The sequence below is a fragment of the Dermacentor andersoni genome, chromosome 5, assembly GCF_023375885.2.
Source record: "Dermacentor andersoni chromosome 5, qqDerAnde1_hic_scaffold, whole genome shotgun sequence".
Classification (NCBI taxonomy): domain Eukaryota; kingdom Metazoa; phylum Arthropoda; class Arachnida; order Ixodida; family Ixodidae; genus Dermacentor; species Dermacentor andersoni.
This window is the reverse complement of record NC_092818.1, coordinates 43462514-43534602: the sequence shown is the minus strand read 5'-3', so window position 1 is coordinate 43534602 and position 72089 is coordinate 43462514. Positions and strand designations below refer to the sequence as shown.

At 46.4% G+C, this 72089-nt stretch overlaps 3 protein-coding genes across 4 annotated transcripts; all 3 read right to left on the bottom strand.

Annotated features, from left to right (window-relative positions):
* Positions 1-15680: 15680 nt before the first annotated feature.
* LOC126530044 (uncharacterized) lies at positions 15681-23779 on the bottom strand. 2 transcript variants are annotated; one of them, XM_055070195.2, is made up of 4 exons: positions 23622-23779; positions 23072-23149; positions 20286-20444; positions 15681-19411 (listed from the first exon to the last, which is right to left on the bottom strand). In XM_055070195.2, the coding sequence occupies exons 2-4, from the start codon at positions 23081-23083 to the stop codon at positions 18002-18004; spliced, it is 1581 nt and encodes a 526-aa protein (XP_054926170.1). In that variant the 5' UTR covers positions 23084-23149; positions 23622-23779; the 3' UTR covers positions 15681-18001. The 2 variants fall into 2 exon arrangements, with proteins under 2 accessions (XP_054926170.1, XP_050033465.1); XM_050177508.3 differs by having other exon boundaries at positions 20199-20444; positions 23622-23778.
* A 7694-nt stretch (positions 23780-31473) lies between these two features.
* LOC126530014 (uncharacterized) lies at positions 31474-56104 on the bottom strand. Its single transcript, XM_072288310.1, has 8 exons — positions 56035-56104; positions 55115-55367; positions 53548-53551; positions 49203-49326; positions 48052-48221; positions 45686-45851; positions 36948-37034; positions 31474-31647 (listed from the first exon to the last, which is right to left on the bottom strand). The coding sequence occupies exons 1-8, from the start codon at positions 56102-56104 to the stop codon at positions 31478-31480; spliced, it is 1044 nt and encodes a 347-aa protein (XP_072144411.1). The 3' UTR covers positions 31474-31477.
* A 348-nt stretch (positions 56105-56452) lies between these two features.
* Positions 56453-67598, bottom strand: LOC129384610 (uncharacterized). The gene is made up of 2 exons (XM_055070196.2): positions 66917-67598; positions 56453-56773 (listed from the first exon to the last, which is right to left on the bottom strand). The coding sequence occupies exons 1-2, from the start codon at positions 67154-67156 to the stop codon at positions 56453-56455; spliced, it is 561 nt and encodes a 186-aa protein (XP_054926171.2). The 5' UTR covers positions 67157-67598.
* Positions 67599-72089: the final 4491 nt, after the last annotated feature.

Sequence of the window (72089 nt, the reverse complement as noted above, 5' to 3'; positions counted from 1 at the left end):
GAAACGTTTATTTTTATTTATTCGGACTTGTAAATTGATGTACAATTATATGAAACGTAAAAAAACTCAGTGCCCTTCCACTCTGTGAAGAAGGATGACTTGCGAAAAAGCGTGAAAGAAGCCCGCGAATACATGCAAACTGCCTCGAGCCGCATTTATTGTTAACAGAGAGCCACTATACTTGCGAAGGTTCACGTTGCGCCAATAAATAAGAGGTGTTATTCCTGTGAAGAGTATTTTAGGCCAGGGGTCTCCACAATTAATGCTGCCCGCAGGGGGCCCCTGACTGGCCTGCGGTCGATGGCGGTTCACATGGCGACGACGTTATTTTCAGCAAAGGCTCCCACCTGCGAGCGGAGCTTCTCCACAAGACCTAGCGCTAATTAATGCGCTTGTTCCAGTGAGGCGGCTTCCGTGCAGTTACTAAATAACGCCACGATGCCACCTCATTCTATGCAGCGTCGACGGATAACTATATACCTCGTACACGACCATTGCGCGAGGATTGCGGGCGGGCCCAAGCCACCACGTCAGAACGCGCGCCGAAGCCTCCATCGAATTCACGCAGGCGTGCGGAGTCCAGGAAGCATTCGCCAGCTCTTCCCCCGCGCAACTACAGCATGTAAACAGCCGTACGAAATGTAAAGCTCATTTCTTCAGCGCACAGCATGGGGCAAGCTTGAGTCCATTGAACGCATGCATGGTACAGTTAAGCACGGGAGGACGTCTTTAAAGGATCAGAAAAGACCGCGTACGTGTACAGTCTGTCGTGGGGCAAACTAAAATCTGTCACAATTGAGTTAAAAGACAGATTCGTAGCGCATACAATAAAAGCTTCCCAGAGTAAACGTTCTTGCACTACGTGATTACCGAACAGGCCCTCTGCGGGATATACGCGGCCATGCCCTTTGTTCTGAAACCTGTTGTTTCAGCTGCTAATGTTGCGAAGTCGCATCGGCTCAATCACTACCAGATCCCTACATTTCTAAAGGCGATAGAATCTGAGTTCGAATACATATTTTATGATCGCGGCTCGCTGTGAAACGAGACGCAAGGACGCACAGAGAAGACACTGGACAAGCGTAAGCTAACAATATGTACAACCAGTTAGCCCCAGCCTAAGCTATTCTTTCATACACGTACACGTATCGCATGAAGGTTTGATGGCTAAGCGTCGTATCGTTTCTTCGCCTTCGGGAAGAAATAAATTGTTATTTGCACTGAAGGATCGCTCCAACCCACTGTACTGTGAGTAGCTCTCAAAATTTGCATTTTGCGTCCGCTGAACTGACCACATTAATAAGCTCAACGTGAATCTGCAAGGAGAGGCACACCTATTTCATTCATGATCGATACATGAACAAAGGGACTTCAAGGCAAAAGTGAAGTTTTTCGAGAAGCAGTGGAAAAAGAAAATTTTTTTTATTTATTATTTATTTACAGAATACTGCAGGCCAACTTGTGACCCAGGCAGGAGGGAATACGTTCATACAGTAATGTGATTAAATACGTTCAAAGAAAAGAAGTGCATATGAAATATGAAATACATGGAATCATATGAGGTACATTGAAGGATGATATAAATACATAAAAAACACATTCTACAAGCATACAATGCAAGGGATTGAATTGAAGGAGATAAATATTTACAGTACAAGTTTACACAGGTGGTTGTTGTTGTTTTTTTTCATGCTAACACGCATGAAATTACTCATGTGGTCACACGTTTATTTGAAATGCAGTTTTTCAATGCCATGTAATATGTTATTGGACAGGAATACATCGGTCGGCAGAGAGTTCCAATCATTTATTGTTCTAGGAAAGAAGGAATATTTAAAGCAATTTGTACGCGCGAAAATAGGGGTTATTTTGTAGGGGTGATAATTTCTGGTAGCTCTAGCTGGTAGCGGCTGGAGACAGGGTGAATGACCAAGTTGTAGTTCCCTTTTCCGAAGGCGGAAAAGCAATGTTAGGCGTGCTACCTTCCTTCGGGATTCTAGGGTGGCAATATTATTTTCATTAATCAATTGAGAGGGGGAGTCATAACGTCCATAACAACTATATATGTAGCGGACGGCAAGTCTGTTTATGTTTTCCAGTTTTTTAATATCTTTTTTCGTGAATGGGTCCCAGACGACGCAAGCATATTCTAATCGCGACCTTACGAGTGTGTTGAATGCCAATTGTTTCACGGATGGAGGAGAATGTTTCAGCTTGTGTCTCAGTAGGCCGAGTTTACGTCGAGCAGACGCACAAACATTATCAATGTGTTGCGACCAGGTTAGACGATTGTTCATGGTTACACCCAAATATTTAAAGGAGTCTGTTTCAGAGACCGCGGATTGATTAATAGTGTATTGATATGTTAGAGGGTGTTTTTTGTTGGTAATGCGCATAAAAACCGTTTTTTCTTCATTAAGTTTCATTTCCCAGGTGTCGCACCAGTCAGAAATCGCAGTAAGACTTTTATTCAGGATCACTTGATCATTGGCATCTTTAATCTCTTTGTAAAGTAAGCAGTCGTCCGCGAACAATTTAATACTCACACTATCGTCTATGCATGCTGTTATGTGATTAATATATACTAGGAAAAGTAGCGGTCCGAGCACGCTTCCCTGCGGCACTCCCGAATTTACGGGGAGACATCCAGAGTAATGGCCCTCAACATCGACGAATTGTCTGCGCATGCTCAAATATGCACAGATCCAGTTTACAATGTTAGGTGGAAACCCATAGTGGCTTAGTTTTGTTATCAAACCAAAATGAGAGACCCTATCGAAGGCTTTGCTGAAATCGAGGAATATAACATCAACCTGGCCGGCTTTATCAAGAACGAGGCAAAAGCGTAGACGCTAGAGAGAAGCTGAGTAGTGGTAGACAGCCCCTTACGAAAGCCGTGTTGGCACGGGGACAGAATACCACGTTTTTCAAGAAATTCCGTCATGTAATTTGAGATAATATGCTGTAATAAGATGTAAGATGTAACCGTCAGTGATATAGGGCGATAGTTTGATAGTAATGTAGGGTCGCCTTTCTTAAATACAGGCACAACACGAGCGACCCGCCAGTCTGATGGAACGATGCCACAAGATATGGACGAGCGGAAAATTACGAGAAGAAAATGTGAAAGCCACTCGGCATAGCGACGAAGAAAAGCATTAGAAATGCCGTCAGGACCGCATGTCTTTTTTGTGTTTAGATTTAAGAGCATAGAAAATATACCCTCGTATGTTATAAAATCAGAATTTACGTTTTCCACATCTTCAGCAATGACCGGAGAGCACTGATTAGACTCAGAGAAGATAGAATGGAAGTAATATGATTAAATTTGGATGCCTGGTGTTGCTTATCTTGAATTATCTGACCATCAATCTTTAGGTGGTCAAGAGCTTGCGTCTTCTTATAGTTCAAATGTCGCCAAAATTTTTCAGGGCAAGTCTTAAGTCTTAAATGAAAGTGTGAGCGCGTCTGCTGCTCTTCAAGGACTAGTGCGGACACGGCATTTCCTTCTCTCTTCGCGACAAGAATCCTCCGCCATCTGCCAAGTATTCTTGTCACAATTTTGCGAGCGATTCTCTGGCCTCGATGCCAGGAAAAAAGAACTACAAATGTTCCAAAGTCCATTTAGCTGCGATGTAGATGAAATGCCAGGTTCCTTAAGTTGGAAGTCACTGAATTGCAGGCAAACATCATCTTCAAATACAAGTACAAAGAAGAAACTCTAATCACCTTCTCTAAATTACTTGGCTCTGAACTGTTCCTGAACTTAAGAGGAGGCTTTAACTCGGGGCCAACTCCAGTTCCGCTTATTCAAATGCATGTAAAACACAGAAGCGCGTTTTTTAAAGGAGCTCTGAACCAACTTGTTGTTACCTTTGAGAGATAAAGTTAAATTCTAGTGATTGTAGAAAACAAAATTTTGATTGAGGGCCTGCAATTCATGAGATAAATTGCCTAGAATCGGCATGTTAAAAAACAAACAGTAACACAAAGTTTTCGAATCCATAATTCTGCACCAAAACAGATATATGCATGCATATATCTCACTTCTGTAAGCTGCATCTGTTAGAGCTTCTAAAGCAGACAAACTTGATATGTTAATTTATAGCTTACGTGACTTTGTTACAGTGTCTACAAGGGTCTTGCAAAATAATTGTGATATGATTTTTTATTCCTTATAATTGGAGAGTTGTAAGCGGGATAGTCACGTCTTGTGAATTTTTTTCAACAATTTTGATTCAAAAAGTACATTGGCGGCCTAAATCAAAATTTCGCTTCCTGTAGAAACTAGATTTTAACTTACTATTTTAAATGCACCAAACTTCATCAAATTTAGTACAGTGGTTGCCGAGAAAGACGATCTCTTCATTTTTATTTAGAAAGACGCCCCCGAGCTAAAGCTTCCTTTTAAAACGATTTTGCCGCGGTTACTTGTAATTCCTTGGCACTGCCCGTTTTTGTACACAAACGTTCTACAGAATGAAAAAAAAAAGGAAGTTAAGATACATGGATTATTCATCTGACGAACGCCCGAGATCTCTGCTTATTGCAGAGGTCCACCGCTGACACAGCATCAGGTCAGTCACTCACATTAGTCCCCTTCCTACGTCTCGGCAACGGGACGAAATTCTCACGCCTTCAAATATAATACATTGTGCTGATTGCCCTGTGTGGCATGCATGATGTTGTCGTCACGTTTTTCGATTTGTGCATAAGTTATTATTGCAAATACGTGAATCTTCTAATGCAACGATGCGAATATTTTCTTCCCTCCCGAAATTTCTAGCTAAGAATTTTATCGCCATTTTTTTGTGTTGTTTGTATTCGTTCAGATTGGCGCCATTCTGACAGTGTGTTGTAGTCGGCGGTCACCGTGGTACTTAGTATAAAATTTAAAGCCTTCGTAATTACGTAAACTTTCTTTCCGACGACGTGCATATTGTGGTCCGTGCTTTATTTCGGTGCTATCACACACTGTCATAGCCGTATGTGCCATTTCCATTCATATCCTCTCCTCTGTATATACTGTCCGATTCGCACGCTCTCTAGAAGTTATTTAATTATGCTTGATGTGTTCTTGATGTTGAGAAAACGCTCGTGTACTTAAATTTTGTTTTAGGAAGAGTTGCGCCTAAGAAGGAACACAGGAAGAACGAGGTAGACGAAAAGAGCGCTCTTATCGTCTCTTTTCGTCTACCTCATTTTTTTTTCCTGCGTTTGTTCTTTCTTAGGCGCCACTCTTCCTAAAACATAGACATTCAACAGCTCGCCCAGCAAGAAGTTCTTCTAAACACTTAGATTAAGGGACACGTTAAAGCCAAAATTAATCCGGACTCCGCCACTACGGCATGCCTCATAATCCGATTGCGGTTTTTGGCACGTACAGCCCCATAATTCAATTAAAGTCAAACACTTCTGTCACGATGCGATGTGCCGTGTGAGGCAATGAACATGCTCGACCATCTCGGGGCTTGTGAAGTATATGATGCACCGCAACGCCTCAAGCAAACCCAGGCGTGTTTTGTGTACTATACGCAGACAAACAGCAGTGGTGCACGCAAGGTAACGTTTGACATCAACTCACCACTCTCGCGTTCGACTAAGCGCTGAAGAAATTAAACATTCGCCGTCAACATCAACGCTAATTGTCGTCGATCAAGGTAAACAGAACAGAAAGCTTCGCTTACATCGATTCCTATGGGCTTCATTTTGTTGAATAATGATGATAATAATAATGAAGTAACTTTGAATGGCTCAGTCGCAGTTAAGTTTTAAACCAAGCCAATCGGTTGACCCGCGTAAAATCCTTTTCTTTGCCTTAGCGTGCCATCCTAATGTTTGTGCGCACCTGGAAATATATTTTGTATAAACTTTTTTTTTCACGTAATAAGGTATCCAGTATGGCACTAACCATTGTTCATAAATAGCATACCGCAATATACATCGATTTAGGCAGCGTGGTTCCCAGAGTACGGAGAGAAAGACGGGAAGGCTTTTCATAAGCGTATTCGCAAGACATTCCTAAGGCTCATTTTTATTGAAAGTAAGCCTGTAATCTAACCTTCACGAGTCGTCTTTTCTGGCAGCTCTAAAACGTAAACATTGTCGAGGATATAGTAGCGCCTTACACAGGACTGAGAGCAAGACGAAACGACACGAGCGCCCTCTTTGCTTTGTATTGAGCCATTTTATTCTCGGCAATGCTACTCCACTTGGCCTACTCTTCTACACTACTGAAACGCAGAGACTATATATGCACAAAAGTCACCACGAATTCGTATAAATACCGGAGTTGCATGGGATACCGACACACCAGCAGAACGAAGGGCTCCTTCTAAAGAACGGTGGCGCTTTTATTTATATTTATTTATTTATTTGGGCAAAACAAATACAAGGTTTGCCCGCAAGGTAAGGCAAAACGAGGGCGTAATCCTCCTGACTAAGGCCTTTGCCTCACTGGAGCAGCAGAAATAGCAGTTTACTAATAAAACAAAATACAACTAATAAGACAGAAAACTTCAAAACTATTTACAGCAAAATTTTAAACACATTGAAAAGTATCAACTGCTTGCAAAATAGCAAGTAACTAAATAAATACAGCACTGCAAAAAATAAGAACATTCTGTTATTAACAAAAGTCATACATTCAGAATATAACATTAATAACATATAGCTTCCCAAACAATTAACCTCAACGTCCGTTAGATATCTGCGTAGTGCACACAGGATTTGCGAAAAAGCAAGAAAAATGCGTGTCACCGGGAAATGTGAGCATGCTTGTATGCCACCGCGAATGTTTTCATACTATTTCAATTCAACGTGCCCCCAGAGACTTGGCGGTAAAACCGAAATTGTAATCCTAAAAAAGTTATATGCTCCTTTTCAGAAGGTCAACGCAACTAATTAAAATAAGTTATTTGAAGAAGGCATGTCGACTAATTGGGCACTAATGTTTACAGTCCTACAAAAACGCAGTACAGTAGTTATGTTTAAGAATTTATTTTCACCAATATTCAATTATTTATTGTGCGGTCCTCAACACCGCAGCTGGTCGCCAATCCAGCCCCTGGCCAAAAAAGTTCCGAGACCTTCGTTTTAGGCCACCATTTTCCGGTCACTGCCAACGTCGCTTGTCAGCGGTGACTGGCTCAGAAGGCAGTCACGATCTCCGTGAAAGAGATCGAAACAGAAAGATGGCGGAATTTGACAGTGTACAGAAGAGTGCCCTTATCCTGTATTGACAATTCCCGTGCCGATTACAGCAAGACGTGAACGAAAATTAAACGAATTATTTTTGTTCATGAGGTTATTCAAAAGGAAGACTGTCTGAGGTTATTTCACGATGAGAGACGAAATGTAATGAGTGACAACTTATGATAGAACAGCTGTTGAATGTGTAAAACGTTAAGATGTTGATAGATAGGTAAAGAATGCGGGGTAATAAGGAGCCCGCACCAATCCAATCGCGAGCTTGTTGTTTTCCGCGAGTTCCGAGCATGTGCACCACAGAGTTTCGTACAACCGTCACTAGAGGGAACTGTGGCGCTAGTGTCTGATGAGCTAAGCAGGGAGCGTGATGCACAGAAGGCAGTGCAAAAAAGATTGAAGCAGCCGAGGAAAGCTGAACAGGGCCGCCATTGTGGACGAGAATGGTAGTGACAATGGAACACAGTCCCCCGACGTGACAGGAGAGGGAGTGCCAGCAAAGTACGCGGAATGGGTGCAACGTGTTGAGGGGTCAGCTAGAAGGAGCAGCACCTACCTTGAGGCCGCCACGCGGAAAAAGCAGGAGCGCCTGGGTCAATGCCCCTTTTCGAGTCCGAATCACGCGGAAAAAAAGGGAAGCAGGAAGATGTAGGAGAGAGTGAAATGGTGATTATAGCCGGCGACTCAAACCTGGGTAGGTGCTCAGAGAAATTGTGGAGAGGGTGAACGGCGATAAAAGAGTGGCAGTATAGGGACATTTGCAGGCCGGACATTGGGTTCTGTCATGGAGCGAGCAAAAGCAAAAGCAAAACTCACGGAAAATGCCCACGTGCGCAACCTTGTCATAGTAGCAGGTGGGCTAAATGACGTCCTAAACAGGAAAGGGACAGGACTAGCCCAGCGCTTGGCGAAGGGGGTGGACAACTTGCGCGAGCTGTCCCCTCAGATGCAGATCATGGTGTGCACGGTGCCGGAGGCGCCTGTACGTGACAGTCACGTACGAAGAGCCGTAGTGGCTGCTAATGAGGCGATAGGGAAAATGAGCCGTGAGAAAGGCTTCGAGGTTGTCGAAGTAAACAGGGCAGTGAGAAGGTGTGGTGGTTTTAAACGATACGGGATCCACTTCGATTACAGGCTTGCACGAGAAGTGGGCTAGCGACTTGCTGGTCGCGCTGTTGCTTTTTTAGGGGGCCCACGGGAAATCAGCAGTCCAGAGTAGATAGCAATGAAGAAGGTCCACTAAGGGAACCACAGCAGAATAGCATCGCCGTCAATAACAGTAAAAGGAGGAAAGCAAGAAAGAGAGCTCGCCATGCAATAGGCTACATATACATGCAGTGCGGCAGAAGAAACGAAAAGTGGGCAGAGATTGAGGAGCAGTTAAATAGAGAACAAATAGGAATGTATGCGGTTACAGAAACGCACTTTAGAGACTCGGAAGAGCCGCCAGTGATTGAGAATTATGTTTGGGAAGGGTGCAACAGAACTAAGTCGGAAAGAAAGCGAGGGGGAGTCGGAATGCTCATCCATCAGGGAGCCAAATGGAAAAGAGTAAATTCAAAATGTCAAGAGCATCTTTAGTTATCACGTACAATCAGTGGCAAAAAAACTTGGTTGGGCGTTACGTATCTGTGGGCCGGAAATAATGGCACAGAGAAGAATAGAGAGTTAGTGGAATGCATAAGTGCTGATATTAAGGGTTTCGGGAATGATGCTGAAATTATCCTATTAGGTGACATGAATGCCCACATACAGGATTTAGATGGCTATACCGACAACGGGAAGTCAATGCTAGACCTTTGTGAGCAAAATAACCTCCTTATCGTGAATACCGAGCCTAAGTGAAGGGCTGATCACGTTGGAATTGGGAAACCGGCAGTCAACTACTGACTACTGATTACTGTCTGATGACAGAAGGAATTCACGATAAGTTGAGAGAAATTGTCATTGATGAGGAATGGTATAGCAGCATATGGAGTGACCATAAAAGCACCATTTTGAAAATGGGATATGTAGTTGGGAAAGAAAGAAAAGAGTGCAAAATGGTCAGTCCAAATTTGAACGCTGAACAAATAACAAATATAGTTACTAGAGTCGAGGAAGAACTTGGCAAATGGTCAAGAGTGGGAATATAGTGAGCTTTTAAGTTTAATAACGACAGAAATACGGAAAGAGAAACAGAATGTTTGTTGTAAAGGAAGAAAAGAAACCGAAAAGCTGGTGGAATAGGGAGATACGAGAAACGATCGCCGAACGACAGAAAGCATCCCGAGAGCACAGGCAGGCAAAGAAGGCGCAGTTGTCGCAGGATGAAGTAGCCAGTAAAAGGGAAATATACCGGGAGAGAAAGTCTATATGTTCAAATAGTGGAGCTAGCAAGGATAAAAGGTGAAAGTGAACCTTGGTTGTCAGAAATACGCGAGAAAAAGAAGGCCGCACCTGGAGTATTTTGGAACAACATAAAATTATTAGGCAGAAAGTCAACAACACAACCACATATCCTAAACGAAGATGGAAACAAACTGGAAGGGGAAGCGGCAACAAATTACATCCGAAAAATAACTGCCGAATCTTTCCAAGGCAATGACCAGTTTGTATTTGAAGAAAAAAAGAGCATGAAAGAGAAAAGGAACTGGTCCTGACAATTTTCAACTGGAAGAAAGCCGGACAGAAATTCCTAAGCGCACAGCTACAGGGCTAGACGAGGTTCCCGTTAGGCTGATTAATGAACTAGGACCAAAAGGTAAGGAAGCTCTGGTGAAAACGGTGGAAAGGATAGACGAATACCAGACAGTTGGCGACAAAGTAGAATTAATTTAATTTATAAAGGTAAGGGGAGGGAAAGATAGAATTCACCCTTATAGACCGTTCACCATTACATCGGTAATATACAGGCTAGCAATGCAGGCAATCAAATTAAAGCTGCAAGCACGGGCAGAGAATAATGGCATATTGGGAGAACTTCAGAAGGGCTTCATAATAGGTAGGCGTTTGGATGACAAGTTATTTGTTCTCAGTGTATTGAAATACCAAGAGTAGAAAGCAATCCGTTATATGTGGGCTTTTTAGACATTACAGGAGCGTACGACAACGTAGACTGCAACATTTTGTGGGATATTCTGCAAGGGGAAGGCTTAGGTGACGATTGTCTACAGCTTTTAAAAGAGATTTGCCTAGAAAATACCGTTTGCGTTGAATGTGAAGCAATAAGGAGAGAGGAGAAAATTTATATCAACAAGGGACTAAGGCAGGGGTGCCCTTTATCCCCACTGCTGTTTATGATGTACATGGTGAGGATGGAGAGGGCGCTAGAAGGAAGTAATATTGGGTTTATAATCTCTCATAAAAACAGGCGGGTAAAGTAATAGAACAGCAGCTCCCAGGTTTATTTTATGCGGACGATATTGTGTTGCTAGCTGACAAGCAGATGAGTAAAACGAGAACAAGGTGAAAGCAGGAGCCAACGTTTCGACAAGTGGACTTGTCTTCTTGAAGCCTTGAAGAAGACAAGTCCACTTGTCGAATCCTGTGCTTTCACCTTGGTTTCGTTTTTCTCATCGTCTTGAATTTCCATCTTCCGCATTCCCCGTGTTTTAGATAACACGCAAAGTGATTTGCAGCGTCTGGCTACTATCTGCGGACAGGAAGGCAATAATTTAGGTTAGAAAATTTAGTGTTAGAAAATTTGGTGTTTGGTATTCAATGAAAACAGTGAACAAACAGTGGCAATACAGGGCCAGGAAATACCTCGGGTAAGAGAATATAAATACCTTGGTATATGGATAAACGAAGGCAATATATATATGGAAACACAGGAAAAACAATAACAGTGAAGGGGAAGAAAGATGGCAGCAGCCGTAATGAAGCACAGAGCGCTATGGGGATACAATAGGTAAGAGGTGCTACGGGGTATGTGGAAAGGGGTAATGGTTCCAGGACATACGTTTGGAAATGCGGTTGTTGCTCAGGGGTACAATCAGGACTCGACGGGAACCAAAGGTCAGTGGGACGTCTCGCATTAGGCGCTCACGGGACGACTACAAATGAAGCTGGGCAGGGTGATGTGGGCTGGACTAGTTTTGAAGTGAGGGAGGCTCGCAGTAAAATTGATTATGAAGAACGACCGAGGAATATGGAAGAAAATAAACGGGCTGGGAGAGTGTTGAGGCATCTGTACAGGAAAAACATTGATTCACAGTGGAGGAATCGAACTATAGGAAGCTTACCAGCAAGTATGCTGCCTGTAGAGTGGGCAACACAGCAACAAAGAGCCTCAAGCGGAAAGTCAGAGAGGCTGAAATAATCTCATGGGTGGCGGCAACGGAAAAGAAACCTGCCATGAGTAACTACTTAAGAGCGAAAAAACGAAATCAGGAAAGAAACAATTTATGATAACTCAAAGGGAAGCTCATTACTTTTCGAAGCGAGATCGGGATGCCTTAAAACACGCACCTATAAAGCGAGATATAAGAAGGAAGAAGAAGCATGTGCTTGCTGCGTTAAAGCTATAGGGAAACGATGGAGCAGGTTTTAGTAGAATGTGAAGACGTCTGCCCAGCGGTCGATTTAGGCACCACTAGACTCCTTGAAGCCCTTGGGTTCTGCGAGAGCAGGGGGACAGTAAACATGTCCGCAATAGAGATTAGTAAGAGGCGATTGGAAGATTGGTGGAAGAAAAGTAGGGAAACGACAAAAAACGGAGACGTACAAAAGCAAAGTTCGCAATAGGAGGTCAGAACATTTGGTTGTGGGAGTTCATAGTGGTTTTTTTTCTTCTTTTTAACCTAGGTAGGACATTAGGCAGTATAACAGCAAGAGCTTCGTGGCGCAACCCACCGCCCCGTTGTAAAGGGGGCGCTCACAACATCCATCCATCCGTCCTCCTACAGGAGCTGCATGCAAGCGGGGCGGTTCCGCCTTAACTTCGACCTTCAGGCTCTAAGTGACTTTAGGACCTTGCAAACTCACAATTTTCAGCAAAGAGCTAAGTAATACACATTAACTAAATTGCGCGACGGCATGTTTTCAACACAGTACCTCTAGCCCATAAGCCCGGCCATATTGAAACCATTGCACCACGGACTCATGCGTCGACAAGCGGAATAAGACATTTAGAGGGCAACTCCGGCGATTTTCCGGTGTCCACTGACCTTCATCAAATTTTCAATATACACTAGAACCACGGTATAACGAAATGGGTGGTAACGAATAATGGATTTAACGAAGCGAAATTGCCCTTGAAATCCTAATAAAGTTCTATGCATTTAAAACCTCGTTTAAACGAATTGAAATTGTCGTGCCGATTGATATAACGAACTAGATTCATCTCCAAAGCAAAAAAAAAAAAAGTACCTGACCATTGCGCATCGAATACATCGCTTTTAGCTGGGTTCGGCACCCGTTCGCCGCGGCGATTCAAAACTCCCGCGGCCTGCGTCGAATACGTCGTCACGCAACACTGGGTCTCTTCGATTATCCGTTGAGATTGTCCCGGACTATGTCCCGGACCGTCCACGGCGGTGTTTCCAGCCAATGAGCGTTCCGTATGCAGTGTCTCGGACAGTCCGCGACCATCAGGGACGGTAATCGAAAAGTCCCAGCTGGTGGTGCCGTTTCTCACAGCCGCGCGTATATGCGATCCTACGCCAAGCAGAGGCTCACTATCGCACTTCTCCACTGATATCTCTCCCTCTTTCGCGTGCCTGGCTGCGCGTCAGTGGCCAGTGCGAAAGGCACGCGGCGGCGTGAAAGATCAGTGCATTCACTTCCAATGCGCGGCACAGTGCGCAGACAGGCGCAGCTGGACGTAGCCTCCGAGATCTCACCAGCGCAATCTCGGGGTTCACGAGCAAGCCTGCGCGAGTGGCGCCATGCTACGCGCGGTCATGCCGAAAGGTTAGTGTATTCCCTTCTCCCTCTCATTGCAGCGCGCCGCGCGGGCTTGCAGCTGGTCGTGGCCTCCGAGATCGCACTGGCATCGGCGCAATCTCAGAAGCCACGAGCCGGCCAGCCAAGCCGGCGCGACGACGTGCACTTGCCTGCCCATCGCAACGTTGTGCGCCACGTGCTACTTGACCGCGACGAGCCAAGTGGAAAGAGGGCGCGAAAGACCGTGACACTGGAACAGAAGGCTGCTATCTAAAGGCTGTCGCGTCAGGTGCTATAGTCGCGTGATGCAGCCCCCCCCCCCCCCCTACGTGGAAGATTCCTGTTTTATCCAAATTTCATCGCATGCATGGCCGCAGTAGCGGTAGCCGCCTTATTTCCCCGTTTACAGCTGTGCACCCCATTGGGCACATACTACAGTAAAGGGCAATAGTCGCTATAGCGAAGTAATGGATATAACGAAGTAATTTCGGCTTCCCTTCAATTTCGTTATAACGAGGTTGGAGTGTATGTTTTTTATTGCACTCTGATTATCTGTGCCAAACGATATGACTGCAAGTCATTTAGTTTCACTGAAAGTGAATTTTAAAGATTGGACGCGTGTTCCCGACTGACACCCACGATTGCATAACGTTTTATTGGCCACCCTGTGTTTGTGACGTCAGAAGCTACACCGCCAACTCGCCCAGAGACGACGAAGCTGGCGCGTTTTCTACGAGCAACGGCCGACAATCATCGTTTTGACAGGCGGGATGACTGGTGCGTCTCTCCGTCTTGCCGCAGCACCATGCGTTGAGTTCGGGGCACATCTGCTGCCTCGTGCGGCGACGGCGCATGAAACGCAAACGGCGATCCTTCAGCACTCATATCGTCGCTGAAATCGCCGCTGTCTAGTTCGAAAGAACTGGAAAAGCTCCCCGTGCCGTCGGAAGACATCGTCAGCTTCGCTTTATTGGCGAGCACCACGTGTAGTGCGTGTTTACACTGCGCTATTGTAGGATCTGACGTCATCGACTCATCGCAGCCCTCACACGAAGCAGCTACCCGTTTCCGTTTCGGTACCTCGTCTATTGGTTATTTAAAACTATAGACACCATTTTAAAATATTATGGTTTAAAAAAAAAACGCCGGAGTTGTTTCCTCGCGGGTGAGCCAGCGCGTCGAGACTTTGCCACCTGGTCAGGGAGAACCACTGCAATTAGTATCGATTACGTTATTGCCCTCTGCATTCACAAAAGTACAAATATTGCTTTGAAATTTAGGCCGATTAAGGAAGATGAGCATAACAAAGCCACAAGCATGATCAGACAAATCCAGTGGCATGGTCGGAAATTTTTATTTGGGAGGGGGCTGGGGTACATGTCCAGTGTGCTCCCCTCTGGCTATGCTATTGCACAATTCCATGCACTAACCATCATTCTCATGCTGGCAGAACGATCTGTTCCCTTTAATAATTATTGCAGAAAACTATTATGTGCACCGCATTTTGCCAGGTGCATTCTGACGCGAGGCCATCGTGCGTAGGGGTGGCACTGGGATATTTCTGCTGAGTCAGGGAGACGGGAGGAAATATTAGGGGGTCGTCCCCCTTTCTTTCTTTAAAGCTGCCCCTGATCATGCACTATTAGTGTGCCAGGTGCTCTACTCGACTTCAAGGAAGGCAAAGGAAGGCCTTCAAGGAAGGCCTTCGCATATATTGAATGTACACGCAAGTTTGAATTAACATGGTCAGACTACCTAGGATATGCATGCCTCAGATCATTTGCGTCTTAATGGGCATCTCTGTCACGCACTCCCACGTTCGTGAGCCTTGCCTTGACATTTGCCTCACGCAAGTACTTTCTACATCCTAGAAGACTGCGAACTGAACGTGCCCTGCATGGTTGTGCTCGAATGTGAAAGTTTGAGCATTCTTGATATACATACCCATGTATCTCACAGCTCCATGAATAACGCTCAGACTTCATTCTTTAGTACAACCTTTAAGCAGCAGCGAAATCCATAACTCCGTCAGCTCATATGAGTGATGAAACGAGAATGTGTCGCCAAGAGTGGATTCTCATTCTGCACAGCCTCGGCAGATGGAAACAGCCACACTGAAGTGATGAGTCGCAGTGCAAGCCTGGCTGGTGCAAAGTGCCCATTAATTTTAGCAATACGTAGTGACCTGTGCGCCCAGGCAAAGCAAAACATATATAAACAATCACATCTGAAAACTAGGTGACCACCAAAGGTGACGCTGGTCACTGTGTCATACAAATAAACAATTATATTGCTTCAGACTGTGTCACGTTGTGCAAGTGTCCCCAAAAAGCAGCCCTATAATGCAGTCGAGTGTCGTACTTGAAGGTGTAATCCTCCTTCACAACCAAAACACCCCTGGCCAGTAACAAAACTGATTGTGGCCGCTGCTGATTGCTTTGCTTGCTCGTGCTAGACTCGTCATTGGTTTACCATGGCCTATTACTCATACTGCATGGTAGAATCCCAACAGATATCTTCTGCTTACAGCCTAAACCTGCTAGAATAGCATCATCGAATTCAAGCATTTAGGTTGCTGTCATAAACAATTCAAAGGAAAAGACAAATTTTTAGGTCAATGGGAGAAAATGGTTTATTTCGAGAACTACAATTTGATCATCCATATCACAGCAATTATGCACAAAGCTCATCTCAACGTACTCTCAAACAAGTAATGCCACAATTATTACCGGGTCTTACCGGGTCAAACAAGCCTTCATATTAAATGCATTGAATTTGCACCTCTCAATACATAATGCACATGCAAATTACAAAGGGGCTATAATGGCACACTCAATGCTTCACAGCTTTTTGACAGACATACTATTTTTCTCACAATAAATGGCACAAATAATGCCAAGTAAACATAGAGGATGCCTGAGTGCAATACCATGATGGTATAACTTTCATCATGATGGTGCAATTTTCATTCATCAATTATGTTTTAAGTAACCATCAACACAAGAAAAATTGAGTAGTTTCCCCTACTATTCATATTATCTGGTTAAGTCTCCTGGATTCCATTGCACACAAATGCCAACAAACATGTTTTCTTTTTTTCTTCAAAATTTTAGCTCATCTGCTTTTCACAAACTTTCAATAGTGATAGAAATGCTTTCACTGAATTACAGTGAATGAACCTAGTTAAAGATAGCTCTTCACACCTCCTGTTTACATCTTGACTAATTCTGGCCACATGGCAACCATGTTACCACACCCGGCCTATTAGACGCACACAAGTGAGGTAGTTCACATTTAAGAAACATTAAATTCTCATATTGCCAGCTAAACACTTAATAAAGCTGGCATGAGAATTAGTTTTCAGGTGAAATAGTATTGGCCATTGGATTACATGAATTAGAACATAGTACATCAAATAAACCACTGAAAAATAAAAACCTACCAGAAACATCAGCAAGATTCTCGCACAGATAGGCCATTTACACATACATGTGTTCGATGCCCCTTCATACACTTCAAAAGAAGGGTTCTACGATTGACAAAGTTACAGCACTGACATTTCCCTGAAAGTGTTTAAGTTATGACACTTTGCACAGAGCAGAACGACTACTGGAATTTCAGACAAAGGCAATGCATGTTCACGACCTGGACTTCTTTTGCATGACAGATGTTCACAGAATGAAAAAAAAGGAATGAGCATAACACAGCCTTGTAAATAGCCTGCGTTAGAATGGTAGCTATGCACACATCAAAGTGTTTGAGATGCACTTGGAATGAACTCCTGGTAAGAGCACAGGACAGGACATTTTTTGAGCAATATACCAAGTCGAGATCCAGTTAATGTTCTGGTGAGGATCTGAACACAGGGGCTCCAGAAACGGGGTCAGGATAGGTGGGGGGAGGGGCAGACAGGTTTTACCGCAAGGGGGCACCGCCCCCATAGTCCTAAGGGTTGGCTACCCCTCTACTATAGTAAATTAGGCCCTTGTTTCACAGTGACAAAAAAGTTAGTGTAGGCAGAACGAATCCCAGCTCTTGCCCCCCCCGCACTGCCAAATACACTTCCAGAGCCCCAGCTTAGTACATGATCTACATATCAAAGTAAGTTACAGATGCCCGTATCTGGATTCAAATAATTATAAGTACTGCATTAATTAAGCCGCAGCATTGAAATGCTATAGGCATGCTATAAGCAGTGATCTTCAAAAAGGATCTGTGCACTTCAGTGACCTGATATCAGGTCTCAAGGTACTCAATCTTTCACACAATTAGAAGTAGACAAGGAATGTGAAGGGAATGCTACTAAACTGAAACCCCACAATACTGTTGTTGCTTAAAGCTCCATTCACTAAATATGGAAGTGCACGCTTGTATGTCTACCACAAACACGTAGAACATCATTAAACGAAGGTCAACACCAAAAACGATTTCCACTCCAAAAACAGGTTCAGAAAACTGAACTGCAACAAACAAATAAACCCTGAATTGACTATCTTTTTCAATGCTCTTCTGACATATTCCCATCAAGCTTTGTACATATCTTCCACACGAATTACATTCAATAATCATATCCTTGACATTCATACAACTCCTCTATTAGCAACATAGTATTGATAACAGATTAACTGCAATTCGAACTATCAACACGGCCACAGCGGTCTTGCCTGTTGCATACTATGCACAATGACAAAGTGACATCAAAATTAACACTGAAAAGAAGGAAACTTGCCTCCTAGTGATTATTTATGCTCATTTGTGGCAAACACTCTCCCCTGTAAGGTTCCTAATTGTTTAATGAACGAAAAGCAACCATAACCAAAGGGCTCCTTAATTTCACCATTTGTTGGAACTATCCTAGTCTTCCATGTTTTTTGGGGGTGTCAGAAAAGATATCAACCACATTACAAAGCATTGTCAGACATACACATTAGCTCAGCCTGGCTAGCTCTAGAACCTTATCAAGTACAACATCTACAGACTCATCGTCATCAAGAAGCTTCCCAGCAACATCATCTTCAAGTACTTTTGTAAACAGTACCTTGCAGTTTTCTCTGAGCTTATCGGCAAGAGAGTCAAACTCAGACTCGGATGGGCTGCAGCCACAGTGACGGATCACAGCCTCCAACAAGTCACTTAAATGTGCACTGGGCCACCCAAGCCTCTTGAGTATTGGTTTTTCAATGAGGAAGCAGAGAAACTCCTCTATGCGGTTTTTAAGGCTATCGCAATTTTCCTCCGACTCCTGTAATGAGTGCTCACTTTTAAGGTAAACATTGTTTCGATTAGAGCTTGCAGAAACGTTAGATGTACATGAATGTTTCATATCCATGCTTTGGTTGCCTACAGTGCAAGCATTATTGCATTGCTCTTGAGAGTGGAGGGCTTCTCTTAGACCATCGTTATGGAAAATTTTATCTGGAAGAGCAACAGGATTACTATTCTCACAATTTTCATTCATACCTGACGGCTTAACATACAATGTTTTACCGTGTAGATGGCCGTCATTAGTGTGAGTTTGGTGGAATGGATCATGTGTGGTACGTTTGTCACCTACAACATCATGCTTAAGCTTTTTTGTCTCCACATGAGCAGCCGCACTGTAGGAGCCAGGTGACATATCTGGCACTGACTGATGAGTTATCACAGAGTCTTTTAAGAATGCATCTTGAACGAAAGCCCCGGGAGGTGACAAACTGCCAGAGCCCATCGTCATGAGTGTCAAGCTGCTCCATGCCGGGTTTAGACCGCCTAGAGGCTTGCTGACAAGGCCATGCCTGTGCTCCTGGTGAGTGGCGAGATCATCCTTGCGAGAGAACAACTTGGCGCATAAGTCGCATTTAAACTTGCGCAGGCCCTCGTGAACGCACAGCACGTGCTCTTTCATGCGGGCCTTGCGGGAGAACATGTGGCCGCATACGCGGCAGGGAAAACCGTTGCTGCCTGTGTGAGTAACAAGGTGGGCTTGGAGTGCCACAGCCTGGATGAAATCCTTGGGGCAGTGGGGACACTTGTGAGCACGAATGCCTGTGTGCGTGGGAATGTGCCTGTTGAGCGTTCCTTTTAAGGAAAATCTGGCCGGGCAGTGGGGGCATACGAAGGGCTTTTCCTCCGAGTGAGAAAGCTTGTGCTTGTTCAGAGCACCCAGGGAGACAAACGTCTTGGAACACTCGGTGCAGGTGAACGGTCGCTCCCCGGTGTGGGTTCGTTGGTGAATCTTCAGCTGAGACTGTGACCACAGGAAACGACCACACTGGTGGCACTCAAACTGCTTGAGGGGAGACGTTTTGCAACTTTCTGATGTTGTGCCATGGACAGTAATGTGGTAGTCGAGTTTCGCCTGAAAGTGAGTCCACATATCAACACTATTCAGTCTAGAAAAGTGGCACTCTCATGAAAATCTACGAGCTATGAAAAGAAGGTAGACTTCTGTGGTAAACAAAACAAAGTCGTAAAGAACTAGCAGTAGACATTTGTTCTTGGGCTATTAGAACATTTCTTCTTTGCAATGTTCTAGTACCGCACTGTGGCAGCGTTTTTCAATATGCACCTTAAAATTTCCGAATGCTGACTCAGGCTTATCTTTTTGTTGAATCATCCATTACACACTGTATTAGTAGGAAGAGTGAACCGAGATTGATTCATGAAGAAAGATTGAGCACATGAACAGGCAAATGCAGGGAAGAAAAGAGAACATAACTGCTGCTATCAACTGAAGGTTCGTTCAAGAAAACATGGGTTATATACTGAAAAACGTTAGTACATGCCTACGCTTACACGAATTCGCACTAAGTGAATGCATGTAAGCAAGCTTAGATTTTAGAGCAGGATAATTGCCACACATTTCACATACTGTATCAGTTTGTGATCTAGCCCTGTTTTGACAAACATACCAGATGTGTTGGTTTTATTGCTGCATAGGTATTCTTCGCATGTTAGTGCATGCACAACTTTTTACACATACAACCCAATGTTTCTTGAAATAAACCTTCAGTTGATAGTAGTGCTTGTGCTGTGTAATTTTTGTTGCATGTTTTCCTGTTTATGCACAAGATATTTTTACACAGTCTTAGGACAGCCCTCACTTATAATCAATATTTATTACCAATGCAGAAAAAAATGCTTACCTTCGAGGAAAATACTTTGCCACATGTAGGACATGGTAAAGAAAGCTTCTGTTCTACAGAACAAACTGCATTTTGCAGGTGCCTCACCAGGTGATATTTTCGACCAAAAGCTTTGTTGCAGACAGGGCACAATAACGGTGCCGAGGCCGTTTTGCAGTGTTTAGGGCTTGTAGAACTGGGCATTTGTTCAGACTTCACAGTGTTCGATTTACATTTGTCCTCCTTTCCATTGCATGGATGATCACCCTGAATTAAAACAAAGTGACACACAAATCAGTAGTGACAAAGCTTTAACCACTCTTTCATCCTAAAGAACTGCTTTGCTATAAGACACTAGCATGTCCAAAATTAAATACAAGCAGTGAATGGGATTCCACTGTGGAAAAAGTAATTAGCTCATTAGAACTTGTTCACAATAATTCAGTTCGCTTCATATTTTGTAGGTTTAACTGTTTTTCCCAAGCCATAGTATCATTCCACACTGCACAATGAATGTACTGCTCAATTTTAACACATTTCCTTGAATCATTCACTGATCCATGGTTGGCCTTGGGTTATGTCAAACTAAGGCTTATTTCTTTTTGGTTCAGTCCTTTTTGCTAATACATTAAAAGGAACCACTTTTCATTCAAGCAGCTATTGCTAATATTGTGCAATCGGTTGTCTTTGCACTCTACATTTGTAGCTAACTCCACTTGTGTATAGATCGTGCATTTTTGTAGCCACTTCATGACTACATTGTGAAGCCCTAGCTGAAACTGTATAATCATAAGCCTCTGTACTCTATTTTTCTAGCTTGAATTTTCAATTATGCATTTGTGCTTGCTGTAACCACTCTCCTCCCTAATGTGTACGGCTCTGAGGGTATAGTAAAAAAATAAATAATGCCTGTAGGCAATGTAATTATGCGCGTAACTAATACATCAAATTAATTTTTGTAGATTAGTCAGGAAACACAGCCATAATTACAGTGAGTAAAGGAGCACTAGAGTGCCCCCACAGTATGCCAATGATTGCCTGAACATTGTGAGGATGACATTTACGAAGTAAATAGAGCTCGTCTGGGAGGCATCAGAAATTTATCAGGACACCCTATGTACTCTACCCGTCAGTGAGCTCACAAAATGCTACTGGCAAATCCTTAGGCATTACATCACAACACACAATAATAAACCTAAATTCTATTTCTAATTTTGTTGACTCACTGCTCGTTGCTTATGTTTTCAGCACCTGCCAACAGAGCTATGACCCTGGAGTTAAATAAACCACAAGTGCAACAACTTTACTCTTTTAGGCAGTCATCTCTGACCTGTAAAAACCAGGCGATGCCTCTAAGGCCAAAGATTAATTACAAGAGTGGGACCATTACCTAGGGGTGCAAGATTAGTAAGTTTAAAAGCAAATCAATAGGAATCAAATAGTGATGATGCTAAATCAAACATATATATCAGTCAAACGCTTTTCTGTAAGACAACTGGTTTCGATATAGTGCAAGAGTTCTGCAACATTTTGCTTGAAATATAATTACAATCAACAACAAAAGAGGATCAGAAAGCTATGCTTTGAAATAACTTCCGATACAGCAGTGAGTGTACAGAGTATGTGAGGTGCTGTTTTGTGCTGTGCATTGAAATAAGCTCTTATATAGCAGAGACTATAGTATTCAATGCACCATTTTGTCACCATCTCTTAAATAAAAGTAAATATTAACAAAATGTTTTAAAAATTGCAGCTCTTAGAGCGAGGCGAGAGTGCCAGAGCACAGCCGAGAGTGTGCTCAACAGAATGCCTTGCGATAAAATGCAACAGATAAACCAAGCCCCTAACCATATTATAATACGAGATTGCTTGCACATGAGCATCGGTGTGACACAAGCAGTCAGCATGAACATCGCACTAAAATCAAAATTGGACCCACAGTGGTATAAAATCACGGGCTATGCTTTATATTCAGGTAGTCCAAGGATGGAAATGAGAACAATCAATCCCTCACTGTTTTTGCTTTTCTAATGCTTCCATATTGGTGCTAATTATTCTAAAACTATTTTATAAATATTCAGTGTTTCCAATATTAACTGTTCAATTTGAGCACCAAGTGAAACCGAATTAAATTCGATTGGTTTATTCAGAGTTCTCCAATATTTGCACACACCATGTTAGCACAAAGTACACAGAGGCAGCACTAGATATATCAAATTATTTTATTACAAATGTTAATAAAGGGAAAATCAGACATCCACCCAGCTAACGTGACAGGCAAAGTTGAAAGCAACACCTAACTTACAAATGTGACCATTCGTAAGCTGCATAAAGATGCTATGTTCACAAGTTTGTGGTTGGTCTTGTGAGCTATCTTGAAGGTAGCTAGGCAGTCAGGGAGGAGCAGCATACAGAACAGCCTTGACTATAGAAACATTCCTCAGATGCTCGATTTCATAGCTTATTCATATTTTCCCTTAATTTTCCAAATAATGTTACTAGCATTCAGCTTGTAAAATTATTTGGAAAACTATTGAACCAGTAATTTGTCTACGACATGCACAATGTCAACAATGTATTGTGAATCAGGTATTCAACAAACTTTCTCGGCCAACTGCGACAGGGAGAGTTGAAACTAACATCTAACTGAACACATGCGACCATTCGCATGCTGCATAAAGCCGCTATCGCAGCGAAACGGGTAGTTCATGTGGTAATTGGTAAATGGTAAATGTGGTGTGCAAATGGTAAGCACGTAGCACATACGAATATTTTCTTACGGCATGCAACATCTAGCCGACGTGCAGCGACTACTGCAAGTCTCATTGCGTCGACGATACTCGAACACGGCGCGCGGAACGTCGTTCTACATTCAACAACATTCATCAACGCACCTTTGTGGGCATGATGTCCAAGAGCGTAGGCGCTGGCTGACAAAGTTTTTCTTGAAAGGTGATCGAGGTGCACTATGGCTGAAATAAAAGCACAAGACCTGTTCGTACGACAAGATCTCAAATGAGCTCACAGCCGAAAAGCGCCGAAACGAATTATTTGATTAAGCAGCCGGCGGCAAGTATGTCATCCCCTTAAATGGAGGAAGTAATAGGCAATGCGACAACGTAGTGGAAATTGACGACGCAAGCACACATTTTATAAACTGCGATTTATCGTGAGCACGCCGACCGTCGCAAACCCTGGTTACGAGCATTGCATTGCAAGTCCGATCAACACCTCTGTGAACTGTATTTTCTACATTGTTCCGTTGAAATAGCGTCAATATGGGTATGGCGCATATTCGATGCGGTATCTCCCAGCGTAGCGCCGTTTACGTTCTGGTGCTAGAACGCATGCAGAGAGCGGCCACTGACAGTTCGAAACAGGCAGTTACTTTCGGCGGAATATCACGCCTATCGCACATGTAGTGCAAACTTCGATAGCACTCACAATGTCAAAGACACGGCTGACGAGATGTAGCATGTCGATGCTTCTCGTGTCACATGTCCAGGACGACCGACACAAAAGCGAGGCCGATATGCGAGAGCTGACAGGCCTCCCCCCTGCTCATGTGCATCCTTTATTTTTTTATTATTTTATTCTTTCTAATACGACTGCGTTCCGCCACCACTTGTTGGCGCGGCGGTTGACGCGCCCGGTGCGGCGCCAGGCGGCTCTTGGGCGAACCAGTAAAGCGCGGTAAATACAAAACCATGAGATGAGGTTGCCACTTGGGTGAGTAGGTATGGTTCCATAATAAATCAAAGGCGGCGCGAAACAAGGGCACAGTAGTAGAATATACACCACAAGCACTTGTACTGGCCCTTATACTTTTTTGTCCTTGGTGTTTCGCGGTTAAATTTCAATTTACCGTTAGGCGCGCCGCCGGGAAATTGGTTTTGTAAGGCGAAATGCAATGCTGTAAGCATCGTTCACACAGGCGCCGACTACGGGGGGGGGGGGGGGGGGGGGGGAGCGCTGGAGCCCCGCCCCCCGTAGTCCAAGATTTATTGGGGGAGGGGAGCTACATCCTTCCCCGTTTTAAGGTGTCTTTTTCAGAGTTATGTTACCCACATCATTTGAGCTTTCTTTTGAGTTGCCTCTACCTTTTCACTTAAAATTTTATTGTGGCTAAAAGCTTACTGCAGCATTGTCGGTGCGGACGTGCACATCTTTTAATTCATACTTTCGCTTTATTTCTGCAAATCCTGACAATAGGAGGACAAGCGCGTTAGCCAGCGGCTACCTCATCCGTATTATTTACCTTACACATTTTTTTTAAATTTCCACTGTAAGCATCATGCACAACACAATATATTTAAATATATACGCAGGACAAAGTTTATTATATATTTTGAAGAGAAGAGGTAGCCAACTAAAAATCATTTCTAATGGTGTATGGATAGCCTATGCCTACAGAAATAATATGTTGCTGTATGGTCCCTTCGCTTCAAATTGCTTTGCGTGATTTTTTGAACCAGAAAAAGAAACCCTGCTGACTTCAGTGACTCCTTCGTGAGAGTACTTTATCAACGGCGTGGGAAATGCACGTGAATGATGTGTCTCTCAGTATTGCTTATCTTTCCAGTAGGCAGTGCTAACCACTCGTGAAAAAAAGGAGAAAAAAAATAACTCTTCTAATGATGTACAACATTTAGTAGGGATGGAAACATCGCCACTTGCATGCATAAGTCTTAAATATATATACAATTCACACAGTAATCGAAATGGCGCCAAGCCGGATTTGCTCGAAATCAGGTTCAATAGCAGTCATGCGCCGCAGGACTTATATACTCGGACTCACAGGAAAGAAAAAAGAAGAGCTGCAGTTTCACCAGAAAGGCGGAGCAGTATTAGGGATAGCGAAGTATGAAACAATTACACGAAGGAATATTCTTGCCGTATAAATCCGGGTAAGGGCCGCACCCCCAACTTGACAGCACTTGGGCCTCACTAAGCTAATGATGTTTTATCATTGTTCTGTTATTCAGATTACTTGCCTGAGCCAGATAGCCAAAATAAACACCGCAATCGCATGAATGTGCTTTGGCGTGCAGGCTGCTAACAGTGACTGTCAATTTCGCGTTGACTACTGCTTTTTCACCATATGGCCTGTCAAGCTAGAGAGTGGCTGCCCGAATGAGCATCTTGGGTCCCACATAGTTATTCAGGGTTAATAATTGTGTTTGCATTCGATTTGCCAGCATATAACCATGCCAGTACTTAAATTGAGTATCATCTGTGCGGGACGTTGCGTTTTCAAAAGTGAGCTTTCATTAAAAAGAATATGCCATCAAATGAACTGCATATTTATTTGAGAGGTCATGGAATGGATAGTTGGCTTTTGCGAACCCACCGCCAAAATTTTGGTAGCCCTAATAAGGGCTGTTCTTTCTTTAATAAGAAGCCGTTATGCTTCGTCGAGTGGCTCAATGCCGGACAGCTCGCAGTCGAAGTCGCTTTCTTCAGTGTCATCTTCACCCAGTTTGATGACGATGATGTGGTGGATGACGGTGGATGTGGTCACTTCCACACGTGTGAAATCTGAACTTTGCTCCAGTCCATCAATGTTCTTCCTCCAGTCTTCCGCAGTTAGGTGGTTGATTTTTTCCCTCGTGACGTCAGAGACCGTGGACAGCTTGAAGTTGTCCGCAGCATTCCATTTGTTACCTTCGCCCACAAGAGCTCAATAAGAAAAAAACTCTCAGTGGTCGACGGGATCCGGAGCACAATGCAACCGGCCCTTTCAGCTGCGTTGTCTACGATCTCTCTCTCTCTCTCTCTCTCTCTCTCTATATATATATATATATATATATATATATATTGTCACCTGGTAGCGTCATTGAGCAATACACCGTACCATACACAGCGAGAAGAGACATTGCAGACGACGGCCTGGAAGAAGGAACAGGAGTAGCTCAAAAACAGGAACATCGCCTGCAGTGAGAGGGTGGTGAAGAAGCAGCTGCTCGAGTTGGTGGCATATGTAAAGTCACGCTTTCTGATATATATATATATATATATATATATATATATATATATATATATATATATATATATATATATATATATATATATATATATATATATATATACGGAGAGCCACTTCCCTAAAATGATCGACCCAGAATGCGATGCCGAACTAACTGCTCTAATTCTTGTCGTTCCTGAAGTGTCTTAGCCGTGTATTTACTTCATTCTATGAAATGAGTTTGCTTACAGTTGTGCACCATATTAGTGTGTGCGTGCAATGTACTGATTGTACTTGAAACAAAAACAATGGAATACAAACTAGTTCAGTCCACCACCATTCTGAAGCCTGCAGGCAGGAGAAATTAATCAAGAGACCGGCATTATGGTGCCTCTCATAGCCTGCGAGTTGCCTTTGCTTCAATAAAACCTCAAAAAATATAATTTCCTCCTCTTCTGCTAAACTAAAAACTCACCGCTTCATATGCAACAATAAATTTCATGTGTGGCTGATGGTATAGGCAGAAAGTTTCAGTGGTTGGTCTCGTGAGCTATCTTGGAGGCAGCTATAGGTGCTTCTCAGGGAGGTGCAGTAGATAGCACAGGCTTGACTAAAGAAACATTCCTCAGAAGCTCGATTTCATGACTTATTCATATTTTCCCTTAATTTTCTAAATAATGTTACTAGCATTCAACTTGTAAAATTATTTGGAAAACTACTAAACTATTAGTGCATACCATCGGTATACATTGATGGCATCTACAACTTGTGTAGGGTCTTGCATATAAGCGCTCATCTTTTGTTGTATTAGCATCCTATACGGTGCAATTTATTTTTTCATTCATTGATGATCCATACGATGGTGCTGTACCTTTTTCCTTTCACTGCATAGTTCGCTATAATATGTTAATATTTCTGTGTTGTTACCCATGTTGAAGTTTGTTTTATTTGTCGCGAATAATGATAGATCCTTTTTTTTTTTCATCATGCATACTCCTTGCCGCTCTGGTCACGCACTGTAGGGATCGACGGGCTCGGAAAGCTGTCCATGGTAGCTTTTTCCTCCGCCCTCCCCAAGTGAGAATGGGAAATTAAATTAAATTCCATATCGATGCGGTCCTCGGCGTGGTCTGGCGCGTTAAATATGGAAAAAGAAGTGACGCGTACGAAGGAAAGAACACGTGAGCATCGAACCCCTGAATCGACGTTATGACGGCGTGCAGATTTTGGGCGCGCGGACTATTATGCGCATTAGAGAGAGAGAGAAAATAATGCAGAGAAAGGCAGGGAGGTTAACCAGAGGTAGTTCCGGTTGGCCACCCTGCGCAGGATGAAGGGTTAAGGGGGATAAAAAGAGAAACAGAGTGGAAGGGGGAGATAGAAAGAAAGGGAGACAAGCACGAACAAAGCGCGTACACTACAGAGCGGTAGGGGGCGGCATTCTTAGAGTCTGTCGTGAAGCCCCGTAGACCGCAAGAACCTTAATAGCGCGAGTAAGGCCTTCAACGCGGATGTTCTTTCGCAGCATTGACCTAAAGCTTTTAGTTCTGATAGTGGACGATTGTCCAACTGGTCCAGTACTCTGCACATCACTTGTCTCTGCGCACTATAACGCGGGCAGACACAGAAATTATGTGCGAGCGTCTCGTCGATGTTGCATGTGTCGCACGTGGGGCTGTTGGCCATTCCAATGAGGAAAGCATATTAGTTAGTAAAGGCAACGCCTAGCCACAGACGGTAGAGCATGGTCTGTTCACGTCGTGGTAACCCAGGCGGGAGGTGCATCCGTATGTCCGGAGACAACGAACGCAACCGACACATGGTGAAAACATTTGAGTCTCACAGGGGCAAAGTACACTCACGGGACATCAATCGCAGCTCAGCCGCAGCGTCTGTTCGGGAAAGCGGAATGAAGACTCGTTGACCACTTTCATGTGCAGATCGGGCGGCTTCGTCGGCGTGTATACGCATTAGGTATGTCTAGTTATACATGCACAAATACACAGAAACAAGAACGAAATATTTTGTACTCTTTTATTCACAATCACACGGGCGCAAACATTGGGTCATGACCAGGAAGGTGCGGCTGTAGGCCTACTAACTATTAATCTTTGTACACATTTGCTTTCCCGCTATATGAAAGTTCTCTAAGCTACAGCGAAAGCAAATTCCACGCTCACAACCATAACAGTCACAATAACAGACACACACGCACACAAACTACAAATTACATTCAGCTATATAAGCTCCGATGGTTTCTTTGGCCAAAGCGCGAATTATGCATTCATAATTTGCCAAGCAAGCGGTTCTTTGGTTCAGGAAGCTGCATGCGACCCTTTGGGTCTCGAAAACCCTACATTACAGTGGCGTTTTTTTTTTTTTTCCTGGTGCCACTCGCCAGGAAGCTTTATCACTTGACAGGTGCGTGGCGGTCAGACGTGATGCTGGACGGGGGGCGGGCACCGTTACAAAGGGCACAGTTACTTATGCAACATGGTGGCATGTCTTTCAGGGACCGGAATACTGGGTAGCGTTTGGTCATTGCGCCAAAGGGCAGGAAATGTATATATACGCACACAGTTCTTTGTTATTTATGGTCGCATACCAGTAGTCTAGTTTCCCGAGTTGGAGGAACATGAAGAGCAACCCTAAATTAAGTTTATGACCGCGGATGAAATATTTTTTTTTTCTAAATTCTTGATTCATTTCGCTGGAACGGGTTGAATGCTACACCGAAGGCGATGAAAATAAATCTCCCACTATATAAATTTCGAGGCGAAACCGCTAGTGCAGGTGCGTCACTGTGACGTCACGGATTTCGGAAGTATCGTCTCGCATATGGCACGCTTTGTTGGCCGGAAGAGTTATCGAAATCTGCAAGGTCTAGTGTTTGGATTCTTTCGAATTCAATGTATAGCTCTTCTTTATCGGTAAACAATTCGCTGGACCGGGGGAGACGCTTCCAAGATATGTGACGTCACGGTAAGCTGACGCAGGAAATTAAGTCGCCGCCCGTGTTTCGCCTCTTTTCTGGCGCTGCACCAAACCAATGTACGATTGGACCCTTTGATATCGCAGAAGAGTAAGTTACTAATACATCCTAACGTAATGTTTTCTCTTTAGTGCCCCTTTAACGTGCTGCGGATGCGTTTTAAATAGTTCGCGCCATTCTTACATGTTGAAGAGTATATATAGCGACGAAAGTCACTCGTCGTAACTGCGATCTTTTATCTTTCTTGAAAAACGGCACTGCGGACATATCGTAATTTGGTGATGATCGGAGATTAGGAGAGCTGTATGTGGTGTCACGTTGAAAAAAAAATTAGAAAATCTTGCACGTACGAGCCGTACGTAATGGTTCAAAAACTGAAATGCTTGGGTTTTACGATTTGAATATTTGACTCGGGATTAATTTTGACCTCGTGGGGTTCTTTAACGTGCGCCCAATGCACGGCACACAAGCGTCTTTCGCATCCCGACTCCATCGAAATGCGGCCGCCTTGGCCGGATGTCGAACCCGTGACCTTGTGCTCGGCGGCGCAGCGTCATAGCCATTGCGCTACCACGTCGGGTGAGGCCGTATAATGGTGTGCGTCAACAACAACAACAACAAAAATTATGCCACGTGCAACGCATGGTGCAAAACGGCGCAGCTGTGCAAATGAACGGAGACGTTTGGAGCTTTACACTATATATATAAAAAAATGTGAACGTTCGGTAAGAGAAAGGCGTGCAATAAACATCTTATGCACAAACTTAACGACACCCGTCTTGGAGACAAGCATTTCCGAAGGCGTGCGATGAACGCCATCGTCGAGAATTCGTGACGTCCGCCAGACTTTTTTACCCGCAAAGTTTTCGCCGTGCCTCAGCTATGCTCGTCAAGAGGGGTGCTGTTCTTCACGTGTCCTTCACCCGTCCCTTACGTGCGTGACGGCTCCGCCTAGCGGTGGTCAGGTGGCTGCAGTAGTAGCAGGTGGTCAATTTATCGGATATAAAATTGGCACGAGAAACCTATAAGCACGAGTGCCTATAATGGCGATGTATTAGATTAGCCATCGCAGGAACGGTCAAGAACTTGAATTAATAGTCCAGTATGCGTAGTGCTATAGACAGTGAAACTTTTTACCCATTACAGGTCATCTTCGTTTATTTCTTTTCTTGCAATACCTGCCGCCATTCGTGAGGTAAACTGTGCATCCTTTATGCAAGCATTGTACTGCGATACTTTCTTTTATGCGATGCATGTGAGCAAAGATACATGGTATGAACACTTTTTTATATATACCCTGTTAACCATACGCACGCGCACAACAGTGTAGTAGTCCTCACAACATTTATGCGGGTGAAGTAGATTTCAGATGATAAAGAGCGTGTACTGATATACAATATTTAACTCCGGAAAGAAAGAGCTACTTAAAACGGTCGTTCTTTGGTCTCTTTCGTAGCCAAAGCTGTGCCAGTTGTATGGAGTCCTGTTACGTTACGACAGAACTGTCTTCGGGCTTAGATTTTTCTGACGACGCTTGAAGAGGCAGTGCATCAAAGGATATTATTGTCCTCTTTTTTTTTTTTTTTTTTTACTTATGGCAGTAGCAGAACCTTTCATTCCGGACGTTTACCGTGTTGGGAGCAGTGAAGCACTTGGGAAATTCAGAGTAAACGACAAATTACGATCAGGGTGTCCAATCCTTGCTTCGCTCAATGAACGCGAGATTCGAGGGACAACGTTTCACAGCGTGGTGACGCAAAGGACGCACACTCAACTCGAGCTGCCATATCCACTTGCTCAAAGTGGACATGGCAGCTTTGACAAAACTCAGTGAGCGGCTGTGCAGCGCCGGTGGCACCGCCAAAGCGTGGAACAATCGTGTCACACGGGAAGCCCGAGCTTACGCGTCCTTGAAGGTTCAGTGTAAACCGTGGTCACTTCTCGCCACTGAAGTCGCTGGCCTTTACAAGACGGACAACGGTGGCAGGTGAAAATGCGTCACGCCGGCCTCTCGTCTTTTCTTCTTTCTCTGTAGGAAAAAAAAAGAAACGTACTGTCTATTTTTTTCTGTACACAGTTTCAACTAATACGCGACGTTTGAACATTGTCGAGCGGCACAGTTCCTCAGAGACCAGTTCCCTGCCGAACCTTGGCATACGTGTTGACGTCTCTCGTAGCACGTAGTAAAAGGAGAGAAGGCGGAGAGAACGAACCAACCGGGTCGAGTGGGTCGCTTGCTCGCTGTTATAGCGCAGCACTTTGCTCATTAGCCGCGCGCCATCTTTTGGACAGACTGCAGCGGGAGGCACGCACGTATGGCTGGATTTGGAGAACACGTGGTGACTAGGGGCTGACGAGCCTGCGGATCGAGAAGTCCTGCTGGTGCGCCACGGTCAACGGCGGCGGCAGCAGCGTGGGCTGGTGCGCGCACTGCTGGCACTGTCCGTTCACCACCAGGCGGCTGGACACCGGGAACTCGGCTCGGCAGTGCTGGCACTGGACGTGGGGACAGCCTGCGCGCCAGCAGACGCCGATGAGAAACGCGGCAGCTTCGTCTCGTCTGTACACACGGCGACACCTTCAAGCGACGTGTGAACCCAGATTGCCAACCTTGCCAATCTGGGTTGCCAAGATTGCCAAGATTGCCAATCTGGACCAACCCAGATTGCCTTCAGATGGCTGTATGGTAGCTTAACACACGTGCCTTTCGCAGCATTGCTCAATGAGAGTAAACGTTCAACGGGAAACCTACTTTTGGGCTGCTGAGCACGAGGTCGCGGGATCGAGTCCCGCCCACGGCGGCCGCATTTCGGTGGGGGCGAAATGCGAAAACACCCGTGTACTTAGCCTTAGGTGCACGTTAAAGAACCCCAGGTGGTCGAAATTTCCGGAGCCCTCCACAACGGCGTGCCTCATAATCAGAAAGTGGTTTTGGCACGTAAAACCCCATAATAAATAAATAATAAAACCTACTGGTTATGCATTTTGAGATGTTATTTCAGAGTGAACAAATCAGGAGTAAACATGGTTTAAAATCGAATTCGGTGTCATCTCTCATTTTGCTCACGAATGTTACATATACCGCGTGTATATTTCTTTCTTTCTTTTGTTATATGCATTTTCTTTCATGTGCCTTGTTCACGACCGAAGAGGAAGGCGACAGAGGCGTGCGGCAAGAGGAGTGAGTCGGCGCTTTTTCTCCTCTCGCTGGAAACTGCAACGCTAGAGCGGCGGGCACTTCGCATGGTGCTGACGCCCGCGCGGTGATACGCTCGAAGATGGGAAACCTTTTCTCACTGCTACCGCAGATTTAGACCGTCGCGCTCTCCATCAGCGGCCGTGCAAATCGTCATGTGTCCTGGGAAGTGACGCATGACGGGGCTTAATTCGTTCGTGCGCCAAGTCAAAGCACGACAGGCACGTTATAATTCCATATTCGAACATCGTTATTTTTTAATGCTTCGCAGGCGACCCGAGCGGCGTTCTGTTCACGCAACGACAAAGGCGCTACAGTGGCAAATCTTGCGCCGTGTTTACGCCGTTATTTCAGAAAAAACAAGATTAGTCATGAGTTATGACATAATTCATGGCTGAATGTCATGCGAGGTCTCTACATAGTCGCGAAGCTACCGCGCGCCTCGTTTAATGCCTACGTAAAGATAAACCAAAGCTTCAAAGCACCTTCTATCAATCTGTATGACAGCCGCTATGTGAGGACGCGGTGCCGCTGGCGTCGCGAAAATTGCACACGAGAGAAAAAAAAAATTCATACTCTCTAATGACTTACTTGAACTTTCTCTGAAAGCAAGATTATTACACGAGGACGAGTATCGAAAGGTTACTCGGCAAATGTTATCGTTCAAAAGTCGTGGAACAGCGAAGCAGGGCAAATGTCAGCGTTAATCATCTGCTCTTTTTTGCTCTTCTGTTTGCAAAGCGTGCAGCTTGTATACTGCTATAGTGGCTGTTTGCTGTATATATATATATATATTAATGCGAAGGCATTATATGCAAGGACTAACTGGTGGTCGTGTTAGTGCGACATATTTTTGATGTGGCGCTTTGGCCCGGATGCATTTGCACACGGATACAGGAGGCGGCACGCACAAGTGCTCAGTTTCAACAGAACGTGTATTGGAAGCCGGATCGCTATATATATATATATATATATATATATATATATATATATATATATATATATATGCCATGCAACAATTCAGGCATGCGCAAACAGAGATGAATTCAGTAACGATAAATGTTTGCTTGTTAAAGATATTCCTGGCCTAGCTTGGCGAAACACAATTGCAGCACGGCTCTTAAAGAAGATGCAAACATTACGTTTTTTTTGTTGCATTAGTTCTTTAAATTTTTATTCGCGTACTGAACCAACAGATTAAACGAATAATTCATGTTTCGTAGAACGACAGAAAGCTGAGCTAGTCGGTAAGGTAAGTTTGAAATTATGGGGTTTTACGTGCCAAAACCACTTTCTGATTATGAGGCACGCCGTAGTGGGGGACTCCGGAAATTTCGACCACCTGGGGTTCTTTAACGTGCACCTAAATCTAAGTACACGGGTGTTTTTCGCATTTCGCCCCCATCGAAATGCGGCCGCCGTGGCCGGGATGCGATCCCGCGACCTCGGGTAAGGTAAGTTTCGTTGTGTGCAATCACCAAAAAGAAATAACCGGTCTAATAACTGAAAGTGCAGCTATTGAGAAGATAGACCAAGATTGTCACGCCTTACTATCATTAACAAGAAAATAATTATCGTAACTGAATTCGTGTCTGTTTGGGCACGCCTGAGTTTGTTGCGTGGCATATATAAAACGGTGACCCGGCTGCCAAGGAATATTCTGTTGAAAGTTAGCGCTTGAGCGTGTCCCTTTCTGTGTCCGTGTGAAAAAGCATTCGAGCTAAAAACACCACATCAAGCATTACGTGCCCAATTACGCGAACATCGGGCGGCAGCAGCGTGACCGAGCTGTGAATGATCGACGGCGCAAAGAGTTAAAACACGCCAAGAAATGCTCGGATTGACGTCAAATTTCTCAGGGAGGTTCCTGTAAAACGAAGTAAATTAATGGGTGTGAAAAGAAAAAAAAAACGCTGCATTTCGTTCTCGGTGGGAACGGAACCCGGCACTCCGGGGTGCGAGACACGCACGCTTCGCCGACGTCGCGGCGGCTCCATGGTTCTGCAGCTGCGTGCCTGTAGCGCGTGCGTCATTGCACACGTCGCGTCGTATCCATCTGATTGGCTACAGGCGTGACTATAGTGCATGCGTCAGAGGGCACGTGACGGCGCAGCAAATGGGGAGGAGGTGGCGCCACGCCAGGAGTGTGTGAAATGAGTGTGCACAATAAAATAAGCATTTCGCCAAACGGATTATCAAGCTTTCGCATTCCGACGCGTATACGCAGTCCTAAGTGACTCTGCCGAATATTTTCCTCTGTTGACTTGTAGAGTGTGCCATGCTGTCACTTAGTACTTATATGTTAAAATATACGTCTGCTTCGTGTGTCTGTAAAGATTGTACAATATTGTTTCATTTTGCTAATTGCGATATGTATCTATAACCTCAGTAAAGCAACGATAGCAGTGCCGATGTCAGGCTGATGGTTTCTGCCTTTACCCGTGTGATCGAAGGACAACGACTTCTGGAATGACGCAAATAATTATACAATCTCGTGCACGGTAGAGTAATTCATATATCCACCGATCCACTACGGCGCGTCATAGGCCCGAATGTGAATAAGCAGCACAGGAATGCTGCTTCTTTGGAGAGTTGGCAATTTATACTGTACAGGGGTTTGCCCTACATGACAAGGACTGAGTGAGGCACATAATTGCACATACGGTAGCGCACCATGTACCAAGTGAAGTTTATTGGAATTTCGAGGGACTGTAAGCACTTGATCCCAAAGCCGTGCGATTGCAGCTTGTAGTCTTTCTGCTGAGTTAAAGATGCGTGACCCTTACTCAAAAACTTCAGCCAATCCTGATGCTGGTCATATATTTTAACGAAAGTGGCCGGCCAACGGCAAACAGCACTTACAAACAAGAAATCTCCGTAAACTCGGTCCCATATTTATCTTTGCGAAGGTTCCGCTCATATATTCGGTGATCATCACTTACGCGCTTCTGTAATTTCTGGCGATCTATTTTTCGGGAAGCCACTACTTATTTTGCGCTTAAAGGACCCCTCACCAGGCCACATAGCCAATTTCGGTTATACGCTGGAATTTGTTACGTGCCCTCTAAGAAATGTCCAACCGCAAGAATTTTTCAATTTAGTTATTTAATAGCAGAGAAGGAGGCGAGCGTCACCCCCAATGTAGACACTCTCTCCAGTTGCCCCGTCCAGCCTCCGCAAGCGAGATTCCTTCCCTGCGTTCTCCCATACTGGAGCCGGAGGATACCGTGACGAATACGTCACGGGGCCCACCTTCCTTTTTTTTTTTCTTTAGCTCTCTCTCTCTCGCGCGTGCGTTCTTGCTGAGGGGCGCACATCCGGTAACGGTCTCGCGCGGGAGCTGTTGCGTTAGTTGGTTGCGTTTGCCTCGTTTTGCGCAGCGGACGATTTTGCGCCCTCTGCATGAGAACACCAGATTACCCGATTAGCGGCATAACCCGTTGCCAAACTCACAAGCGCTGAGCCAGGCGCGAGATGATGAAAGAGCACGATCGCGGCGCTGGAACACGGTAGAAAATGACATAGTTTCGTTCTCTGAGCGCGCGACTGGACGCATGTACTACCAGGGACAGAATTTAAATGAGGAATGCCTTCGTCATCGAGCAAGTACTTGAGTGCCCCGGGGGAGTATAATCGTGTGCAGCTCAATTTTTCTTTTACTAAGGAACTGATCGCCATAATATGGACGCCTTAGAGATTCTGGAGCACTCATATATCACTTCAGCTTGACTTACTGTTTTTAGCGTCCCTTTCATCGTCGTGGTTGTGGCTTTCGACCTCAATTGTCGCGTTAATTGTTACCCTTTACCGTTCGAAAATTTCATGACATCACAGTTTTCTAAGCGCACGAAGTAAATAATTAGCTTGATGCGAACACGCGCAATCAATGTGAATCGTTGCCATTGCTTAAAAGTTATAACGACAGAGTTTGCCGTAAATGAATATTTCGCAAATCGACAAAGCCGTTTGAAGCCGGAACGACAAAGTTTTGGCAAATCGATGCACTAACTATCATTCGCACTAGAGTGTACTAGAAATATTATGGTGCTAATAAAATTTGCACTGTGACTTAATCAACATGCTTGCAGCCCCCGTAGACATTAGGGCCAGAGTTCCCAATAGCCAATATTTTAGGATACTCGACGACTCTAGCGTGGCCTCCGAGATCGCACCGGTGCACAAATGTGCGCCATTGTAATCTCGGAGGTCACGGCTGTCGACACTGGGCGGCGCCCACAGCATCGGAAATGTAGAGTGCTGTATAGGCTCCCTTAAAGAAGGGAGCATATACAGTAATTCTTTAAAACTGATGGTAGCGCTAAAAAGGGACGGACACACGGTGAAAAGACGACATGACGTGTCGTCTCTTCACCGTGTGTCCGTACTTTTTAGCTCTACCAACAGTTTTAAAGAATGCATCACGAACTAGCCCAGCAATCTGATCCTTCATGTTTACGGATTAACATTGAACCATCACCGCTGCTCCATAAAACAAAGTACGCAAGAGCTGAGAGAATCACACAAACGCTGCCATTTCCCTATCGCGCAGCAACAGAAGCCGAAAACACAATGTCGCCAGTGAGGTTGTGTTTTCAGCCGGTCTGTGGGCCTGCGTACCTTCTTGGTGCGTCTTCATGTGCGCCCGCAGGTTGCAGGCGAGGGCAAATGTCTTGTGACAGACGTCGCAGGTGTGCGGCCGGTCTCCTGGGAGAGGGTGAAGAGAGAAAGGGGGAGAGTGGCTTTCGTGAGAATCAAAAGACCAGAAAGTGCTACGCATTCAAAGAATTGGGTGCAAAGCGTTTAGCTTGATATCACCTACAGGTGGTACAACTGGATTTATTTATTTATTTATTTATTTATTTATTTATTTATTTATTTATTTATTTATTTATTTATTTATTGAATAAGCTGGCGTGCGGAAGCCGTTTCTGTCAACAAGCACGACGCTTTCTTCAGAAAAACTGAAGTACTTATTGCGCGCGGACTGTTAGAATTGTATTGTGCCGACTGCTTAGCATTGTATTATTCTGTAGTGTTGCCACTACCATTGTAGTCGTACTCTTTACAGTATGTCCTCACTCTTTGCAGTGTATTTTTCAGTATGTTTATCAAGTTTTGTTCTCAGCAAATGGCGCTGGTTTTCATTATTTATTCACCGTGATATGTTATGTAATGTTCTGTAACCCCCTGTGTAATTTAATGCTTGTAAAAGGGCCTTTAGGGTACATGAATAGTAATTAAAAAATGAATAAATTAAGTAACTATCTAATTAATTAAATAATCGATCGATAGAGCGCATTTAGCGTCCAAAATTAAAACAGAGTTGAGAAACACTACCACGGAGGTACCCGGAGTAATTTCAATTACCACCTTGGTTTGTTTTAAAGGCCACTGAAGAGAAATAACAAATCAGTTTAGATGGATAGAGTACTCTTTACAAACTTAATTTGACTCGATTTCGCGATAAGTGGTTTATTACTAAACAATAAAAGAAAGGTCAAATTATTATTTTTTATTTCGCGCCCAGACCGCAGCGCCGGTACGTCAGTGTGAGGGCACTTATTTCAAATAGGTTCTTTTCGCATTTCAGTCACCGTGGCTCAGTTAAAGTCCTTGAAACATGCTAAGCTCAGTCTTGTTCTTTTCGAATACAAAGTAGCTCGTTTTCACCGAAGAAAATTTAACTGCGGCCAAGCTCGTGCTGTCAAAAATCCATGACGACACGGTGAGCTGGTGCGGGGACTTCAAGGCGGCGTCGCCACCTGAATTTCGTTATTGAGTCTTTTTCTGGCTTGCAGAGCCTGTTGTCACGGTAAGTGTAGGCATCTTCTTTTTTATGCGAAGCATATATGACTAGAGCTCAACCCAGCTCCTCAGGCGCGGCGGTGTCGCCTTCAATGACCTTTGACCCCATGCCATACCACGTGACACCGTGACGTCACGACAGAGGAGAAACGGGGCTCCAACTCGCGCCGTCGCTCGCGGCGTCGCGGCGGTATATAAGCAGCTGCGCTTGTTTCTAGCTGGCTTTGGCTCAACTCTTGCAAGATGGGCTGGGTGGGAATCGAACCAAGGTCTCTAACGCAAGGAGCGTCTCGCCACGACAGCCAGTTAGGTCTTGGCCTACCGGCGTCTGTTCCGACGCCGCTCAGCGCCATAGAGCCGTCCTTGGAGATGGCTTACTGTGTCGAGGGAGAAAATATCACCCCAGAGGAGTTCGCAAGTGACCCAAGGTGGCAGAGGGCCTTTGAAGCCCGGAAGGCTGCCTACCCCAAGCTACAACACAAGGCGCCGAGTCCGCTCCCGGCGCCATCGGCCGGTTCTACCGGCAGTTCTTCAAGTTCAACCACCCCGCCGACGGCTCCGCTGACTTCCGGCAAGCCAAAAAGGCACGCTCCTCTACCCAAGCTACCCAAAACCGACCTCAAGGTCATATTCCGACCCGGCGGCGGACTGTGCGTGCGACAGTGCAACGGCGGAGTGCTTCTCCCACTCGCATGCGCGAACGCCCGCATTGACTATAACACCGCCCGGCAGCAGGACAAACTGCGCCTGAACCCATTGAACAACTCGTTCACGATCAGTACCCCTGCGGAGGACCGAGCGAAGAGGTATGTGGCTGTGGACTCTTTGATACTAGACACCGTGCAATATCCACTCCGCGCTTACGTGGCCGCCCCTGACGATGCGGTACGTGGCATCATTTACAATGCGCTATACAATCAAAATCCAGAAGAAATCATCCAAGATTTGGTAGCTATGAATAAGAGCTCCCAGTACACGATCACTGACGCAAGACCTCTGGGAAAAACCAAGTCTGTCTTGATCACCTTCATCAATGTGCAAGCGTTCCTGAAGCAGCTGAACTTCTATGGGACTCTATATGCCTGCCACCATTTCAAGGCCAAAGTGGAGGCATGCCACAACTGCTGGAGGGCAGGGCACAGAGTGGACGTGTGTCCGCACCCCAAGAGCAACCGCTGCCCGCGATGCGGAGTAGAGCATCAACTCGTCGAACCACCCACCTGTAACGCCAAGTGCATCCTCTGTGGAGAGGCGCACTTCACGGGGTGCAAAAAGTGTAAGGTGCGGTTTGACCGCACCGGCAAGACCAAGTCTCCACCCGCCACCGTCAAGGTGGCTTTGATCGAGAAAAAGGCTACCCCCGACTCTACCCAACAACGCAGCTCCCGCAGTCGCACGAGGCTGCTCTCGGACCCCCAGAAGAAGTCGGACCGGGCCTCTCGCTCCAGTACGCAGTCCAGGTCCAGATCCCGATCCACCACCGGGCGCGGCCGGACCAGGAGCCGCTCCACCTCCTACCCTCCTCTATCTGGGACGGAGATTCAGTCACGAAACAGGTGAGCTGGGGGCCGCGGTCTCCGTCTCTCGAGCGGGAAAATAAGGAGCTCAGGGCCCAGCTTCAGAAACAAAGTGCCGAAATCGCCGAACTACGTCAACAAATTCAATCACTGCTTAAGCGCGACATGCATACGCGCAGAACCGACTCTCCTAATCCCCCACCCACCGCTAGGGCTCCCTCTGTCAGACCCCCCTCTGCGCCGCAGGCGTCTAACCTTCCGTCACAAGCAACGTCCCCTAACAGGAATCCCCCCCAGAAGCGCCGTGCGCAGACTGACGGTAGCGGAGAAAATTCCCAAAACGGGACCACTTCCATGACAGACTTTGCAAACGCTATCCAAAGCATGCAACAAAGCCTCATGGCCATGCAGAAAGACAATGCCGCCTGGATGGCAAATATAGCTAATAGACCCATGGCGCTCGAGAAACGGCAGGGCACCCAGGAAGCAACCGTGTCTCAGATACAAACTCAGCTCAATGGGCTGCTAGCTTCAAATTCTACAACCTCGGCCTCCGTAGCCGAGTCCCTTCACAGTCATCATCATGGCAGCACGGCCTAACGGGGCCGTGGTATGGCAGTGGAACTGCCGGAGTTACAGGGCTAAGCGCAGCAACCTCCAACTCCACCTACAGTCCCTGCCCACAGATCAAACGCCCACAATCATAGCACTTCAAGAAACACAAGGGCCCGCAAAGCTCCTTAATTACACACCTTTCGAGATAGCCAATGCGACATCCAGCAGGGTAGCCACATTGGTACACCGAAATTATACAGCTACGCTCCATCCACTTGATATTCCGGACATTGATGGAGTGCTCATAGAACTTCTTCCCCAACACAGACACGACACCAGTCTGTTTGTGCTCAACATCTACAGCCCCCCCCCAAGGGCCCTGCATCCCCGCTAGTAACGGCGATACGTAAAACCTTAGACATTTGCGGAAGGAACCCATTAGTAATAGTGGGCGACTTCAAAGCAAACCACACTGCCTGGGGATACAGAAAGAACTGCCGGAAGGGTACCACGCTATGGACGCTCATCCAAAATGAGGGGCTCTCGCTTCTCAACGATCTTAATTTTCCCACAAGGATCGGCAACAGTGTCCAACATAACACAAACCCGGACCTTACTCTCACTAAGCACATACCCAATGGTACATGGCTCAATACGCTCAACTCATTGGGCAGTGACCACTTCATCCTTAGCACCTACATCCCTACCCGTACGCTCTCCAAGACACAACGCCGCCAAGTCGCCATCACTGACTGGGACAGGTTTCGAAGGATTAGAGCAGCCGCACCTGAAACCATCGATAACCTGGACACGTGGGTGCAGCAACTAATGGCAGATACCACAATGGCCACATCCCAGGTACCAACCGCGTCAGGCTCAGAACTCGCAGACAGTAGGCTATTACACATGTGGGAGGCACACAACAGTTTACAGAAACGCTGGCTAGCAAATAAGCACAATCGCAAACTCAAAACCCGAATCGCGGCCCTTGTCAGGGAAATAGAAGAGCACGCAACACACCTAACACGCCAACAGTGGGTGCAGCTCTGCGACCGCATGAGTGCGAATTTAGGCCTAAAGGACACGTGGTCATTCCTGCGATGCCTGCTAAACCCCGAAAATAACAAGATCCAACAGCGCAAGAGTCTTTCGCGGCTGCTGCACAGCAACCCAGCGGAAGACAAAGCACTACTGGACTCTCTGCAAACCCTATATCTGGCGGACCGCACAAGGGTCCCCTTACCTCCTTACACCAGCCAGGACAATCCAGAACTAGATGCAGACATCACTGTCTGGGAAGTCCGCGCAGCCTTGCATAAGCTCAGAACCACATCCGCTCCAGGGGAGGATAACATCACGAACAAAGCCCTTCGAAACCTTGATGACAGGTCGATACAGGCGATAACCCAACTCTTTAACTCGCACTGGGCCGCAGGAACCCTCCCACCACAGTGGACCCATGCAAAGATAACCTTTATTCCCAAGCCAGGCAAGCCGCTAGATCTAAAAAACCTACGTCCGATTTCACTCACTTCATGTCTAGGTAAGCTCTGCGAACATGTCATACTAGAAAGACTCCAACAGCATATGCAAACACATAATCTCTTCCCTCACACAATGATTGGCTTCCGCGGGCGTCTATCCACGCAAGACGTCATGCTTCAGCTCTCTGAAGAAGTCCTGCACCCCCGGCATGTCAAACGCACAAGAGCCATACTAGCACTCGACCTGACCAAGGCCTTTGACAATGTGGAACATACCGCAGTGCTGAACGCCTTATCCAATCTACACGTAGGCGGGAGAACTCACGCCTATGTCACAGCTTTCCTACAGGCCAGGACTGCGGTCCTTACTGTGGGAGAACTGACAACAGACAAGGTCCAACTGGGTAGCAGAGGCACACCGCAAGGGTCAGTGCTCTCGCCACTCCTCTTCAACCTTACCCTTATTCCCATGGCCAGAGACCTGGCAAATATTCCCAACCTCTCGCACTCCCTGTATGCAGATGATATTACCTTGTGGACCACTACAGGCAGCATAGGCGACATGGAGACGACCTTGCAAGCAGGGGCCGATGTGGTGGTGGAGCGGGCTATGGCAATAGGTCTCGCGTGCTCCCCGACCAAGTCGGAACTTCTTGTTCTTCACCCCCCCAAGAGTCGCACAGACCCAACTCCAAACCCCAGCATCCGTATCCACATGAAGACGTATTCCATTCCAGAGGTCACACAGCTACGAGTGCTTGGCATGGTCATGCAGAACAACGGCAGACATACGGCGACCTTGAACAAACTCACCACCACAGTACACCACACTATGCGCCTGATTAAGCGGATAGCCAATAGACACAATGGGATGAGAGAGCATGACTTGAGAAAGTTAGTGCAGGCTTTTGTCATAAGCAGAGTGCTATACTCGCTCCCATACCTACATCTCAACCGGACGGAAACGGAAAAAGTGGATGCCCTTATACGTCAAGCGTATAAGACTGCACTTAACCTCCCCAGGCACACGCCAAACGAGCGCCTCCTTCGCATGGGGGTACATAACACATTTGATGAGCTCACGGAAGCCCATCGCACAGCCCAAATTGAGAGGCTGTCCTCTACCACCACAGGTCGGCACATCCTGGACAAACTAGGACTAATCCCGACTTCCAAGGCCCATCAGACATGTCCTTTACCATCGGACATACAAAACTACATCACTATTCTCCCCCTGCCTAAAAACATGCACCCCGTGCATCACGAGGAACGCAGGCAGACCAGGGCAAAAGCCCTCTACAAACAACACGAACACGACCACCTCACTGTGTGTGTCGACGCCGCTAGTTACCCACAGAAACCAGCCTATGCCGTAAGTGCAGTGTCCCATCAACTTGGTTACATCACAGCTGCCACAATACACGCGCGCACGTCCATAGAGGCGGAGGAGGCTGCCATAGCGCTGGCCATCTCAACCACCGCTGCCGAGGTTATCCTTAGTGATTCCAAAGCTGCAATCCGCAACTACTCGAAAGGCCGAGTTCATGAACCGGCCCTGAAAATTCTCAATCATCAGACCCCCCTCAGACCAATTAAGCTCATCTGGGTGCCCGCGCACGCAGGCCATCCAGGCAATGAGATGGCCCATTCTATCGCTCGAGTAGCCGTCAACCGAGCCACGCCGTCCGATGACCTGGATAACGCCAGAGACCGATTGGTCGAATACCACGAGATCACCCTCCACTACCGCGAAACGCGGTTGAGATACCCTCCCCCAGATAAATCTTTAACAAAATTCCAACAAAGTACCTGGCGCCAGCTTCAGGCACAAACTTTTCTTTCTCCAGCCTTTCTCGCCCTGGTTCATCCAGGCCTATATACAGGAATGTACGCTCTGCGGCGCAACTAGAGCTAACTTCCATCACATTATGTTCTTATGCCCTGAGCTCCAGCCACCCTCTGAGTGGCAACTCACCGACGTAGAGGGATGGGAGACCGCGGTGTCTAGCTCCAACCCAGCCGACCAAATACGGCTGGTGGACTGGGCTCTGAGGGTCGCCGAGGGCCACAAACTCCCGGACACCCTACGCGCTCCTGAGCCCCCTCCCAAGTAATGTTGTAAAAAGGCTCAAGCAATATATGTTTACCACCACCACCACCACCACCACCGAACGCTGCGTTGCTCGACGCTCACCGCGTCCAATGCAGGGCGCGTAGTCGCTGCGCCGTAGCCCATTGTCTTACACCCCTTGGTGGGATGACGGGAACGCTCTCGCGTTCCACTCTTGAAGGCGAAGCAGAGTAACGCATGAGTTGTTTCTTCGTCTAGCCGAACCAAATATAGCCAAGCAACAGCAGTTCACCAGGCTAAACAGTGGTTCAACAACTAAAACAAAGGCTAGTATGCTTCGCATCCTGGGCTTAACCTTAGCTAAGCCAAAGCCATTTTTTTTTTCAGTATTGCAAAAGCGTAATTTACGAATATATATAAAATGATTTTATTCTTTAATTAACGGCCATTTAACGTCGTGCACCAAAAGTGCGGTGCGCAGGAGCGTTTTGCACATCCGGCAGCTTTTGAAATTACAGGCACGGAGGAGATGAAAGGCAGCGAGGTTAACTTGAGTAGCCGTTCCGTTGGGCCCCCCTACGCTGGAGGAAAAGGTGCACGGAAGGAGAAAGAAAACTGTGATGGTGAAAAGGAAATGTCTGCGTGCATGCGACGCGCTAAAGCGATCACCAGTACTTCGAAAGGGACGCTAAAGCTCAAGCTGTTGCTCATCAATAAAATTGCTCCCAGTATTACATTGCACTATACATATATATATATATATATATATATATATATATATATATATATATATATATATATATATATATATATATATATATATATAAGGAGAGAAAGCAGATGCGAACAGCCGCTTTAAGGAGCACTAAAAAGCAAGACAGAAGTAGTGTAGTATGTTGAAGTATTTTTTTATTTTTATTTAGACTCGATTCGGCGCTTAAGTGACGCGAAAAAGTTGGTTTCTGGAGAAGGCCAGGGCAATGTTTACGCTTTTAAATATGGCGCGTAACCACAGTGCCGGTACGACAGTGTGACGTCACGGATTATACAGCATATTTCGCACATTTCTGCCTCTATTTCTTTTTCGCGAAAACGTTCTCACAGATGGCTAGATTACTTAGTAATGCACTGAAATGTTTATTTATCGATGAACTATTATTTAGTTCCTAGTAGACGCTCTCCGAATTTCACGATGCCACGAGGTGCTAGAGCAGGAAAATTCCGTACTTCACTGTTACGTGTTTTTTTTTTTTTTCCTCGAATGACGGCACCCGAAATTAATGTTTCTTTTCTGTGTAAATGTGGAACGGACACCAAGAATAAGCATAATCGGCGAAAAAAATAGGTATTTTGTGGAAATTCTTTCGGTAGTAGGGAAAAACGCGAGACAGAAAACTGGAAGTGGGCTTCGCCCCAAGCCTCCTGTGGCTTCGTTTGGAATCTGTACAGACAGCTCTCGTTATACGTGAACCGCAGGTGTTCATTTCATTTGCTTTTACATCACGTGCGTGAGTGACACCACCGTAGCCGGAGAGCTTGCATCGGTCTGTCCCCTCTGGCCGTGCTTTCAAAAGGAGACCGAGTCACGCGTGGGAAACTTTTCTTCCTCGTCCCTTGCTCCTGCTCGAAACCAACTAATGACGCTGGGTGCCCGCGATTCAGTGTTGGCCGAAGATATTTAGCCAGAAACTTCGTGCTGAATACTTAAACTCGGAAAGAAAAATTTATTTTTCTGGTGTGTTGCCTGCAGGAAACGCTCGCCAGGAAAGGATTGACAAGGCTTTCCTCTCCCTGTATAAGACCGACAATTCCGTCATCTGTGAAAGCGTCACTGCAGTTTAACTCAATTATCCTCTGTTTTTACCAACTTGGCGCAAGAGTTGACGACGCGAGGGGAACACGGCGTCGGGCGTCGACACTGACCGGTGTGCAGGAACAAGTGGTTCCTGAGGTTCGTGTGCTTGCTGAACCCGCGGTCGCAGAGGTGGCAGCGGAAGGGCCACGACCCGCTGTGCACGTACGCGTGCGTCTTCAGGTCGCCCGGGGTCGGGAACGACTTGGAGCAGACGGGGCACTTGTGCGGCTTCTCCTGCACGGACGAAGAGAAAAAACACGACGCACTGTTAATCGCGACTCTTCTACCCGACCCAAGTTGTCGGTTGTCGGCATAGTTTGCTGGTAACCGGTAGTAACAGATTAACTTTGCCGGCGAAACACACGAACGTCCGGGCCTTTTCCTTGTGCCGTCTCTTGCGAGAAGCCGTCAGTCTTGCTGTTGTTGCCGTCATTGTATACGTGGCACGTATACCCAGGAGGGCGAGATCGATCAAAGGTTTGCAATTGAAACAAAATAAGTTTATGGAATTTTCAAAAGCACTCTGTTGCCGGTAACATCATTATAGTCCTTGAGAGAGGCGGAGGTAACGTGCACGGGAAATCGAAATACATAGTCGCATAATTAACGAAAAGGCACTAATTACCTCTTACATTTTTATACATACGGCAATTTACGAATTGTAGCTGGTGAGCTCGCAGGCCGTTTCCACTTGGAAATAATTTCCAGAGTGACAAAAGTCTGGAGACACGCGCCATCAAAATCGCCGTAAAATATACTGTTGTGTAACTTATTTAACGAGACGTCCTTGTATTTTGCCTCGTACACCTTGGTAAATTATATTTCGAAACCAGTGTCATCCTATAAGTTCACTTCGAGTGGATACGTCTTGCAAACTTCGTCAATTGCAATGTGTGCAGTAAGGTAACTTATTAATAAGATAGCGAATCTGTGTTAATTAGTTGAATAAGTGTTTTTGATTTCTCGTGCTAGTAATGCCCGTCACTTCGAATACGACAGCTCAAGGACAACAATTATGTTTGCAACAGAAGATTCTTTTAAAATTCCGTAGGACTTAAATAGGATCACCTCGTATACAGTAACGCCGGTATGAATTAGGAGTTGGTCCAAGTATGTCCTTTTCTCAGCGTTGCATCTTCGGCAAAGAAGGGGAAGTGGTCAAATGATCTACATCCCCGAATGAGGCACAATGCTGTTAATCTTCTCCCTAGCTGCCTCGCACAGTCTTCTTCGGCATGCGTTTGGAAGGATATTTTTTTTTATTCCCTTATTCCCAAGCACTGTAACTAACAATACGGGCTGATCCACAGCCACAATGCCAATATATTAGTGCGTGCGAACTCTATATACAGTCTTGCCGGACAAACGTATTTGCAAGGACTATAATTCAGCGTTGACGCTGTCCCCCCTCTTCACCCGCTACAGAATGTTATCTTTCGGTTCCCTCTGGTTAAAGAATTCTGGGATATTCCGAGCCAGAACCACGATCCGATTATGCGACGTGCCTTGCAACCAACGCGCGGCACACGAGCGGTTGCTTTCTTGTTTCTTTTTTGCTTTCTCTCTTTAATTCTGTTTTTTAAATTCCGTATTCATAGGAATGCGGCCGCCGCGTTCGGGATGGAACTCCAGGCTTCGAGCCGAGAAACGCAACGCCGCGGCGAGTTCCCTCTAACTCGCGCTCGATAAGTACGCAGCCGAACGGGGACAAAGAAGCTCCTTGCCTACTCCGGTGAATCCGGTAGACAAATGTTTAGGTTAAAGCTTATACGCTACAGGTTAGTGGAAGTACGGCATCTGGGATCGAGGATACCAGTTTTATTTCTTTTCGTCTAGGGGTGCCGGTGATTCCGCTGGTAAATGAAGGAAACAAACTTCGAGCGTTCATTTTTTTTTTTTTTCAGGAAGGCTCTTAATTTTCATGGTTACGGTGATGAACAGGGCACTACGCGAGAGAGCACGGGTCACAAAGTTCGTCGGCAGAAAAAGCAATGACACGCATACAGCTTCTGGCAGCGAACAAGGCGCGTCCAAGCCAGCTGGACTTCGTTGGCTCGTTCTATATCTCTCAGAAGCTGGCGGTTCACTTCGCAGGCGACTTGACTCCGCGTTGTTACTAACTCGGCGCGCGCACACGCACACGCGGGACTTTCTCTTACGACCACTTTCGGCGACGCTATCGCCTTCGCGTGACGTAGTGCTCGACCGGCCAATCGGGTTCTCAGCCAATAAGTGCGCACTGAAAGTGATAGTGAATACGTCCCTGTTCTACAGCTGCATTACGAGCGGTTGTAGCGTATCACCACATAATGTGCCTAATGCTGCGTAAAACTGAAAAAAAGAAAAAAAAAGAGAAAGAATTCGTCCCCGCAATTATCATATGGAACGAGAGGAAGCACACACAAAAAGAAGAAGCGCAAGGAGCGCTGCTCGCCTTGGAGTGCGTCATGCGGTGGTAGTAGAGGTTCGAGGAGGCCGTGAACCGCTTGCCGCACACGGGGCACTGGTGGGGCTTCTCGCCCGAGTGGATGCGGCGGTGCGTGTTGAGGGAGCTGGACGTGCTGAACGCCTTGCCGCACACGTCGCACGCGTGGGGCTTCTCGCCTGCGGTGCACGCAACGTTACCACGAAAGATGCGCAGCTCGGATGGCCAAGACAAGTCACGAGAACCGGCATGCAGTCACCACTGTACAGACACAGCGTTTTGATGGATGAACGAATGGATCAATCAATCAATCAATCAATCAATCAATCAATCAATCAATCAATCAATCAATCAATCAATCAATCAATCAATCAATCAATCAATCAATCAATCAATGACTGAATACACCAACGTATAGCCCGCACTAGTGAAATTTTGAGTTTTGTGTTAGTAAAGACAACAAGTCATGTCCTAAATTTTTTATTTGTACAATTTATCGTACTTCTTGAGCGAGAAGAATAAGGAGATATCAGGGGCTCGATTTTTTCTTAGTCACAACCGTACGAAGAAACAGAGCGAATTCAGAGAAAAGCACATACGCGGAATTAATTACGTTTAATGGAAGTGTAGAACTATTAAGTTTAAGAGGGGCGGGGAGAGCTGGAAGTGGACGAAAAGAACACTTGCCGCATGTGGCAGAGGAATTCCCATCTTCCGCATTACACGTACGGTGCTTTGCCAGTTAAGCTCCCACGGCGCTTCCCGCCTCGTCCACTTCCTTGAGTATTTGATCATGTCTATACAGGATTCAAGTACTGGGAATGTTAGCCAGAGCCACGGCCACGGCCAGCATCGCTTTGAGTTGCAGGCGTCTCTTAGTTCGTGAGCTTAGGAGCAGGCAACTGGCCGTAAATCTTAGGATCGTATGCACGCACGTTATTAACTGCATCTAAGGCGAAGAAGCAGCTCTTTTGAAAAAGGACAAGACGAGACACAGCGCTCTTGTCTGTCGTCTGCTCCTGCCTCGTTCGAAAGCGCTCTTCCTTCGCCTAAATATATACATATATGTACCAACTGGCATAAGTTAGCGCACTATTAACTGCACATTTCTCAATTCTTACAATTAAGTAATCACGCTAATTAAATATGCAAACAATTACCCGTGTGTGTGCGCATGTGTCGCCTGAGCAGGGAAGGCCGGTCGAAGGTCTTGGTGCAGAACTCGCAGCTGAGCATGCACTTCTGCCGCCGCTTCTTCTCCTTGCTTTTCCTCGCCTGGTTCGGCTGCGTGGGAGAGGGAGAAATATATGCGACGGGAGAGGGCAGGGAGCGCAACTGGAGGAGAGACATACGTACATAATGTCACCTTATTTCAGCACCGAAAGAGAGAGAGAGAGAAACACAAGAATGTTGCTGGTGAGTTCGGCCTGCTACCCTCCAACAATTTGGTTTGCTAATCTTACATTCTGGGCGGGGAGATAAGAAAATGCTGGAAAAAATTACGGCAGAACTTACGATGACTATCGATGGTAATGCGAATAGCAATCGAGCAACGTAGCGACAGATCATATTCCTGAGGTCACGTTTATTTAATACGTACGTTTAATGGTAATTATGAGACTTGCGTTGCTTCGGCTGCATGCACCATACTCCGACATCGTCCCACTTTGCTAAGGCATTCGCTTGCCAAGGTAGCGCATGAGCATGGGGGCATAACGACGAATAGGTGACGTCGACGACGTGACGATAGAATGAAGAAGAAAGAATGATGTCGATCGAACGACAGAGGCCTATAACTACGATGGTATGACGACAATAAGATGTTATTTACATTACAACTCTATAACGACGACAGCGTGACAACGACGACATGAGCAAAATGAGCTGTCGACTATACGACGACGATGGTGCTACGAGAACCGGATGAAGAAGCGGCAGTTACGATGATGGCACGACCAAGACGACAAGACGACGGCAGTATTACGACGACGGTACGACAACGAATACGCGATAACGTCTGTGTGACAACGATGAAATGACAATGGCAGCATAATCATGACTGAATGAGGGCAGCATGATTACGATAGAATGAGGAACAAGGAATGACGTCGAGGAATCGAAGAAGGCATGACGACAATTGGATGACGACACTGAGGTGATGACAATGATGGAACGACAACGCGACGACGATGGCACGACGACAACGGTATGGCGACGACGGGACCACGAGAGTCTAATGTTGAAGTTTCAGTGATAACGATGAAATGACCGCGAAGGCATCCGACGATGGTATGACAACGAAAGCGTGACGACGACTGTATGACTTTCACAAAGCGCGTGCCCGCCGTGCCTCTCGACATGGCCGCCGTTGCCGCCACAGCACCGCTTTTACACGGTGGTAGGGAGGCAAGCTCCCTATTTGTTCCCGAGCTCGCCGGACCGGTCGGTCACGTGGGTCGGCGGAGCGTGACGAGGAAGCCTCGGCGATCGAGGAGAGTGGTTTGGAAGACGGAGCAGGCTGGTCGTGCGCCGAGAGACGGCTGAAGATGTGGTCGGCAGGTCGGCAGGTCGCCGGTAGATCAACAGACGATGCAAGTCCGTCAAGATCTTCGGCGGCGAGGTATCAGCAGCCCGACGCCCTTCAGATCCGTATCTCCGCGAGCACGCCACAGATGAGCCTCGTGTTCCAACCTGCTCTCGGAGCTTTCTGCCGGACTCTTTTTTTTATCGCGTTCCATTTTTAATTTAATTATTCATCGCGTGTTCATTTTTGTATGTTCTGTTAGTGTAGTGTTTGCCGCGTTTATTGTCGAGTGTATTTTTCATTTGTGTCGCGTTTCTTTTTTGTTCATTTCGCGAGTTAGAAATTCCCACGTGGTGGGCTTTGTGTCACGGGTCGCGTCAGAGTGTGTGTTGCGTGTGACCCGCACGCCTTCCGCGAAGCTTGGCACCATCTGCTTGCAATTTGCTTATTCTTCTTTTTTTATTTTATTAAACTGAGTGTTTGCTTTTACGTCGCCTCCCGTCTCGCGCCTCTGCTTCACGGTCGATCAGCCGTGGACCTTATCGCCGCTCAGCAGTCGAACCATCATTAAATGCACGCGGGGCGGGTTTGTTGTCGCCCCATCCCCTCCGGTTCGGAGAGTGCGAACACATTACCACCAATCTTTGACAATGACGACGACGCAGTTAAGACGATGACAAGGGCACGAGTAAAATGTAATGACGACGACTGTATGATGACGACGGCACGACGAGAGTCGGATGACGAAGCTGGAGTAACGATGATGTGACACCACCACGCCGGCGTTACGACGACACTCCGACAATGAAGGCACGATAGTGACTGTCTGACGATAACGGCATCGGCAAGAGTGGCATAATCACTATTGGTTGACGACAGCATGATTACGATACCATAACAAAGAAACATTGACGTCGATGGAACGAGGAAGGCAGCGTGACGACGACGGCATGACAACAATGGGGTGACGTTACTGAAGTGACGACAGTGACAGAAGGACAGCGTGACAACGATGGAATGACGACGACGGAATGACGAGTGTCGAACGACAGGGCTGGAATGACGGCGATGCAGCGACCCCGAAGGCACGACGACCACGAGCCCATACCTAGTAGTTCAAGCAATTAGACAACTTGGGCCACCGGGTCGGGAGAGAAGGCGTGACGACGACGGCACGACGAGAGTGGGATATCACGAGGCTGCAGAATGACGACAATGGAACCACCACGACCAATCACGACCTAGTGACCCAAGCAGGCAGGCAACGCGGGTCAGTGGTACGGCGCAAGAGGCTGACTATACTAGCCAGCTAGCTAACAGATATGCTCAAAACGGCTGAAGTAGGCAAAGAATGTTATTCGAATTAATAGAGAACGTGCACGAAAGGAGTAGCGGGAATGTCTATAGAGTCGTTTACATTGGTCACTTGAGCGTAGCGTAGCTCCACAGGACTTTGACCACTTGGTCTCGGCTGTGACGCGTCAACGTCAGTAGTAGCGCTAGGAAATAAATATCGCGACCTATTCAAACGCTCTTTCCGCAGCAAACACCGTGCGGCAAAACGAAGAAGAGGTGCACGAGCTTGAGACACGGGAACACGCGGCTGCTAATTTTTATTTTAAATGTACCGCCAGCGGTACGCTTAGTGACGCCCCAGTGACTCCTCCCCAATCCTTACACAGATGAGAAAAAAAATGGCGCCGAATTGCGCCGCGCACGCAACACAGCACAGCCGCTCCTCCAGCACAGTAAACTGGAGGAGCGGTTCCATAAGGAGCGCCGTTTTCGGCAGAACGCACCATAGGGTATTTGCGGCAAAGACTCTTCGCGTCGTTCTCACGAGAACGTTATGAACTGTCCGCCCGGCGTCGAGGGGCGAGCTGCGGCTTGTGCTGCTCTCTGCACAGCGGTCTGCTGAGCCCGACATTGCCTGGTTGCAGCCGCGCGCGTAGATCGATTCGCTTCTTCAGCAGTGGTTCGTACCTTGCGAGGAGGTGCCATAACGTGTACCGAAGAGTAAGCACAGGTATCCAGACTACGCGGCGCACATATCACATCCCTTCACCCGTGGCACGATACGATACTGTTGATGATGATGATGGATGGTGATGATTTATTGGCATCCCGTTTGAATCGGGGCAGTGGCAAATAGTCGCCTAGCCTGCTTGAGTTAGTGCAGCTCCAGCTGCACGCCGCATGCAACTGCTACATGCAACTGCTACTAGTCGGGACACCTGGTGGAGCACAACGCAGCTTCAATGCAAATTTTGCGCCTATCGACGTTAGGCGGCGCGCATGTCACATCGCATGACAAATGGCACTTTACGGTGCTAATGGTATTGAATTCATTGTAGCGCAAGGAAACGCAGAAAAAGTAGAGGACAGCACACCACGGTCGCTAAGTGAAATAGAAAAATAACACGCAAAAGGGTCCACTGAACTAGAAACCTTGTCCGTGTTTATTTGCAATGGCTTCAATGTATATAAACTAACTTGCCCAATAAGTTTTACTGCGATGCTAATAGTGATTATGATGGTTTATTGTCATGCCCTTTGAAACCAGTCACCTAGCCTGCTTGATTTAATAAGCTATGCTATACATGTCTTTCATCCTAGAATTTTGCATACACCTCCTTAATCTTTCTTCCTCAAACCTTCTCTGTCTACCTAGTACGCGCTACCTATGCAACTGCTACATGGCGTACCACCTGGCGTAATTATATGCAACTGCAATGCAAAGTGTGCACGTATCGACGCCACGCATCTCACATCGCAAGACAAGTGGCACGATTCTATGCTAATGATGATGATCAGTAATGTGGAAAGTTGGGCGACTTGGTGATTAATCATCATAATACCGTGTTGGTGAAGCAGAGCACTGACAGGGGCAAGGCGGAGAGACACAAGAATACACGACCACTCGCTGCTCTTGCAACTACATCATTTTAGAACAAACACTTCATATTTATATACCAGCGTACCCTCCTACGTCAAAGGTAAGCAAGGCAAGATTAAAAGCACTTTCAAATTCACTTGCCCGCGCATGCTGGGGCGTCAAGGTAGGCAACATATCTATCATGGTGTGCAGTCCTATCCTATTCGTTGCGCACATAAGAAATTTTTTATTACACATTTTTTTCTAGTGTCCTTCCAAAAAAGGCGACCTCACGAAGGCTCAGAAGAACAGATGGTTGACCGATACAACCATCTCCTCTCTTGTAAACCTTTCTTGAACTATAAACCTTCTACCTTGAGTCCACCTTTGTACTGTGGAATAATGTTATCTACAGAGGGTTGTCCAGTATATACTGCATGTATAGGCTCAAACGTTGCTCCGGTACTTAGCACCATTTTTTAGGTAACACTGATAAAGCAATTGATTTAAACCTTAACGGCCTTGCACTGAAGATGTTCTGCTTTGTAGATGATTTTTTGGCTACAGTCGAACAGTTTTGGTCAGAAGAGTGGAAGAGGTCTTGAAAGCGCTCAAAAAACAACAGCCAAGGATTGGATTTCACTGTTGAGTTGCCAAAGGATGGCAAGCTAGTTTTTAGATGTGGCGTTAACTACCACACCGGACCACGTTTGCTGGTCATGCAATCCAAGATCAGAAAAGCCCTTGCTTAGCTGAAATTCGGTACACTCAAAAGTATAGTATAAAGCGGCACAGCTTTTTCATGCCTGTGAGAGGCCTTGACTAAGTTTTGCCCGGAAAAAATAAAGTTTCAGCCGACAAGTTGTGAGGCTAAAGAATGCAGGATACGAAAAACATGTGCTGTGTAGATCAGCCTATAAGTTGATTCGTTATGTGCGCAATGGCTATCAGAAGGAACTTAATAGAAAAGGGAATGACGTCTGAGTGTGCGCAGGTATTTAAATATGAAGTGTTCTAAAATGAAGTAGTTCCGAGAGCAGCAAGTGTCGTGCATTCTTGTGTCTCTCCGCCTTGTCCTTGTCAGTGCGCTGCTTCACCAGAACACGATATGATGGCTAATGATGATGATGATGATTTACTGGCCTTCGCTTTGAAACGGGGCGGTGACCTAGTCACCTAGGCAGCTTAATTTGATCAGATATACATGTTTTTTTTTTATCCCAGCATTTCTGTGTGCATCTCCTTAATCTTCCTTTTCTTCCTCAAACATTCTCTGTCTACATTACGACGCTACCAATGCAACTGCTACAGGGCGCTCCTTTGGATGTAATAATATGCAACTGCAATATAGATGTGTGCACGTATCGACCTATACGCGGGGCGCTTGTCACATCCCTTGTCTCCTCGCACGCTGGGACGCGTGTATAGGGTGTGTTTCCGCTGCACAGTACTAGAGAAGCTGACTTCCGCGCAGCGGGTCCGGGTTCGATCCCGGCGGGAACTGGGTATTCTTTTTTTTTTTTCTTCTCATTCCCGGCGATAGCTACGACGGACAGCATCGCCAACCGAAACAGCAGTTGCAATGCGCCCGTAACAGCTTTCTCAGCATAACACGGTCGTTCTTGCATAACAGTGAAGAACGATTATGCCCCGGCCAGCACCCTTCCGTTTACTCCCGGCTCGAGCACTTGGAAGCGGCGTGGCCCTTCCCGCGTACCTGAATGTTCTCGTTGTTGGCCTCCGAGGTGGACGGCGACGAAGAAGAGGAACAAGTCGACGTCGAGATGATGGAGGCGGGCGTCCGGAGAAGTCCTGAAGACGACGACGACGTCGACGACGACGCGCGACACGAACTGGGGGACGCTGATGACGCCGAAGTCGACGTTGACGGCGACAGCAGGTTCTGGGACAGGTCCAGCGGGAAGTCTGCGTGCGACGGGGCCACATGTTATGGGGCTGCTATCACAGACGCCCCTCCAGGCGGCGAAAAAAGAAACGAAACACGATAAAAACGCTTACATGGCTTGCACGTGGTTCACTGTTTATATTTTCTTTCCTGATTTTTTTTTCTTTGCTTGTTCTTATGCATATTTTTTGTAGATGGGTTCAGTAATATTAGCTTAATTTAAGTTTCCTTTCCCTGTAATAATTGCACTGGTTGCAAATCATTTATCCAAATACGGGGCGACGCCTAGCTACAGAGTCGCGCATGCAGTTAATACAGTAATGCGGTGATGCCCATCGCTAGTCATGCAGTAATACCCGTTACTAAATGCATTAATGTCCAATCGCATCGCCGCATGAAGACTAGAACTTGTTTATCTTTATACTTCTGGCCATGGAGGGTGCGGTTGTGCAAAAAACAATAAAATATGCTATTGCAGTTAAAGTTTATTGAGTATAGTAATTAATCAATTAGTAATTGCTTTGCTGAACTAGTCACACGTGAGAACTCGTTCCAGCGCATCAGAAACGCTAGTATATGCGTTAAGTTTCTCGACCTTCACGCAAAGTTTGATGTATGCAACTTTTCGTGGCATATATACGCAATACATTGGGCGCTACATGTAAGTGTATATGTTACCCTATGCACCTGGAAAGTTGGCCCAAAAGACACGTTCAGAAGATCGCGACGTCTTCCACGCGAGGAAAGACACCCCCATAATTCTAGAGCCCAATGTTGCCATCCCTAGCACACGCTGCCCCTTTCACTCCCGATCAGCACCCATGTGGAGGGTGGGAGCAGGCTACCGTCAGTGACGCTATCTATCTATCTATCTATCTATCTATCTATCTATCTATCTATCTATCTATCTATCTATCTATCTATCTATCTATCTATCTATCTATCTATCTATCTATCTATCTATCTATCTATCTATCTATACACGCTCTTGTAAGCTATCCCATCCCCTCTCTACGTCTAACACGTGACCGCCTTCCCACACTTCACACAGAAATTTTCCAACTTTGACATTCCCAATGTTAAGCCATTAAAACACTGTGCAACCCTAACCTTGCAGAGTCCTCTGAAAGAGGCGGCGTTCCAGTGTGACGGCCGCCTTGGGCGTCGAGGTGGCGGCGACGCCGAGCGCCTCTTCTTGGGCGCCGTCGTCGAAGAAGGCCACCAGCTCGGTGTTCGGCCGCACGGGCCTCAGCACGCGGTAGAGCACGGGCGCCTGCCTCAGCTGCGGCGACGCCCGGCTGGCCACCAGGTTGACGCGCGCCGACATGCGCTTGGCGAGCCGCACGAAGCGCACCCAGTTGCAGTGGCGCACCTGGCGTCCCTCCACCTCGCGGATCTCGTCGTAGCAGCCCAGCGAGTGGCGAACCTGAGCACGCATGCGCGCACGCCGCTTTAGACTTCGCGCGCACCTTCGTTGTTTTCTTTTTTTTTTTCACTCAACCAATCGGTTATCAAGGTAGTCAAGGTAGTAGACAAGGTAGTCATTACATTGTCATTAGTCAGCGCTGATCCACTTCTTGTGCGTGAGAGTGAGCTCTCGACTAAGCGAGTGGCGGGAAGGAGGGGGGGGGGGGGGAGGGAAGGGGTGCACTGTCGCTCATTAGCTCGCTCGCTTGTTTGTCGCTCCTGCCTAATTCTTATAGTTACTGTAACGCTCTCTTTTAAATTGAGCCTATATGCAGTGACTCTAGCGATCTCTAGGTCTGAGTGATCCCTGGAAATAGTGTCTGAGGTCTTCTCATTTGAAACCAGAAACAGGCTACAATCGTGAACCGAAGTTAGTTCTAGAAAAGCATAAGGGAAGCGTGATCAGCTTGATCCCGTCGAGACGCACAACCACCGACTCAAGCAGGAAATAAAGCCCTTACAACCCGCCGTCTTGATCTTGATTTGGTTATAATCCCTGCGTACGTTGCTCAATAACTTGAACCCTTAAAAATGAATAAGGGTGTGCATCGGTCTATAACTCAGGCCCTTACATCCAAAAAGGAAGTACAGGTGCGACTTATAGACCAATTTACACCATTCTTGTTTTTTTGTTTTTCTTCCTGAGGGTGCAAAATATTTTACACTGCAACAAGGCCAGGGCGCGGCTCAAATTGCGCGTATTCTCGGCCTTTCATGGATTTTCTTGGCAGCACAATGAAAACTGCTACGAGATCGCAGACTCCATAAGAACTACGAATGCGCGCTATACAACACTAAAACAGAGCCGTATAGCTACAGGTTGAAAAATGTATGTGGTATCACTGTCGTGCTTGCGAATACGTACCGCGAAAAATAACGCAACAGAATTCGTTATTAAGGCCGCAGATATCGACAGGGTTGCAATGAAAGAACGAATCTGTCCACATTCCTTTGTTCTACATTCCTTTGTATTTCTATTGTAATCATGATATGTTGCAACTATAATGCCTCATCACGGTTGTTTGATTGGTTGAATGATTTAATTCGTGCAAAATAACCTTTGCGGGCTAGTTCACTTCAGCACATAGCACGAGGGTGAGCCGATCAACCCAAACATCGACATATTCCGGAGTTTGGTACCACAATCGATGAGCATACTTACTAGCCCTCCTCATATTTAATTCAAATACCGCCCCGGATTCTTGAAAAATTCGAACTGATTCCGGAACCATCCCAATACCGGAGTTGGCACAACACAACCCCGGTAGGTGTCGTGGGATGCGTTTTAATATACGTAACAGGTGCTATCTGAAGATCTTGCCAAAGTTATAAAACACAGGCCCCAGGTGGCTCACTGGAATATGGAGTTGCCTTGCTGCAGCACGAGGTAGCGGGTTCGACCGCCGGCCGCGGAGGCCTGCATCTCGATGGGGGCAGCTGGAATGCAAGAAAGGTTGGTGGTGGTCAAAATAATATGAGCCTCCACCACGACGTATCTCGTTGGCCGCTGTGCAGTTTCGGGACGTTAAACCTCATAATTGAATGTTTCACGGAAACGCTAAAAAAAAAAGTTAGATGGACTTTCTTTTTTTCCAACCTTGCCCCTAACTGTGACATTGCGTCATCCACCATTTGTTCATCTTTCTTTTTTCTCACGTTAATCACCGTTTTTTTCGTGTGTGTGCAATAACTTATAGTGCTTCCGCCCATAACCGGGTATTTCAGGTAACTCGTACCACATTTTTAAAGTAGAGTGGTACATCTCAGACGAATGAAACCAATGGTATAGTGTTCATAGTCTCGAGGTACTCAGACTACTCTTATGAAGCGGTATTGTAAAGCTAATTAATTAAGCCTACTTATGGAAAAAATTAAAATATTTGTTTTGGGGCTTAAGTTTTTCTTCAAAATTTGTGGAGCGCGCTCAGATATGCCCAGGGAATCTCTTTTTTCCTCGAAGTTTTATTTTACTCGCTTCTTTCTGAGCCCGCGTAATATATTTAACAAATGACGTAACTGCGTGCTCGCATCTCTAGATGGCAGCGCTTTCAATCGTGTTCCGAAAAAAAAAAAAGAAACAAAGCCCGCGAGCCGATATCAAAAGGAAAACAACGATCCGCCACGGCGTCCAGCGTATAGTTGCGTGCATAGTCCGTATCGTCTTTGTGAAATTGAAATTCGCCGCGGTCCTTAATGGAAAAAGGACGGGCCCGCGCTGTGCACGGATGCAAACACACTCGTCGGGTTTTCAATGGGCATGCGAGCTTCGTTCTTTGGGAGCACGATACTGAGAGCCCTGCCATCCAAACTGGACAGGCACTCGCGACCGCAGGACTGCAGGACGTCTGAGAGGAATACGCGGCCCCGATCGCTCAACAGTTCGCGAGGGGCGCCATGGCGGAGAACGAAGTTGTTTAGTATGAACGAGGCGATGTCTTTTGCTGATGCAGCAGGCAAGGCGGCGGTTTCGGCATACCGTGTCAGATGATCTACGGCCACAACAATCCATCGGTTGCCAGCGCCAGGAGATGGAAGAGGCCCGTATATATCAATGCCGACGCGGTCGAATGGTTGAGCTGGGCAGGGAAGTGGTTGGAGAGGTGCGGTGGAGAGATGCGGGACACATTTGCGTCGCTGGCAGGCAATGCAGGAGCGCACGTATTTGTGGACGAAGGTGTACATCCCTCGCAAATAATATCGTAGGCGAAGCCGTGTGTAAGTTTTTGACACTCCGCCGTGACCACACTGCGGGTCAGAATGAAAAGCGGAGCATAAATCTTGTCGTAGGTGGCGAGGTACTACTAAGAGCCATTTGCGGCCGTCATTTTGGTAGTTGCGGCGGTATAAAAGTCCGTCGCGGATTGTGAAATGCTGCGCCTGTCGGCGTAACGCTCGAGGTGCCGAAGTTGCCGGAGGATTTGATAAAAAGTCGAATATCATGACGATCCATGGGTCTTTTCGTTGCTCCGATGCCATGTCCAGGATGTCAAGTGGTGACATGTCATGTCTATAAGTAGAAGTGCTGCTGTCTGAAGTAACTGGGGAGCGCGAGAGGGCATCGGCGTCAGAGTGTTTGCGTCCAGAACGATAGACGACACGGATATCGTATTCCTGGATTCGGAGGGCCCACCGAGCGAGGCGGCCCGACGGGTCTTTTAGGTTGGACAACCAGCAAAGAGCGTGATGATCCGTCACCACGTCAAAGCGTCGACCGTAGAGATATGGACGAAATTTTTGAAGAGCCCATACGATAGCTAGGCACTCTTTTTCTGTGACTGAGTAATTGGCCTCAGGTTTCGTGAGGGCACGACTAGCATAAGCGACGACGTATTCGGCATTAGTGTTCTTGCGTTGTGCGAGCACGGCACCAAGGCCGACACCACTGGCGTCAGTGTGAAGTTCTGTAGGTGCGCTTGGATCAAAATGGCGCAAGACTGGCGGAGACGTGAGGAGGTGACGAAGAGTCGTAAAGGCATCATCAGAGGCTTCCGACCAACCAGAAAGTTCATTGTCGCCTTGAAGAAGTTGGTTAAGTGGTGCGATCACTGTAGCGAAATTGCGAACGAAACGTCGAAAATAGGAGCATAGGCCAATGAAGCTGCGCAGTGCTTTCAAATTAGTGGGCTTCGGAAATTCGGATACGGCGCGAAGTTTATCAGGATCAGGAAGAATGCCTTCTTTGGAGACAACGTGGCCTAATATAGTCAGTTTTCGAGCTGCAAATCGGCACTTTCTTAAGTTAAGCTGGAGACCAGCATTCCGGAGACAGGTCAAAACTTGATGTAAACGCCGAAGGTGGGTCGGAAAATCAGGGGAAAAGACGACAACGTCGTCGAGGTAGCAGAGGCAAGTATGCCACTTTAGGCCACGTAGGATGCCGTCCATCATGCGTTCGAAGGTGGCGGGTGCATTGCACAGACCGAACGGCATCACAGTGAATTCATACAAGCCATCTGGTGTTACAAATGCGGTTTTAGAACAGTCAGCGTCCGCCAAGGGCACCTGCCAGTAGCCAGAGCGGAGATCTAAGGAGGAAAAGAACTCCGCTCCTTGCAAACAGTCAAGTGCGTCGTCAATACGTGGCAACGGGTATACATCCTTTCGGGTAATCTTGTTAAGCCTTCGATAGTCGACGCAAAATCGTATGGAGCCGTCTTTCTTTTTAACTAGGACGACTGGTGATGCCCAAGGACTACTAGAAGGCTGGATGACACCGCGATTGAGCATATCGTTCACCTGGTCATTGATAACTTGTCTTTCAGTCGCCGATACTCGGTAGGGACGCTGTCGAATTGGTGCGTGGCGTGGAAACGTGGCGCATATGGACGCACATTGTTGGGGACGTTGGGGGTAAGGAGGCGACAGTGACGTGCTACGTGTCCAGCACGGCCACAATAAAAACAAATTGGCCGATTATCTTCCGTGCGCCAATGATCTTGAGGTCGTGCATACTGCACCAGTGGCCGGACCGGAGCGGATACGGGCGGGCGCAAAGGCGGGCGAAGGGGACCGTAGGTCTGTGGTGCAGGCCTCGAAGCGACTTCGGCGTACGTCAGGGGAGCGGCAACCGGAACCTGCTGGAGAGAAGGTGGAATGTGGTCGGCTATCTGCGCCTTGATGACAGATTGGAGAGCGGGCGCCAACGGAGAATTCGAGTGGCCGTGCGTGAGGGGAATCAGAGAAAGCTGACGAGCCACCTCTTCACGGACGAACTCCTTGATCTGTAGCAGTAGCGACGTATTATCCGGGGAAACCGCCAAGCTCGACATTGAAGTCGCCTGAGGAGGCGATTGGCGGGTGGCTAGGCGTTGTTTGCGGAGTTCGTCGAAGCTTTGGCAGAGACTGACGAGTTCAGAGACTGTCGCCGGATTTTTCGCCAACAGCATCTGGAAGGCGTCGTCTTCAATGCCTTCTAAGATATGGCGGATCTTCTCGGCATCAGCCATTGTGACGTCAACGCGGTTGCAGAGGTCGACAACATCTTCTATATAACTTGTAAATGTCTCCCCGCACTGTTGCGCACGTCTGCGCAAACGTTGCTCGCCGCGAAGCTTGCGAACGGCGGGGCGCCCGAATACCTCCGTCACGTTAGTTTTGAAGGCTGGCCACGTCGTGAGATCACGTTCATGGTTGCGGTGCCACACGCTGGCGACACCGCTCAAATAAAACGATACGTAATTCAGTTTTTTGGTGTCGTCCCAGTGGTTGTGGATGCTCACCCGGTCGTAGTCAGCGAGCCAGTCTTCTACGTCATGGTCTTCGGTACCGCTGAAGATGGGTGGGTCGCGTTGACGCAGCGGGCCGGGGCAGACCACGGTAGTCACCGGGGCAGCGGGTTGTGGTTGCGGTGATCCTTCTTCCGGCATAATGAAGACAGGCTGCAGTGTCCGGTTGCGAAGTTCCAGAATTGCGGTTGTACCCCGCACCTCCACCAATTGTAAAGGGGGTTTATTCGGGTCGTAGAGAAGCAGCGACCAACGCGGCAACAGCAGGTAGGGCGCAGCCAGCGAGCGAACAGGGTACGAGCCACGCGATGACAATGGGGCTTTTCAGCCTGCCGATCTTCTTCGTCACCCATAATATAATTTTTTTTTAAAACCTCGGCCCCGTTATCAGCAGCCGTGGGCACTGAGCTACCGAGGTCAGTCCAAATAGGTCGCGAAGCTTCGGGCGAAAAGCGGCGCAGAACAAATTGTCGCCGATATCGGCGAGGGTGGCTATGGGAGCAGCGATTGAAGCGCGACTATGTTTGGAGGGAACAATCTGGAAAAAAAAAAAAAAGTCTCTCTTTTTTTCCTTGCCGTGGTTCTGCCTGCAGAGCGGGAATACTAAAACCGAATGCGCACTTTGACGCGCGATCACGTGTTCTACTACCAGGCTGGCTTAAATCGCGTTGCGGTATGATTTCTCGTATCTTTTTCTTTCCTTCATGGGCTAGCGCATCGTCGTCTTCTTCCTCAGCTGGCTCCGTTGCCGCTCATCATTCCAGCGTAGAATTGCATTTATCTTCTGTCGTCGCAATAGGGAGGTCGCGCAATTTTTTTTGTTTTGTTTATTTACGGTGGGACGAACAATTGCTTAAGGGGGTATGAGCCATTCATTGTCTTACGTGACGGACGCATTTAATGACAGAGGTGATACGAGAATGTGTGTGCATACCTATCGTCACTATGACCCCCGATGAGGACGATAAGAATGTTCGTACCTTTGTTCAAAATGTCACCTCTGTGCTGTGTGCTAAGCTTCTCTGGTCATCCGCCTTCACAGAACGGAATGGCTCATGACTGTTTTAATAAAACACTGTTTAATACATTGAAAAGCAGTAGTAAATGAAACGCCAATGAATTTCGTCGTACCCATTCAAAATTATTATCTCGAAACTCGTGTAGTTCTAAGAATTCGTTTCAACGGGATATACGCCTTGCAAATTCACCGGCTACATGTCGTAAATTTAAATATGTGCTATAAACTAATATAAAGGTAAATGAGTCTAATTCTGTTATATTATCCAAATATTCATTTTAATTTCTCGTAGAAGTAATGGCCGCATCATCAAGTAATATAGCTGAATGGTTATAATTGTGCTACCTGCCATAGGTAATTTTTACAGATACGGTGCAGCTAAAAAAAAACTTGGTATAACTCGGCACTGGTCGCAATTGCACTCGCGAGGTTGTTTGGCAGCAAAAGTCAGAAAATGAAATTTGGCTTTAATTTTCTCTGGCTACAAACATTTTTTCTCTCGCCGAACTCTGGCACATAGGCCAATATTCTCGTGTTTGAAATAAACGCACTCGTACTACTTCCACAAGCATCGAATAAATGCGGATAGTCTTCTACCAGTCAGATGCGATGTAGTGCATACCAGTATAGTGCACAACCGCCTTCAGACTTAAAAACGAAACTAAAGGCACTGCGCTATAGTAGCTTCATTGTAACAAATGCAGGCTATGAGCAAAAAAAAAAAAAAGAATAAGCGCGGAAGGCCTTGGAAGGAAGATGCATTAAGCAAGCAATGTCAAGCCACTTAAACCAGAAGTGTCCAGCGCCACGCCTAAGAGCAGTATACTGCCATGCCTCCGCAGGAAAACAACAAAAAGCGTTTAAATGGGCACTAAAGAGCTTAGAATTCACCTTTACTAAGTGTATTACCATTCTACGTCGCCGAAAAAATACCCTCCTACCGCGAGAGGAGGCTTGATAAGTTGAAACAAAACAATTCTGGAAATAACATGCCAAGACGGCGATCTGATTATGAGGCACGCCGTTTTGGGTGACTGCAGATTAATTTTGACCACCTTGGGGTTTTCGACGCGCACCTGTATCCAAGTGCACGAACGCTACTGCATTTCGCGCCCATGCGGCCGCTCAGGCCGACATCGAACCCGCGACCTCGAGAAAGACGCAAGAAACGGGAGACAGGTGGCGCTGTCTCTTTGAGATTACCGGATTATGGGATCAGGAAGCCTTAGAACACGCACCTGTAAAGCGAGATATAAGAAGGAACAAGAAGCATGTGCTTGGCTGCTGTAAAGCTAGAGAAACTGTGGAGCATGTTTTATTAGATTGTGAAGATATCTACCCAGCGGTCGATTTAGGCATCAATGGACTGCTTAAAGCCCTTGAGTTCAGCGAGAGCAGGGAGAAAGTAAACATGTCCGCAATAGGGATTAGTAAGAGGCGATTGGAAGATTGGTGGAAGAAAAGCAGGGAAACGAAAAAAAAAAAAAACGCAGACGTTCAAAAACAAAGTTCGCAATAGGGGCTCAGAAAATTTGGCTCTGGGAGTTCATCGTGCTTTTTCTTTCCTTTTTTTTTCTTTAACCTAGGCAGGACATTAAGCAGTATAATAGCAGGAGCTTGGCGGCGCAACGCACCGCCCCGTTCCACAGGGGATGCTCATAACATTCATCCATCCATCCATCCATCCATACCGCGCCACCTAGTCTCGACGCCGTAGACTGACTTTACAGTAATCACGGACTACATTATATTGCCAAGCAGCCAAGGGATAAAGTCAGCAAGTCTCGAAAACCCCCAGAGCACCTCGACTGAGCTGCGACTGCGCAAACGTAAAAAAAATAATAATAATAAAGAAGGAAAAGAAAACTGAAAAATGTAACGTCACGCTGACGAAAGACGCTGGATCTTCCGCGCTAAATTCAAAGTGCGAAAGTTCGGCCTTCATTTTCTCTTTTAGTGTAGTCAACAACTTCCTGCGCAATTAAGGTAAACAGAGTTTTTTATTTTATTTTATTTATTTATTATTACCCTCAGGGCCGAAGGCATTAAAGAGGTGAGTGGGTCATAGCAAATGAGAAAAACAAACAAATATAAGCAATTAGAACGTTTAAGTGCAAAGCCTTCCGATTACACAGTTTTAGCTAGGGTTTACAACGCCATGATAAATTGGTAGCAAAATAAGATATTAAAGCGGCAAATACAAATGCACTTAGGTTACAATCATACAGTGAACAACAACAAAAATGCTTCGATTAGATGCGCGAAATCTTTGGTTATCGTAAATAAATACGACTTTATCAGGAAGATGGTTCCATTCCGTGGATGACCGAAGAGAAAATGACTGCAAAAAAGTTTTAGTGTGACCTAATTCGAGACTAAATTTATAACGGTGATCGATTCGAGGCGATACGTATTGCGGCTGAAATATGAAATCGTTGCGGAGTGTTGAATGATGGTATAATTTACGACAAAGGACTAAACGTGCTATTTTACGACTAGAAGAAAGTGGGGTAAGTGCAAGGTTGTTTTTCATGGCCGATTCACTTGCAGTTCGGTTGTAATTACGTAAGATGAAACGAACTGAATTCTTTTGCACGAGTTCTAATGAATTAATTACTTTTTCAATGGCAGGATTCCAAACAGTGCATGCATATTCAAGTTTCGGACGTATAATGGTAGTATAAAGAAGCATCTTTTGGGCTTAAGGGGCGGTTCAAAAGTTGCGACGTAGGTAGCCAAGCATGTGGTTAGCATTGCGGATTAAGTCGGTATGAACTTTCCAAGATAAATTCGCAGAGATATGCACAACTAGGTATTTATTGAACATGACTTAGGTAATATGTATACATGCTGTTAGTTGTTCAGGATACACGCATCCCTTTACATTTGCCAACGTTTAGTTCCATTAGCCAATGTTCTCACCAGTTAGCTACACTAATGAGGTCAGACTGAAGGTGAAGAAGAATGTTGGTTAGGATCAGAAGGTGGTAAGGATCCTCTGCATTAGTTATTTCACGAGAGATAACACAATCATCAGCAAATAAGCGAATGTTAGATGACAGTGAGGAAGGGAGGTCGTTAATATAAATGAGAAACAAAAGGGGCCCGAGTACTGAACTTCGTGGTAGACCGGAAGTTACGCTTCTAAGTGGGGTGTTATGGCCGTTTGCGGTTACAAATTGAGAGGGATTAGATAAGAAGCATTCAATCCACTTCAGGATGTTAGTGTTAAGGTTCAGCTGATTTAGTTTATGAAGTAAAAGTTTATGACAGGCCTTATCAAATGCTTTAGCGAAGTCTTAAAAAATACAATCTGCAAGTGACGAACGATCGAGAACACCATGCAATTTGTGCGTAAAGATTTCAAGCTGAGTTTCACATTATAATGTTTTTTTTCTAAATCCATGCTGAGCTGATGTGAAAAATACATTGTATTCCAGAAAGTTAACGAGATGTTCGAAAATTATATGTTCGAGCAATTTACAGGCAAGTGCTTGAGAGTGAGATGGGGCCATAATTTGATAGAACACTTTGTCAGTGTAAACTCATGTAATGTTTCTGTTTAGCATAATATTAAAGCGTGTTCGGGTTAAGTGTGTGCAGGTTGTACAGTCGAGTGCAAAAGTCTAGAGACCACAGCCTATGCAAAAGAACAAATTCTAGCACAGCCGTGCTACGTCAAATTGTACAAAAGCATGATGCTAGTCAAGCAGGCGTGCGTGAGCAGAACACTCGATTTCAGCATTTATTGCTAGGCTTAGAAGACAAAAAGAAAAATAAATTTAGCGGCAACTCTTGTCCTTAAACTTTTGCGCTCGACTGTGCATATGCCAAAAGAAATGGAGCTGCGCTCACGTACGTCATTGTCATCCAGAAGACCGTACACTTCCAGTCGATCGAGCCGAACCGAGCCCTCGGCAGGAGAGAAGACCTTGCCGGCGGGAATGGCCTGGTTGGCCCACAGTCGCACTTTCATGTCGTACGGATGGGTCTTGGACGCGGCGTCGTCCTCGTCCAAGTCGCTGTCGCGCTTCGAAGAGTCCTCCGCGGTGCTCAGCACCAGGCTGAACTCCGGCGGTATGAGCACGCACGTTTCCATGGCGACGGAGTCCTCTACGGCAGCGCAAACATCCGCGGCACGAAACTCGAAGGACGTCTTCCATGTCTCATGACTCGACGCAGAAGGATCCCGTCATCTTTTTGTGCGTCATTGCCGTCCGTCGAGGAATCGTTCGCTCTGTGGGCGACCGGCGAAGCGCGTGTTCTTCGAGTGCTGCCGTCGATTTCCGAACAAAACGGAACAAACGTGTCTTGCCGGCGGAGCTGCGAAGTGCGAGTCGAGTGGACGCACAAGACGCGGGTACGTATATTTTTCGACACTGCGACAGTCGCACCCGAAGGGAGAACGCGAAGAACGAGTCGAGTCCGCGGTTCACAAAAGCCCGGAGGATACTTCTGGCTTCTTCGTCACTTTGGGATTAACACGGCCGAACACGGTTGTGACATCACAGCTTCTACGAAAGCACTAGCAGAGGTAAAAAAAAAAAGGAGGGGGGGGGGGAAACGGCCGACGTTCCAGTTTAGAGTTTGAACGTGCGGGCACGCGAACGTGAATTCCGGTCCCGGCGCGGGATGTGTCGGGGTGCCGAACGGGGTGAGTACACGTGCTCCGCTCGAAGACAGTGAGACGGATGGGCCCGACTAGACTCGCGTGGCCGAGCGTCGTGAGCGCGGGAAACATCTAAGAAAAAAGAAAACGCCACGGAGGGGAGCTCGCACCATGCGCTCGACGACGACTGCCGAAGACAGACATTCCTCCCGGCCGAGCACCGGCCCGAAAGTGTCCACGAGCGAACGCGACCAGCGCCGGCAGTGCAGCACGCGGAGTCGTCCGTGCGGCCGGCTGCTCGCTGCCGGCGAGGATGCCACTCCAGGCCCGTTGGCTCGGATGTGGGGAGGGCAGTTAAGTGATGGTGATGCTGATGCATGGCCCAGGGGCAGGTGATTGGCTGCCCGCGGGGTCTTCTTCCACGAGAGCTTCCTTCCGAAAGCCGCTCACGGGAAGGAGGGAGAGAGAGAGAGCGGGGAAGGAGCTGCCGCCTCCCTCACCGCTACCTCCTCGACCGCGAAGAAGCCCGCGCGGACGGATGACACCCGGCGATGGGAAAGCCGCGAGCACGTGGCCTCTGACGGGCAGGGACAGTTGGTCCGTTTACGCGTGGCGATGCGCGACAGTAAAAGCGGCTACGCGTGAATCTGCGTGTCAACGAGAAACGGGCAGCGTCGAGAAGGAAGTGGTGCGCGAGAAAAGAGTTTTCCTGGCGTTATTGCCACGAGAGCGCCGACTAGGTTTAATGTAGGAAGTTCCTTTCTTTATCTTTATGTATATCTTTTGTAATTTATAATTGGTAGCTTTTTTTCTTGCGCGTACTTGGTCTACGGCATACAAATATATGGCTGTACGCTGATATTTCTATTAGCCGCACATATAACCTTTATATATATATATATATATATATTTCAAGACTGAAAATAAGAATGCACAGAATCTGTTTTTATACCACTCTCCACGGGGTACAGAAATAAAACAAAGTGTGTGCGGGAGACAGGCAGATAGAGGGAGAGTAACGACAACGACCCATGCCCAATAGCCATTGAAGAGTTTGCATAGGAAGCGCTTACTTCAACTAGTGCGGGATTTACGAGGGCCACCAGTTCGTCTAAGCGGGCAGACGCAGCAAAAGAATCGGTTTCAGGTAAAAAGAAAAATAAATAGCCGTGAGCAGGGTCAGTGCACGAGGAGTCGTCTGCTGGGGGTATCCCGCTGCCCGTGAGGGACGACCGCAATCCGGCTCCAGTTGCGGTGCGGTGCTCGTTTGTTCGTTTCCACCCTAATTCGTTCCCGTAGCCGGGAGAAAGGGTTGGTAAGGGAGGCGCCGACACATAAGTGGCATCGTTGTTCGAAGCACGCGCGCGTTAGCAGACTGCAAGGACGGATTCATCCAACTGAGCTGCACTCGGGAAAAAAAGATGAGAAGGAGAAAAAGAAGAAGGAAAAAGAGTGAAAGGAAACAAACGGAGAAAGGAAAGTGCGCGAAATAAAAACATTAACAGTATTAAGCCAACTAGGTAAGCAGTAAGTCACGGTTATAATACGATCACCGGAGGCATTTGTTCGTGCATGCTGGCCGGACGCGCTCTGCAGAGTGTGCATAAATAAATTACAGATGAAAAGGTTCGAAAGTAGGGTAGTTGGTGGTAGTAAAAAAAAAAAAAAATGTATCCGTGCAGCAGGATCTTTTTTTTTTTTATATCGAAAAGGGAAGGGCGGGGGAAGTATTGTGTTAAATTTGTAAATGAAACAAGATTCGTGTTGTTCGTGTTCTGTGGTAGAGCAGAAACCGTTTTTCAGTGATGTAACTTTGATGCTGTCAAAGTTGCCATCTTTTGACGTAATATGTTATGAAAGGGGAAGGCCGGGGAGTGACTGCACGTTAGAACGACGATTGTTGAACCGAATTGAAAGGGGGTGACCGGCCGTCCTACGTATTGGGTGTTACGTGCTCCGTATTCCAAAAGGTAGACGCCATTCGATGAATTGCGGTCGAGTTCACCTTCAATTAGGTGCTTGAACTTGCACTGCGTGCTCTCTTCAACCCAAGTTGTCTGTACGTGATCGAGCACCTTACATCTGCCTTTCCCGCAAGGACAACATCCTAAGCGAGGTGTTCTTTGTGTTTTGGAGTGTATGATGTAATCTCTTATGCTTTTTGGCCGCCTCTACCCCACGCGTGGAAAAGAAGTGAACATTGTCGACAGCCTCTCGCTTTGTCCAATTATGCTAAAATGTCTTTCTTTATTATTTTGTTGATCTTGGGGGTGTTGCTTGTAAAAGTTAACATCAGGTTTCTCCTTCCTTGCTGATCGGCGTATTTTTGTTGATGTGGCGATCGATGTGGCCGCTTCGGTGATTGTGTCATCAATGATAGAAGAAAGGTAGTGCTGACCTGGAAGGACGTCGCATGTGCGCATAACGTTTTTCGCGTAAGTCGTCCTTGCCGGAGCCGATGCTTTACCGGTATGACAGTGACGCGAGAGTGACATCTTTTAAAGTGCAAATACCGTTGTCTATCCGGGGTTTTTTCTGTATGCGCTAGTGATCAGCGAACCATCCCCTATTCGAATGTGCACATCGATGAAGCTTTTATTTCTGTACGACGATGCGTGCGCGTAAATGAAATGTTCGGACGTTCTTGGCTGAAATCATCGGTGAATTTGGCTAGTTAGTTTTTCTGACCCTGTCCAAATAACGAAGATGTCGTTTAGGCACCGCTTGTAGAAGAATGATAAAAGAAATTGGACTCCATGTGATGCACGAATATGTTAAGGTAGTTTGGCGCCATTCTTACATTGCTGTGCCACTTATTTGAAAGGAGTACTGACTGTAAAATTCGAAACAATTGAATTCTAGAGCAAGTCTCGTTAAAATTTCGATTACCTTTTAGCTTGGATATGCCGTAGTGTTATGATTGTTACATGGTTCTACAAGGATACTTACGCCATCGTTGCGGCATAATATTCGTTTAAAATTAATTAACATCCATTGTGAAAAGAAACGCCCCCATCTGGAAGTGTTATGCTACAGCAATTTCCTGAAGAAATTTATTTGTGTCGCACAAGTAGGATTCATGTGCAGGCGGTATGTTTCTTATTAGGGAGTCAACGCAACTGGATATTGGTTCAGTCAGTGTTCCTGTGCCTGATATGATAGGGCGGCCGGGGTTCATCTTCTTATCTATAGTTCTCCTCCTTATGTATTTCGGCAAGCGCGTAGAAACATCCCGGCTCATAATGTACCGCGGTGAGCGATCTGCCGAGCTTCAGGTCGATTGCGCGCTCCTGTGTTAGCTCTTGTAAGGCCGCCATGATTATGTCTGTGTTGTGCGCTATAGGTTCCGAATCGAGCCTCTTGTAAAATTGTTTGTTGTTTAGTTGCCGGTTTACTTCCTCAATGCAGTCAGTTTTGTTTAAAATTACAACAGCCCCTCGATTTTTTTTTTTTTCCGGCTCTGACGTGAACACTGCGGTCCGCTAACTTCAAGGGTTGAAGTTAGCGCGCCATGGTATTCCCGTCTCCCGTCTATTCTTGTCTGCTTCGATGAAAAAAAAATATTCTCCATGTGGAATGGTAGTTCTTTGAATACGTACGAGAACTTTTTAAAATTACGTACTAGAAGTTACATAATGAAGGGCAGGAAGTTACTCCCGCGTGATAGAGCTGCCAGCCCACGCTTCTCTTATATATATACATCAATCTACCTAATATACATAAATGGAACAGTTAATGAATAAGTGAAATGATAGATTTCGCATTCGTCCTGATCTTGACGATAGTGTCAAGTTATTTATTTTTCTATTTCTAACAATCGCTGCAGTTTCTCTCGCCAAATATGTCGCATCTCATGTTTCTCCACTGATCCACAAAATGCAAAAAAAAAAAAAAACTGCGTACGAGGAACAGCATATGGAAAAACGATACCGGCATCCTGCGGATACAAACGACCGCGTATTCATGGCGTGCGGTAAATTTTTCTGAGAAGCTCGCAATCGACCTTGAACCGGCGGCTAAGCGCCGGAAGAAGCATACGAAGTGCTGGTCGCCATGATTAAAACGACAACGGAAAGATCACGGGACCGCATGTAATAGCTGTAAAGGCCGCATAGGGCCTACAGCTATAAAGTTAGTTACACCTATGCTTTCTCTCTCTCTTTCTATCTGTCTACACCTATGCTTAGCACTTGGTCATGACTGACACCGTCAAAGCATACGCTTCATTACTGTTTCATAGTTCGCACAGCACATAATACGTTCTTCTGCGGAGAGAAAAATAAAGTTATTTCAGAAAGGAAACCTTTCGCCCACCAATCTGCGCCAATGTAGAAAAAAAGGGAAGAGAAAAATAGCTTAAAAGCCGTGAGCGGAAAGGAGGTACATAGGCAGTGAGAAAGGAGGTGAGTGGCTGCAAACTTGC

Excerpts from the sequence above, each read along its gene's own strand:
- LOC126530044 (XM_050177508.3), bottom strand. Across the intron at positions 19,412-20,198 it reads GCAAAGTATTTTCCTCGAAG|GCGAAACTCGACTACCACAT; the intron begins GTAAGCATTTTT and ends ACTCACTTTCAG.
- LOC126530014 (XM_072288310.1), bottom strand. The coding sequence starts at position 56,104 with ATGGGGGTGTCTTTCCTCGCGTGGAAGACGTCGCGATCTTCTGAACGT. Across the intron at positions 45,852-48,051 it reads ACCGCATGACGCACTCCAAG|GAGAAGCCGCACAAGTGCCC; the intron begins GCGAGCAGCGCT and ends TCGTCCGTGCAG. Across the intron at positions 31,648-36,947 it reads CATGAAGACGCACCAAGAAG|GCTGTCCCCACGTCCAGTGC; the intron begins GTACGCAGGCCC and ends GCTGGCGCGCAG.
- LOC129384610 (XM_055070196.2), bottom strand. The coding sequence starts at position 67,156 with ATGGAAACGTGCGTGCTCATACCGCCGGAGTTCAGCCTGGTGCTGAGC. Across the intron at positions 56,774-66,916 it reads GTCTTCTGGATGACAATGAC|GTTCGCCACTCGCTGGGCTG; the intron begins GTACGTGAGCGC and ends ATGCGTGCTCAG.